We start from the raw sequence: 72,089 nt of genomic DNA on the forward strand, positions 1-72,089 counted from the left end.
TCCATGTAAAATACAGGTATAAAAGGACACAGGAATAAATATGATGTGCACATTCTGTTCTTCATGTAGCAAAAGCTCTGAACTTTGTACCAGATGTACAAAACTTTACACCTGCAAAACTGCTATTACCACAATGTCCTGCCTGGGCTGGCAGCTTAACCCCAGGGAACAGAAAGGCTTCCTGTAAATAGCACTAATAAGGACAGAAAAGGGCACAGAAACAGCAAGGGGGGCTGCAGCCAGTTCTAAGCCCCTGAACATTCTGGAAGGTTGACTAATAAGCACACTAATTACAGGTGAATGAACGCTGCAGTATTATTTAATATCCTTCAGAGCCTCAATGAAGTGTATAGTAAAACTAGTTTGGGTTCTGGCTCATATAGGAGAGTAATACATTGTTACATGATGTTAAATATTTACAGCTGTGTTTTAATAATAGCTATAGAACCAACAAAGTGCATGTAAGGATAATATGGCCAAACAGATATTTATCATAATATATTAATTTGCAGAGATGAACATATTTATCCCTTGGCTTGCTACAGACTTCCTTGTCGTAGAGTGACAGAAAATATGGGAAGAAAGTTGTTGATTTGTTTGAAGGTAAACTTAAGACTTACAAGACAATCGGTGTGATAGTGAGGAACTTCCTTGAGGCAGTGAACTGCACCCCATAGTCCATCTGCTCCCAGTGCGTGAGGAGTCTGGCCTTGCCCTGGTCTGGAGTCTCAAATGGAGTCCCTTTGACCGTGTGAAGCAGAAGGTACATGCACTGCCAGAGACACAAATCATTTATTTATTTATTTGTTTGTTATTTAGATTTTCACAGCTTTTATTACAAGATTATTACAGTCATATCATGTGTCCCTAAACTGACTTAATTGACCCACATCTCCATTAGAGTTGAACACAGACTTGAGGCACTGACCAGATTGTGGATGAGGTTTGTGAGTGTCCAGACAACAGGGACGGAGGCGAAGGGAATGCTGAGCAGAATCACATGCAAGAGGCCGATGCCCAGGATGTAAGAGAGCCAGATGCCCCGACTGTTCATAACCCGGGTGTTAGGGTTCACCTCACTGTGTGCCGTGCCCACATTCATGATGGTGGCAGCTGTTCGGAGGGAAAAAGAAATACATGCCAGTTAATGCGATGATATGAACAGAACTCAGGGATTGCAGATGGAAACAGTTACAATCTGGCTTGAAGCACCTCTGTTTTTTATTAGCTCAAAGTCTGTACATTGTCCCTTCAAATAAAGATTAAACAAAAACTAAACTGAACAGGCTGACCACAGTGAGCTAGCAGCAATGACTACAGTAAGAATTTTAAAAAAGGAGAGAGACTACCTAAATGATAAGCACAGTCACTGCTTCCCTTTATTCTTAATTATGTGTTTCCATTGAAAGGCACATTTAAAACTCCAGCCAACTACGCTTAATACGATTATGGGCCACTATAAATGGAGCAGAGCTATCTTATCTGGCATGTCAACACGAGCTGAGAGGAGTAAACAACTGGGTCAGTCCAAATTGTGCGGGCTTAAAATAGGCAACAATACCATGCGTCGTGGCTCCACAAGTGGCGTGCTCCGCAGACCATAGACGTGAATAAGATGCAGTAAATGGCAGATGTAAAAGGACTTACAGCTTCCAGAAGGGCTTCAACTCCGGTCAGTTCTTGGGGGGGCTTATCGATGCCTTTACTCAAACCTTCTTCTTACGTGGCTCAAGCGGCGGCGGCGGCGCGTTTCTCGTCATGTTTGCTTCTGGAATCGGGAGCTTTAACGCGGTTCACGCCATGCTGCAGCTGCAAGCCGCTAATTCCCCACAGCTCAAAGACACCTCCACGTTAGCTTCGCGTCGTAACCTCCAGCTGGTGACAACAGAGCACTGCTCATTGTGATGTAACGTCACCGTCACCCATTTTTCTGCTGCTCTTCTATTTTTTTTCCTCCTCTGCTCGTTGGGATTGGCCGCGATTGGCCGGTTTCTGGTCACGTGACGGGCGCAGGCCAATCAGGCTTTGATGCGTTGAACGCACGTGGCTACACCCCCTCTGCGTGTTAGGGGACAGGGCAGCGCTGTAATTAAGAGGGCTAATAAAAGCTTACTATTATGCCTGACTTTAAAACTATACTTTAAATAATGGGCATCATTCAAAGGTGTGGTTCCATGCATTTTCACTTTGTAAATTCTATTTTTGAGCTAGAAAGAGAATGGCTAAACATTAGGCCTACTCATTACATTACAAGTACCAATGCCACAGTTTAAGTAAAAATATGCACGAATTACTAAAATACTACCCAAAATAGCCTGTAGTTATTTTTAATGCAATAACCTCTTTTGATAACACTTACACATGAAACTACACATGAAATAGGTTCACTAACAATTCATTAAGAATGAAGCTAAAAATGACCTACTAACACTACAAAGCTTTGAGTCCCATACTTTGTTTAGTCAATTAGTCATTTCTGTTACCTCCAGAGAACGCGTCTATTGTAAAAGAAGCTCTACCTCTACATGTCGTCTTCATCTAATTATTCAACATTTCATCCATTCAAACTTGGGATGAGAGGTGATGGCTGTAAAGGGAATATCATCCTGCTTCACTTTTGTCTGAAAAAGCTGTTGTAAAGTTGTGCTAGTGGCCAAAATAATTGATGCACGTGAAACTAATGAGTTGCCAAAAGTGTAACGAGAGCTAGGAATGAGTTAGAAAGGTCACACAACTTGTAGCCATCGTCGTATCCAGACAATCTATCTAACCCAGAATAGCCTTTTTTGGCCATATTTAGTTTATATCATTCATTCGCTTCCCACACCGGACGCTGAACGACTTCCAGACACAGCTGCCCTAAGACTGACAGATCGCACACTTGCAGCAAAGTGAGTGAAGTGTCTTGCCCAAGGACTCAATAACACAATGCACAGAATGATGGGATCGCGTTGAACAACAGAGAATGACTTCAGTCCGCGTCATCATGTTGCTCTGATGCAAACGTAGTCCACAGTAGCCCAAAGCTCGAGGGTCAAGTGTGTATGAATATGACACATGACACCAAAGGTTTCAAAAAGCTGGCATCAAACAAGTTCAGCTGGATCATAGTGGACTTTCTCATGTGAGTGTGGCCTACAGACATGAGCCGTGTAAGTCTAAACCAAGCATGATGGCGTTATGAGATCACCGCTGGCTCCTGAACAAAGGCAAAAACATGACTTTGATAAACGGCACCTCGGGACAGAGACGTGGATGCAGACGCAATGTCAACCTGTCCTCACCCGAATTCACTTTCTGAAATTCCACGGGAGTAGCTTTTCTGGGAGGGGGTTGGACACTTCTGCTTTCCCCAAATTGTGCCACAGTATGACATTAAACAAATCCATCTGTGTCACAATTTAATTAAAGGTGTTTGTATTGCTTTTATTGCTCAAAATACCTCTTCACAGATCTGACTTGTAACTTGCAGACTTTCCCATTAATAGAGGCTACGGTGGCACTGTGGTAGTCTAACTTTTGCACTAAAACCTGATAAAACAATAAATTGATAAAAAAAAAAAATAGAAGTACACTGTTTGCTTGTTGGATTACATTTCATCATCAGTACTGTAGTGGTAATAAGTGACTAAAATGTTTTATGTTATGTAACACATTTTTAAGATAAGGAATGTCTGTAGCACCAGTCTACTGCTTTTTGTCAAATGCTTTTTTACCATTCTGTGTAAGATTCTGCACAAAGCATTACCATCACCAGGTGGAAGACACACCATCAGAATAGTTACACAGTGCACCTTAAAAGGACAAAACAGAGATGTCTACCAGTAATAATTATAATAATAAAAACGGATTCAAGTGACTAATGCTGTTTGGTATAACACAGCACCCAACCATTACATTCATCAATATTGTGGTATAAATTACAAGACGAGCGACCTACAAAGGTGTTTCTGAATACATGCCTTATTGTAAATGTTGCTTTAAATTGGCACATCTACAACAGACAATCAAACTAGATATTTATTTGTATCTTACTCTGAATAATAACTTGCAAGGCTATACATTAATATGACCAGCAGGTGTCACTGTTCACATATTGTAGTGTGACTGATTCCCACATCTAGAGAGGTGATGGAAATGTTTTAGGTCTTTTACTTGTTTTAAAATCTGAATTTTCCAATCACAATTGTAAGAATACTTTTTTTCACAAAATCAAGCATCGACGCACTAGTTGAACTGTACAGAAGCTAAATGCCCCCAAAAGCTATGTTATAAAAGTAAAGGTCAGCAGCACAGGTTTGGTGGTGCAGAGTTTGTGAATGGGGCAGAGATGACAGTGCATGCGGGCCGGGTTTATCCTACAGGGGACGTGGACTTGTGACCCAGGCCGCTCGGGATGATATCCTCACTGGAAAAGGCTGACGCGGGGAGTCCATTATTGGCCCTGGAGGAAGCTGAGGATTAGAACACCAAAGAATTTCAATAAAAGAAGTGTCTGTTTGGGGGTCGGGAGGGGCGGCGGGGTGAAGGGGGTTCCCTCATTGTCCCAACCGTGATTGAGAGCAAGAAGAGGGGAGTGGGATGGTATTGTGTTGGTGGCTCCTCTGAAGAAGGTGCTTATTAGGGGGGACTGCTGAGGAGGGGTGAAGGATGGGGAAGCTGTTGACTCTTCATCTTGTGTGAACAAAGTCTGTGGTACTTACCCTCCTTGTGTCCCTCTGTCCTGAAGCCCCTTGTTTACGAGTGCAATGAATCCCGTCCCTCTCGACGGGGACCCACCAACTTCAACCTGTACCACTGCACATTGTGGGGCTTAAGTGCCCTTTAATTAGACCGCCCCAGTGTCCGGCTCAAAGCTGCCCGCGGTTCACACTCTTCCCTGTGGTCTGAGCAGCTCTCACACACGCATGCACACATACACACACGCTCAGACTTCACTTTTACAACAAACTAATATGTACGGCTAATTCAACCATTTTAGAATGCCACCTTCAATATGTTTGTGTTTGTCTAAGGGGAGGCATTTTAGAGACATCTAGAAGCACCATTAAATTCACTTAGAAGACTCCAGCTCAAAAACACAGTAAAACCTTTGCAGACAGATACAGGAGGTAAACACATTGCACTTCCTGTGCTGCAGAAAAGATTATCCTTATTGCAAATAGAATGTTATTCATTTGCTGTGCAGATGTTTCACGGCTCATCAAATTCCATCTTTAGATGCAAAGATGTATCATTCAAAGTGCAGACTGGCAAGGTATTCCCAGAATGAAACTCATGGAGCAGCTTTGTCATTGTGATTGGCCGAATTTCATTACCATCACAGCAAAAGGCGTAGGATTACACGTATAAATGGGAAATGGCCAAGTGCTTTTGGGAACAGCCTCAGCAAAATTAGTAATTTCTGGATGACCTATTGTGTTTAAGGATTATGAGCAGAGACTCCGAGAGGTCGAGGTAAAGGAAGGATATGAACATGGAAGCAAGCAAAATAAAGTGCAAGCAGGCTAAGAATGAGAATCTCGAGACAATACTGAAAGGTTTGTAAAGGGAACAAGGCGGGATTGGGCGTGTTCAAAAACTTTTTTTTGCCACAGCTCAGTGTGTGTAGATAGCCTCCTAATCCTGGTTTTATTGGCTGCCTGTGTCCAGCCATGCTGCTCGGATTGAGTGTGGAGGATCGGGAGGTGGGGGGCCGAACACATGTCCTTCTTTGTGGTAATGCGCTGATTAGGCCTGAGAAAGAGCCGGACCTTGTTACGGGCTTTCTCAGGTCACCGTAGAAACCAGCCCGGTAGGGGACCACTGTGTGTGCCTCCCCTGCACCTCCTGATGCAGACACAGTCTTCTCTGCAAGTAGAACAAAACACCACACGCATTTTGTGTCACAGCTCACCATCAGACTGCAGAGTTCCTGTCCTTAATCACTGTTGCCTCCTCAGACAGTTCCCACTGCACTTGTGGCTTTAACCTCGGAAAACGTGGTTTCAATGTTGTTCAGATGCAAACCACAGATTGGTTCGCCTGCACTCATAAATTAGACCACTGTCACATTCCCCCACATCCAGGCTAGCTGTCAGTGGCTCCTGGAGAGCAAGTGTCATCCAAATCGCAGCGCTGAGCTCGGCACATTTCTGGCATTGTTGTAACATACAACAATGTTGACAATTGGAAACAGACCTGCCTCATTGTCAGCAGCGCAATGGCATACCACATCCCTCAAGGCCATAAATATGAAAAGTAATTTTATTAGAATAAATGTCCCTGTCTCCCCACCACGACTATAGTTGGCAGGAGAACAGGCTTCCAGATGCCTATAAATTATTGTCATGTTTAGAGACTCATGAACCCCCTTCACAAAAGGCTGGTCGGTTGAGCACTGCTCAGGCACAGCCTGATTCTTCATCTCCTTTGTTAAGGAGGAATAAAACACAGAGGGCTGAAGAGAGAGGACCGCCCATTGTTGACCTACAGACTCTGGTCACCAGGCCGGTCCCTGTGGTGGGCTCTCTCTCTTCACTGTGGAGTCTCTCTGCGCCCCTGCTGAGAGACCTCCCAGCCCACTCAGTTCACTGGGCTCCTCTCTGGAGACACCAAGGGATGCGAAGGACAACAGAAGGGGCGGCAGATGTAGTGTTCGTGTTCAGGTACTAAAGTTAAAGATGTTAAGGACTGGAGGGTCATTCTGAGCCACAGTTCCAAAACTATGGGCATCAAGACGATAAAATTCATTTGCGAAATGATGAAAACCCAATTACACGGTAGATAAAAGCTGCACAATGAAAGAGCAAACAATCATTATATTAAACAATTAAACAAAAAAGAAAATTATATTGTATTTAAACTTTACATATATATACATTATACATTTATACATATATAAATATGTATATATATATGTGTGTGTATATGTATGCGTGTATAATATATATGTTGTCTGTGTTGGCCTAGTGTAACATTGCGTAGCTTTTATTGTTAGGGTCAGCTGATATCCTGGAGACAAGACTCCAAACAAGATTACTATCTCCACAAGCGACGCATAGTGTTTGATCTGAGTCAGGTATCTTGTTTGCATTCAGCCTGATCAGTTTCCTTTTAGGTGAATCAAACGTCTTGTTACTTCAGGCTAATTCCAAGTCCATCACAAGTGTCCCACCCTCGTTCAGTCACCCTGTCCTCCTCCCCCTGTCCCGCGGCTGCTCTCTCCACAGCCCATCAGAATGACAATAGTATTGATGTAAAATGTGTCGCCTTTGGGCTGCTGCAGCACACAAGCCCCGCATGCCCGGCCCAGCCACCATGGTTTATGGCTTTATTGTCTCCTCTTTTATGTGCTCTCTTGTTAGGTTGGGCGGACAACTATTTAGAAAATTCACTCACGATATCCCTTTAAATAAATAATAAATCTATAGATGCAAGTGTGCCAATAAAATCCAGATCAATAAACTGGAGCTGTCCTGTAAATCCTCTAATTTAAGGTTTAACGGTTTGTGATTGAGGATAATAAGTTGACTCACCTTTTTAAGCGACACTACCTCTCTTAAGCTTTTTTGGTAACGCTCTCTTTTACGTTACCAGGGGGTGGCGCTTGATTGACAGATGGGAACGAATAATAATTTTTTTCATAACCTAAGGCCATCTTCTGTGATTGGCTTGCCAGCTGACATCTCCAAACCTCACACCCCACCAGCAGCCCGCCCTGTCGCTCGCCCCCCTCTCCCCTCCTTTAATATTGGGCCTGTGGATGAGGCATCCTGAGGGAGAAAAAAGGAGGGAGAGAGAGAAAAAAGATATCTACCTTAGGGAAGAACCTCACAGAGAGGGAGGGAAGGAGAGGACGCGTAGGAGCGCGTGCATTTATTCTGTTAACTACTAAGGAGGAACACACACTTTTCTGGCCCGAGAAGAGGCAACACAGGACATTTCGGGTCAATAATATTTGAATTTTCCCCCAACATTCAACAATCAAGCTCCCTGGAAACTGTTTTTGACTTGACTGACCTTCTGGAAGTTCTATGTATTGATCTGTCTGCTTTGACACACACTTACGAAGGCTTGCCTCATGGATTTGAACCTGATTGGATATTTGATGTGTGTGTGGTTGTCCAGCTCACGGGTGCTGGGAGGCTATCCCATCTGGTGGTGAGTACAATTCCTGACATCTAGCATCACAAACTACAGCCGCAAATCCGTTTTTGGTCAAAAGATCATTTCTGAGAGGGGCAGAGTGTGCATTTTCAGTACTGCATGGAAAATGTTCTCCGACCCGGTCCAAAGAATCTTAACCTCAAATTCTGGTGTAACGGAAAAGGTTCGCCGTTCTTTCCCTCGCTCTCCATGCAGGTCCATTTATCACATTAGAATATTTTGGGATACAATCACATTAGAATATTTTGGGATACAAAGTGGTTGAGGTTTACCTTTGGGAAACTTAATTTGAGTGTAATGCTATTGTAGCAGCAAATCCATAAAACATTTTTTATTTAAGTCTTAACAATCCTGCAGAACTTAACAAATCCTTTAAACACAGGTTTGGTCGAACTTTGACTTGCAACAAACACATCACCCAAATATTATGACAACAGATTTTGTTCATAGAAATCTATACCTACAAATTGTATTGAGATTAAATTCATGTTTTGAAATACATCCAATTATTGTCACTGCCTGAAGTGGTGCTTTTGTTTTGCCTGCTATCGCGTGAACACTGGGCCTCAAGCATTCACCTAGTAAATACCAATTTCTCAGTTTATTCTGTATCGCTGTATACAGTTAAACGCTTGACATTTCATAACAACAAATATTACCAGAACACATAATATTAAATGCTTGTATTGATATTTTCCCAATTTAGACTCGCTTTGCTTTACGGTAACACTACAAAACCCCCTCTTTCTATCGGTTAAGCCACAATGTTTGGGTACTGCTGGTGTTTAGTCTTTGTTTTGGCACAGGAAAGTGACATAATAGAGGTTTATTTCATTACAAATACCGCTAAGTCCAGCCTAACCACATATCTCCTGGTTATCTTTCTGAAACATCAAGCTCTCAGTAGATATTTGTGTGGCTGTGTGACACAGCTCCTCTGGCTCCAAGCACAATACTTGTCAGAGCTACTGCACTTTTTGGTAGCCCAACTAGCACGCTGTCCCACCACGGTGCTGTCCAAACCGCGAGCATCTTCTGGTTTCGTTTACAGAGCCGGCATCTGCCAAACAGCCAGGCCACGGGGCTGAAGTGTTAATGGCAAAGACTTTACACCCCTGGCTAGAGCAAAGGCGCATCAGATGCAGTGACAAAGAAAGTGGGATTTGGTACCTGAGAATTACCTGCAGCAGTTCTGTTCAAGCAGCTAACATGACACCGGTATAATGTTCAGACTGGAACAAAGCGCGCTAGCTTTGATTTTGGGAACACATTCGGGAGTGTGAGGAGTTCCTCGGAGGCTGGGGGAGATGAAAAGCCAAACCGTAGCTGCTGGTGGCAAAGAGGCAGCGAGGAAGCGGGTATCAAACAGCTCCGTCAGTGGCATCAGCATGGTGTCATACGTAGCCACATACTCGGAATGAGGAGCTGTGTTAAAGGAGATGGGTGCCGAGTTTCAGCGAGGGTAGGCTCCTCTCACTCAGCTTATTTTCTCAGGGGCAATGACTCGGCCATAAATTCTCAAGCCAAGGTGGGTTGGGTTGGAGGGAAAAGAGGTTTTGACTGCTTCATGCCTGGCAGCCTCGCAGTTACAAGACAGGGTGTTGAAAACAAAACAGAGCATAAATAACTTGACTGATATGCACATACGCATAGACCCAGATGAAGTGTAGTGGAAAGGCAGAGCGGCTAATGAGGTGTGCGTAAAAAAGTCAGACGTATTATATTGCCTGTTTAAATGCAAGAATGCAGAGAAACAGTAGTGGCGCAAAACGTGTTTCAGATAAGATATCACCAGATGTGAAGAAAAAAACCTTCAGACTTCGGTATTGACACGTTAACAGATGATGATGAAGACTCTGAAGACGTATGTGGAGATGTAAGCATGTGGACAATCTGAACTGTATCATATTTGAAGATGAATTATGGCAGCCCTACAGCCCCATTCACAGAGATCAAACGGAAATAATGTTTTGTTTTGAATTGTTAATTGCTATGGCAACGGTCCAAATTTTTCGTCTCTCTTAAACTCATGGTTATAACTATATGGGGGATTCAGACTTTTTGAAAGAAATAACAAATACTTTATAATCCACCAAGTACAGCTACTCAATTATGGCAAAAATCATAACCAGGATTATTTGGCTCATAATTGAAATCACAGTTATTTCAAACAATTACTTCTAAACTGTAACAATTTACCTGTAGAAAAAGATATAGATCCAATACATTTTATAAATAATGTTTTGTGACACTTTTATTTAAGTGTTTGAGGATTAACGAGAGTTTTTGCTTCAGATTTTGCAGCGTAAACCACAAGTTAGTTAATTTATTGTAATGTGGCTTACCATAGTTTTGTAATTGAATAGAGCATACATTGACTACACGATTATACATTTGATCAGTTGCGCAGCCCTAGTTTAAAATGTAAAAATAATCACGTCTTTGGTGTAGAATAAAAAGCACCACAAACCAGTTTTTGTTTCATGTGGCTAAACTCAGTAATTAAGATATATTAACCAAAAAATAGGACAAAACACATGCATTTTAAAAGTTAAATGGCAAATTCTACCATTAAATTTGAACCTGTCCATGTTGAAGAGTATGTTTAAATGGAAATCACATAATCGTATTACATTAACAAAGGGTCAACATTTAATTTCGGCTAAATGTAGAAGCACTATAAGCCACCTGATAAATAAAACAATTTATTAATTAATGATAAATAGTTTTGCTGTGTCACTTACTATTAGCAAAGTGTCACATCCAACTACCATAAAAGAAAGCCATCTATCAAAGTTCACCAAATCTACTCAAGACAGATATTACCAATTAAACACAAGCGGCTTAAAATGGGTTTTAGGTCCATCTCTGGGTCTCAGGAATGTCATTATCTCACCGTGACACCCCTCCCTCCAAAGCTCCAATCCAATCTTCAACCCAAACGCCTGCTATTGGCAAAGGGATCACCTAAATGATTCTTAGCATGAGAAAATCCTTCATGTGCAGCAGCTCGGTGTGAAAAAGATCAAGGATGTTCGCCCATTCTTCTCCGCAGTGTGCAAAAGGTAAAAAATGTCCAGAGGAATGCCATTCTTAAGAAATGTTGGGTTTTAGTATAAATTGAAGAGCACATCTATGGTGCCAGGGTCAAAGGTCATTCAGATCCAACCTCCAAAACAAGTAAAGTCTCCCAAAATTGCTCTTATCAAGATATTAAGCAAACCATCTTTCAAATGTGTTGATTAATATTTTAAAATAGAGCAGGAGGACAGGTCTGGATTCTGAGGTGGAATGTGTCTTTTAACCATTATTGCAGGTATTTTGTCCTAGTTTATGTTTAAAGCAGCACCGTGTTATCTTCCTGGTAGTGGGCTCGCCACCTGCATCACTCCAACCAAACTTTAGAACATTGTCCATTCAGACAGATCAGTCCTTTTGCCATTCTTTGGACAGTTAGAGGCAAAGTAATACCATCTCCATGGAGACAAACAGGTGGCAGATCCTCCACCAGGAAAGTTACAAGCCAAGTTTGTGGAGAAACAAGCCCCTTCACAGCAAGAGTGCATGTTTTTTCAGTGGGTCTTTTTTAAGACCTGTAATTAAGTAATTGCGTTCATTTAAATCTATTCTTTGGCTGAAATCTTACACAATGGGGCTTTAATATACTGTGAAATTCATGTGCAATCTATGTGCTGTCGTGACACATATTCATGTGCAATTACTGTCGGGATCACATGCAATGGTATTTATTTATTTATTTATTTATTTGTCTATGGGAGTTTTTATTTATTTATAGGAGATCTTCTACTGAAAGTGTTTTTCAGACTTCCTATAAGTGATCTGTTCTTCTGTATCTACCTCTGTATCTACCTGCGTTGCACCAATGAAATTTCCCCATGTGGGACAATAAAGGAATATCTTATCTTATCTTATCTTATATAGTATCTCATTATTGGGCCTGTCCACAAGAAAACAAAAACTGGGACAAAGCTCAAACTCTTCTTTATCTGCAGATAGAAAAAAAATGAAATCATGTTTTCACAATGGCTTCAGAAATTGGTACTATTATTCACTCCCAAAGATGTGATTTTAGTCTGTTAAAGGACGATAATGTTTATCATTAATATTACAGTAAGGTATAGCAATAATATTAAAGTTTGTGGAGACAATCACAGGGTTCAACAATTGTGAATCACAAGACTGACTTTAACCTTCTATAGAGAAAGGCCCCTTTCCTCCATCTGAAATGCTGATAACAAATTCTAGATCAGGAACAGAGTTAATAAGTTTGTTACAAACATAAACTCTATACTCTATTTAAATATTTTAACAATACAATTATCAATTTATGCAATTCTGTGTCTCAATGTGATAAGACACCTTACATTAAACAGCTTTTGAATTATACATTTCAGTCAGTAAACTTACCATGTACTTTCATAATAAAAGGACTAATTGTACCTCACAAAAGTTTGAGCAAACACTCTATTATGTATGCATTATGTACTCATGTATGTACCTTTGCAGTGACACAACTCGTGAAAACAAGCTAGGTGAGATGTTCAAAGCAGAATGGCATTTCAAAGCACTGAAGTTGCGTGCTAATCTTCTCCTACCATCAAAGGACATCCAATGCACTTTCGTAGGAAATGACAAAGTCTCCCAGTGCACAGCTATTAGCAGCACTAAAACACAGGCCAGAAGAGTTCCTCAAAGAGAAAACTAAAAACGGCCAGAAGCAAACAAACGACATGTGGGGAAACACAAACACAGCATTTTAGATCTTCATTAGTACATACAGCGGTTAATTCTTAGTAGCTCGTCTCGAGGGGTTTCTCTGACACATGAGGTGGTTCACACAGGCTAAATGTGGGTCAAAAAACAGTTGCAAAATGATAATCAAAAGTTTCAAAATAAAGGCAGGTAACTAAGAAAGTGTTTTTATGGCAGAATAGAATAACCTGCCAACCATGCTGTCAACATTAACATTATTATTAAGTTAAATGGGCGAGGCTAAAACATGCATGACATTTGTTTTTCTAAAAGAAGATTTTACAACAGAGATTAGAGTTATTACCTGCTTGGAAGAGAACTATCTGTGGCCTGGCAAACGCTGTCAACTAGAAGTACATACAACATTTAGCTTTACACCTAAGCACCAGATTTAATTATGTTAATTCAACCTGGAAAGACTCAAAAGGAGATAAATTAATGCATTGAGGCAAATAGTAAAATTGCTTTGGCACTTAGAACACGGCAGGGAATGTCAATGACAATGTAAGTGCATAGCACTCGTTCCCCGGACCTGGACACGGGTGGTGATTAAAATAAAAAAGGCAGAGTTTAAAATATGTTAGCTGTGCGCCGAGAGGCTGGCGCTGACCTGAAATGACAACACAGGACAGTTGCAAGAGCAGGTGAAGGTGAAGCTTGAGCAGGTGAAAGAAGGAGTCTTCCAGTCTGAACTTTTGCAACACAGCTACAGAAGCATATTTTGGAATTACATTCTTGCATATAAGATTCAATACTTTATTTTTTACAGAGTTCAATTTAATAAAATATTTTTGTAACGCCCGAAATTACAACAACAATGTCCTCGAGTACTAGATTTGTTTAGAGATGCATTGACACAATATTGAAGCTGAGGCAACATGAAGCAAGAACAAGAAAATATGCGCTGTTTGGTTCTTTAAAGTCATTTAGATGTGCTGTAGCAGCAGCAGAGACTTTCTGTCTATGACTACAACACAACTCAGGGCAAAGCGCTCAATGACAGGCAGGTTCACAAGTTTACACGTTGCACCGACCTTTGCATCTTCCTACAACTGACTGCAAGAACTTACCGTCCTGACTTGGCACACACTGCTGCAGCCTCTAAAGAGGTGTGGAGAGGGTTGCAAACAAGGAAGAACACAAAGAAAGAACAGGTTGGAACATTTTTCAGTGGTCCCGTCATTTTTTTATCTGATCAGCCAGAAGCTGTTGGACTACAAATCAAAAGTATGCCAGAGAAAAGTTGAAGACAACAGAACTCAGACAGGAGTTAAGCATTCCTCCCTCCATAAAAGTCACATCCTCGGGCAAAGCTGGCAACTTTAGTTTTCCCACTTTCATGTCTCCATCTCTCAGTGGACACTCTTGTGGGATGCTTGGATTGGATATTTATGGAAATGTTTCCTGTATATGTCTCTCTCCTATGTGATTTACACCTGAGCTCCCTTCAGGCAAATCAAAACATGGGTTGAGGCGCCAACATATAGAGAACAATTTAACAATGCTCTTGTGGATTGTTGAAAACATTCTGAAAATAGCAGGGAGATGGCACATTTTAGCACTGATCACCTTAGGCACATAAGCTAACGTTTTATAACTGGCCCATAATGTGAGATTTAACATTATTGCTGATGTAGAAAAGGACACCATGCACAGCCTTGGGTTGACACAAAACATCAATTGACATATTCTCAAAGGAAACCTGCCAGGTTGTACTTTAGTGTAACCAATTTAAAAAATAATCTCATTTGTGTTTCATGTGGAGTACCTGTAGCACAATGACTTGAATACTCTAATACTCTGGGTTCATATGAATACAGTTACAGTTTTTTTCTAGTTCCCAGTGCAGTTTTTAAAATGTATTTTATTAATCCGAAATTTAGCCAGGACCCAGGGGCAATTGAAATGCAGTAATTTTGCCTGTGCGGACGGTCTAGCAGCTTATTTCTGTGACTATGAACATACATCTGCTGAAATTGATTTGATTGATGCAAAAAAGGCAGAAGGGTTCATGTTATAGCTGCGTGTGGACCCTGGACTTGGCCTTCAGACTGTTTCTTCAAGCTACAAGGCTCAAGACACTGAAGTCAAAGGTCACATTCTGCTCTACAGATTCAGGGGTCACCTGTTTTTTTCTGTGCCTCTGGTCACAAGGAGCTGTCTAACAGAGAGGCCATATGCTGCACACTTAGTGATGCAATAGACTTCACAACAACAACAGCAGCAGCAGCAGCAGCAGCAGCAGCAGCAGCAGCAGCAGCACACTCACTCAGTATGAAAGTCAGCAGTAGAACCTCAGGTCTGATGTTTGGGAATGGCACAGTGGTGTATGACCTAATTAGAAACATGTCCCACGTCGACCATGCAGAGGAATCTGTTTGTCTTCAGCTTCATTTCAGTGTATGCAGTGGCCAAACTTTCACACATCAGCAGGGTTTAGGTAAAGAGAAAACTACAAAACCATGCTGTAAACCCCAGGGCCAATAGTGGCCCCATACAGACCTGCCTGGACATGCACCTGCCAAACCCTGCAGTTTGTGGAGCAGTGCTGCCCGTCTCGTCCCCTGCAGCGGATTCCCCCGGCACTGCCTCTGCAGCGGTCTCTGAGTCTGCTCCTACTCTGAGTTCAGACACGCCGCTTGTGGCTTCCCAGAAGAGACGCAAAGGAGGCAGGATCAGCACAGCACCCAAGCAGTCTAGCTGCGTGCATATTTAGCATGATATGCTTCATAACAGTGTCGGCTTAAGACTTACATTAGTACCTCATTAAAACGACAAGCCGTTCTTGTCATCTTTACATGGTCACTAAGTGAGGCACATCCTTTGTACACCAAACAAATGGGCTGGGAGATCCACGGTCTGTAGTCTGAACACACTACTGCCACCACAACGTCTCATGTGGTTTGCAAACTCATCCCCAAAGAAATCCATATCTTAATACTTATTTCAGTGAAGCAGGGAAACTGCCCTCAATAGAAGCTACCGGTACATGCAATGGTTGGCACAATCCATGTTTCTGTGCATTAAATGTGCATGTATGGCACATTATATATGCATGAATCAGCATTTTGATGTTGCAAGAAATGTGTCAGTCACATCCTCTATGTCTGAGTCACACATCATCTATTCGTGTCCATATCGTGACTGAGAAATGAATGGGCAGCAACCAAACAGGCAGACAGTGTTATTAAGTCCTTAGTCACCAGACAGAATGAAGTCAGCAACACTTGAACTCAGTGATGTAGGGGAACTGGCCTTGGCAGATGAGCTAATATGACATGAATTAACTCATGACATGAGGAGATCAAGATGGATGCGCGCTGTCACGTCACTAACGACTAAATCACTTTTACGATTAAACAGTAAACAAGGCTATATTTTCTGGGGGCAGTATTTTGTGGCTGTCAGAAGAGAATACAAAATGTTATTGTTGCTGTCAAATTTGAGTTTTTCATATAGTAAAAAGGATTCAGTTGTAGTCACCTTGACACTGTTTTTGAAAAACAAGATGATACTCTCGAATTATGGATTACACCGACTTCTTTCTCATATAGCTTAACTTAACGTCATGGCAAAACTGTATCTCCACCTGCAAGCTTGTTTCAACAATACTTACCTGGGATTACAAAAAAAAAAATACAACATTGCATGGAAGAAGAGAGGGTTGAAGGTAGGAGGGGGCAGGGTGGTTGCCGCATAGAGAAAGCAGAAAGGCACAAGCTGTGAACCTATCTGAGGGGGGATTTTTCCAACATGACTTCAATGGCTTGACTTTTGTCTTGGGGTAGGGCTTTGCACTGCAATCATCTGTCAGAGGCAGTGGCTGCTGTGATTGGGTTACGCCCTGCGGGGGTCTTGAGGTCATCTTGAGTGGCACTCTGATCTAATCAACGTCAACTGTTCTACCGTAATGTTCTCGTAGCAGAGCTCCAGGTTGGTCCCTAACTAGAGTGTAGTCCCCTCAACCAGTGCTAGAACTTCCACAGAGAACTGAATCAATCATCAGTATAGGACGTAAAAGCATGAGCTATTGGACATAGAGAATGGATGTTCAGGCCTCAGAAACGCTTAATGCAGAGGCTCTTTTCAGGAGTGTGGTTTTGTTTGAGCTTGCCATCACAAAGACCTGTTAAAACACGGGTATAGCAAACATACTTTTCCTCTTCAGTGGGGTAATTAAAATTAATAACCTGAATGAAACTATAATGGTTTCTGGCATTGGGGCTGATCCTGTCTATCTCACGGAGCTGAATAATCTCATTTTAGACTCTGCACCAGCCTTCTGGTAAAGCCATGTAACGTCACACGTGCTATTACTGTATGTATTGTACATTATCACTTCTGCAACAACTTTTAATAGCTCCAGAAGAAAATCACAAAGAATTTATATACTGTAATTAAAGCGCAAATGTGCAAGATATTTCCCAAATTGTGAACCAACAGCTTTGTTGGATCAGGAAAAGAAAAACTCTTTGAAAGGTCACCAGTACCAGTGCCTCAAAGCTCTGTGCTCCATGAGAAGAAATCAAACAAATAATGGGCCTGCGATGACAAAGCAGTTTTCTGATTCACGTCTTGTCATTGTCACTTGTGTTGTAACCAGGGGCTTACTCCAGTGCTGCTCTGCTTTCTGTGTGACAGGTCCCTTGCTCTTGGACAGCAGTACTCGTCTCTGGGCTCACAACCCATCCTGTGCGGCTCTATCCCTGGCCTGGTGCCCAAGCAATTGCGCTTCTGTCGCAACTACATTGAGATCATGCCCAGCGTCGCTGAAGGTGTCAAACTGGGGATTCAGGAATGCCAGCACCAGTTCAGAGGTCGCAGGTGGAACTGCACCACCATTAAAGACAACTTGGCCATCTTTGGCCCAGTACTAGATAAAGGTAAACACAAAGTACAAGTCTCTTTATCAGATTCATAGGCTTTACACAACAGATGCTGAATGCACAATCGTAAGTCTACAATACATGAACAACCAACAGCCTTTTCCATCGGAGGGCTGAGCACTGCATGTTCTCTTGACTTCTGCCGACAAACGATGAACTGAGGCAAGTACAATAATATACACCTGTCGTGGCTGCAGAGAGGAATGAGCACAGAACAGGCACTGGCATATTGTTCCTCGTCAAGATATCTTTAACTTCAGTGTCACATTTGTCCTGCTCCTTTGTTTTCCCATCCGTGTTTACACACTGCAACATGAAAGCAAGTCAGTGCCTTACATCTGTCAGCAAAACCTGACAAGTACAGCTGATATACTGGATCCAGCCATCAGACTGTCGTACGCAGAATATTAATTCTGCAGAGGATGTTGCCACACTAGCACAATGTGATAGTACAATAGCTAGAGCATGACTTAAACAAAAGGCATGTGTCATGCTAGTGACTTCCATTTGCTAATTATAAAGATCGATGTTTGTGTCTCCTGAGCAGGGGCGGCTGATTGGGAAAAAAATAGTGTGTCAGAAGGATGGAAAAAATAGGCAGCATGAGCAGTCCAAACTCCTCAAATAAAAGGGAGAGGGGAAACCAAATGAGATTACAGCCAACAGAAAAGGGCTGGGGGCTCCGCGCAACCCCTACTGTGCATGAAGACCAGTGCGCGCCTCACACAGTCCAGCTCCCACGGATGCCCCATTCACACGCCCTTTTGACTCTGTCATGAAAACAGGCTGAAAGGGGATCGTGGCAGCTCCCGGACGAGCCGTGGTGTCATTCTGGGATGGGGATGAAGGAAGAACGGACTGGAGAGGAGAATAAGTTGTGGAATGATGAATGGTGCGTCTGGTTAGCACCGGCACAGTGACAGAGGCAAAGCAGAGCAGCCTTGGACTGGCTGTGCAGCTTCAGTGGTGGAACCCTGACGTGGGTGCTGGTGCATGGGACTGGGCTCCGAGAGTTGGTGGAGTCTGGAGGGGGTTAGGGAGTTTAGGGAATGCCAGCTCTGGGCAGAGAGCGGCTATGGGGGCGCGAGTCGCTGGGCCCTTTGTGCAGATAATACAGTGTGACACAAGGGAAACAAAGGGGGATTGATGGGCCCAGCAGGTAGCAGGAGCAGCGCTAGCCTTGGCTGTCGTCCAGAGCTCCAGGGGCCCAGCTCACAGGCCCCTGTTGTGGAGGGCCTGGCCAGATATATCAGGGGACCCGGGATGTCCAGCCTGAGCAAGAGAGGACTCAGCCCACAGTGGAGCCCATTTCAAATGTTTCCCTTTCTTTATAATCACACTAACAAAATAATAATACTCAGGTGTTTTATATTATGGTATTATTACTGAAAGTACTATTACTTACTCTCAGTGCCTCACATTTCCTACCAGCTCCAACTTCTTTTTCGTTAGTTGTCCTTTTAAAAGGATGCAAGTTAAAAATACTATTTGACAACAGACATTTGTCAATTTAAAGTCCTGCATCAACCGCTTAACATTAAAACAAGCAAAAAAAACCTTCTCAGTACATACACACTCACATTGTTGCAATAAGGTAACATCTGGCTGACACTTCTCAGCTAAAGGGATGAAAACAACTTAGTATGCAGACATCCTGTGAGTAGAAAAACTTACAGCTACAGGCAGAATATTGTTGCTTGTTTGTCTGTGGTTTGACAAGTGCAAACCATTTGCTTTTCTAAATGACCAAATAATCTCTGGCTACTTTACCGTATTGTGGTCTGATCTATGTGTTTGTAATTGCACAAAATTAAAGCTATTTTTAGCTTACCATATATTCTAAAATCTTCCTTAAAAGGGCAAATGTTTTACAGTAGTTTTGCTTGTGCGTACAACATGTGTGTGCTTTTAAGAGCAGGAGAGAGTAATGGATCAGCACAGTTAAGTGCACTGTGATTGTGAAACAATGGTGTCAGGTTACATAATAAGCTGTTGCCTTCAAAGAGGCGTATATCTCTATCTCTGGACGTCAGAAAGAAACGTGCCGACACGAGGTTGGGTTTCAGCACAGGCCCTGGGGTCTGAGCTGGGCCGGTGGGCGGGGGCTTGGTGACATTCCTGAAACACTATCCAGATGCAAAGCAGCACACCTCAGGGATGACAGGAGGTCAGAGAGATCCTACTGAGCATAGGGCCTTCTGACACAGCCACAAAGAGCTGATGTCACCGCACACACTCTTTGATGTATTTTTGACTAGTGACAATCTTATGTGTCATTTGGAATCACAAATGTCTAAAGTCTACCATAGTATCAGTTTCTCCTATAGGTGCAGGCCATCCTAATGGGGCAAATACCAGAGAAGAAGTGCACTTTTCAAAAATGAAATGCTGCGTTAAAAGGATGTAGCCTGGAGGTGTCCCCATCACTACTTTTGTCTAGAAGTTGGCAGCTGTCATCCTTCCTCTATCAGCTTTGACATACCTCTCTCCACTTTGTCTTCTTACATTTTCTCAGCCACAAGAGAGTCGGCGTTTGTCCACGCTATAGCTTCAGCCGGTGTTGCCTTTGCTGTAACCCGGTCCTGCGCTGAGGGCACATCAACCATGTGCGGCTGTGACTCCCATCACAAAGGACCCCCGGGAGAGGGCTGGAAGTGGGGCGGCTGCAGTGAGGATGCCGAGTTTGGGGTGCTGGTGTCCAGGGAGTTTGCAGATGCCAGAGAGAACCGGCCGGACGCTCGATCAGCTATGAACAGGCACAACAATGAAGCAGGACGATCGGTAAATATCTACAGTTGACTAAACTTAAATAGGCTATAATTAAATAAGTACAAACTACACAGAGAATAGTGGGACTGTGAAGACTTCGTGATGGTTTCAAAATGTTGTCAGAGCATTTGAAATAAAGAGAAGCTAAATCTAGAATAAATCCAAAAGGACTTCACAGTTTGAAACTTTTGTCTTTGTGCCTAATTAACTTCAAACTATTATTTTGATGATTATTTTATTTTCATTATTGATTAATTTGTCTTTGTTTTGTCTTAAATATAACATTATAATGTGTTCCCTAAGTAATGCTGCTTGATCATGATATTGTATAGCCTAATTATACAGGCAAAATAGTGTTTTCATCAAAAAGCCAATGTTATACATTTGTGTTATTTTGATGTAATACATTACCTTAAAAGTCTTGCCAACCCATTGCCTGTAGTTCACAACAAAAATGTGCACTTAAATTTGAATGACTACTTAATTGCTTATCTAAGCTAAAACATGCCCTCAGACCTTTTTTTGTAATGCTTGATTTCCCAACAAAAATTCCCTGCCAGTCACAAAATGCCACAGGAGTGAAGAGGGAATATCAGAAAGTCAGTGGTTATTTAAAACATCAGTAGTTGCTGTCACCGTTGGGAGAGAACAGGCTCTGCAGCAGTCGCTGAGGGGCATAAAGGGCCCACCAGCAGACAGGCCTTTGATCTGACACACAGGAGCTCTGCAGGGACCACAGGAGCTGAGCTGTGTCAGAGACCAGCGCAGCCACCTGGGCCTTTCATGCTCCACGCTGCCCCAGGGCAGTGGAGAAGGGCTGATGTCGGCATGACAAGATTACTGTACAAACTCTATGATGTCACCTCTTCCCCTCCAAACATGGCCGCCACAATAGAATACTTTCATGGGCGCAACAATCACTTACCTTCATGTGGCTGGGGAATTTCTGTGGCTAAAGACAGTTGGGGAATTTAAGCACAACAAAATCAAAACACAAAGGAAAAAGGTGGCCTGGAGCATCACACTCACAGTAATGTGTGACAGCAGAGCCTGCACCTCACAGCAGAGCCTGCACCTCACAGCAGAGCCTGCACCTCACAGCAGAGCCTGCTCCTCACAGCAGAGCCTGCACCTCACAGCAGAGCCTGCACCTCACAGCAGAGCCTGCACCTCACAGCAGAGCCTGCACCTCACAGCAGAGCCTGTACCTCACAGCAGAGCCTGCACCTCACAGCAGAGCCTGCACCTCACAGCAGAGCCTGCACCTCACAGCAGAGCCTGCACCTCACAGCAGAGCCTGCACCTCACAGCAGAGCCTGCTCCTCACAGCAGAGCCTGCACCTCACAGCAGAGCCTGCTCCTCACAGCAGAGCCTGCACCTCACAGCAGAGCCTGTACCTCACAGCAGAGCCTGCACCTCACAGCAGAGCCTGCACCTCACAGCAGAGCCTGCTCCTCACAGCAGAGCCTGCACCTCACAGCAGAGCCTGCTCCTCACAGCAGAGCCTGCACCTCACAGCAGAGCCTGTACCTCACAGCAGAGCCTGCACCTCACAGCAGAGCCTGCTCCTCACAGCAGAGCCTGCTCCTCACAGCAGAGCCTGCACCTCACAGCAGAGCCTGCACCTCACAGCAGAGCCTGCTCCTCACAGCAGAGCCTGCACCTCACAGCAGAGCCTGCTCCTCACAGCAGAGCCTGCACCTCACAGCAGAGCCTGCTCCTCACAGCAGAGCCCGTTATTCCTCAGGCTCACAGCTGCACCTCTGGAGATGGTGGCAGACAAGTTTTTCTTGGCCCAAGCTGCTGGTGTTTAGTGGTCTTGTTAGTTTGTGCTACTGAATTTCCTAAAGTTTCGCCGACCATAAAATTCCAATAGATCTTGGTTTGTGAGGCTTGGCTTTCATCAGCCATCAGCCAAATCGTTAATTATAGACTTGTAAAAAATAAATGTTGTTCTAAGCCAGCCAACCAACCACATCTCTGTGCTAAGCCAGCACTGATTAGACCATGTAGCATCATTATTCTAAGGCTTTGTAGTAACTACTTACCAAGCGGTCTTTGCAGGAGCTTAGCGGCTTATTAAGTGTAAATGTGATGATAATACTCTTCCCACATTAGCATTAACATAACTGTGTTTGTGTCAGACCATCCTGGACCACATGCACCTGCGCTGTAAGTGCCACGGCCTGTCCGGCAGCTGTGAGGTGAAGACGTGCTGGTGGGCGCAGCCGGACTTCCGCACGCTGGGGGATTATCTCAAGGACAAGTACGACAGCGCCTCAGAGATGATCGTGGAGAAGCACCGGGAGTCACGGGGATGGGTAGAGACACTGCGGGTCAAATACGCCTTCTTCAAGCACCCGACAGAGCGGGACCTCGTCTATTACGAGGGCTCTCCCAACTTCTGCGAGCCCAACACAGAGACGGGCTCCTTCGGGACCAGGGACCGTGTGTGTAACGTGTCCTCGCACGGCATAGAGGGCTGCGACCTGCTGTGCTGTGGCCGGGGACACAACACCAGGACTGAGAAGCGCAAAGAGAAGTGTCATTGCATCTTCCACTGGTGCTGCTACGTCAGCTGTCAAGAGTGCGTGCGCGTCTACGACGTACACACGTGCAAGTGAGACGACCCCTGGTCCGTCTCAGACTGTCGGAGCCCCAGTGCTGCCCTGTCCACAGCCGCTGCTTCCTCCCCCAAACACAACAGCATCGACACGGCCCTGAGCCTCACACCGAAGGGTCTTGGCACATATGGCGAATATTTGTACCTGCACTAGACCACTGCACCATTTAATTCAGACTAGCGTAGAAGACCCTTCCATCTGACCAATGGCCCTCGTATTTACAGGAAGCAGCTTCAACCCCTCCCCAGACCGTGTCCCCGTGCAGCATCAGGACCCCATTCTCCCCCTTTTGTCTTAATTTATTTCCTCCCCTCCAGCCATTGTTTGAGGCAAGTACTCAACACTTTTTACCTGTGAGATTACTGCAGTAAAACTTTCAGACTCTCTGCTTTTGTATAAAAAGCATGTTTTAACTAACACCTCATTTCTCTGGACAGTCGGCTGGTTTGTTATTAAATCAACATCCACAATATAGCCTAAAAGAAGACTTCACTTTGTAACTACTGAACTTCAATAGACAGTACTGTCTGTATAACTACTGATTCTAAGTTTTGCCTTTTGTTGTCCCTGATGCCTGTATCTTCTGTACCAGTCAACAGTGGATGCCTGAAGATATGTTCCCGCCTGATTTTATAGCCCTGCATTTCTGGAATATTAGCTGTGGGCTGGGACTAGAGTTTTGCAGGAGGGGGCATGTGTGTGAACAATTACCCTCATTCCATTAAACATGAATTTGTATGCACTATCCAGTTACACATACGTCCAGGTAGTTCAAAGCAACAAACAGCCACGTAAACTTCAGTGGTGAAAACTATACCACAATATGGAGCTTTAGCAATGGCATTTCTTGTTCTTTAAAAGGTGCACTACGTAACATTTCTGGTAGGATGTCACCTGCTTATCTCCGTGTTTCTTGAAAGTTTCCAGAGAATAGCATTCAATGTATCATATAATTTATTCAATTATTGTTCAAATATAGCTAGAAAAAAAATGCATTCTTGCGGTTAACAGGGGTCGCCACTCCACAGATCTGGGGTCTCATTTGTAAAGTAAAAGTACGTACAAAAATATTACGTATTTCCATGTTAAGTTTGCAATCTATAAATATACAATTTGACGTGGAAATGAGTGTCAGAAATGAAGCGGAAGGTGATCTGAGCAAAATGAAACGGGAAGTTTGAAGACGTTTGTGTCCGTACAAACATTTGTAGTAAGAATTTCATGTAAAGTTTTATGAATGACCCCCCCTGACCTGTAACTTGGCCTGATGGTGCCATCGGCTTGTCTAAAGTTCATGGGCAGAGAAATAACATCTCCATAGAGACGGTTGCACTCTCCACCAGAGAAGTTACACAGTGCACCTTTAAGACGCACTTATATCGTAAATGTGCCAAAAAAAATGAAAATCTTTATATGAGAGACTGCCGCCACAACAACTGTCGAATATATTGTCACCTGGACCTAAACTTGGTCATTTTCTAGTTCTGAGGTAAATGCTCTTTCCAACTTATCTACTGTGTAACTTTATCTGATTGAGGATCCACCACCTGCTTATCTCTTTGCCTGTAATCTTCCACAGTATGGCATTCCAACATAAAGTTTAATGCGATAACATCTCCATGGAGACAAGCAGGTGGTGACTCAACAATACTCAATGATCCATTATCGACCCTCTTCAAAAAACTTTTCATAAAAACAAACAAATCCATATTTTTCACACCTCATAAAAACGTTGGCACTGTGCTGTGGCTATAAAACATCCGATTGCACTTGGGGGACTTGTGACGGCATGTGGACGCCATCAGGCACAGTGCGTTCTGATAATTGTTTACATCTTTCCTCCACCCCAGATGTCTCCTCAGCGGGACGTTTGAGGTCTTTGCAAATGACTGATTTATGAACTTGTATTCCAGTTACAAAACCCCAAAACAACGCTCTGCTGTTACAGTTTGGTTCGTAATATGCTTTGCAGAGGCACAAATGCCAGCTCATCCGTCTTCCTCCAGTAGTGTTTTAATGCAGCGGTCTCCAACCCTTATTCTCAAAGACTAGTATTAAACATCCAATTTATTTCACGGAGCGGTGGAAGTGAGCGGGAACAATGACAACAAAGCAAAAGACATAAAAACTCGAACCCTAGTCAAAGAAACTCTCTCATTCCTTATGTTTTCTGGTTTATTGGATTATATTATATGGCTCTATTTCCTCTTTGTTTTAAAGGTTCACTTTTCTGGTAGAGCATTGATGTTGTTGCTTTGCCTTGAGTATTCCACAGTATGGCGTTTAACGTATCTATCGCCATGGAAATAAAACAGGTGACACCACAAGGCCAAGTTACAGGTCAGATCTGTGGAGAGCTGAGCCTGTTCACAGTAGAATACATGTTTTTCAAGCTATTTTTAGCCATAAAAACTTGGTAAAAATAGACATGTTTAACACAATACTGTGGAACATTACAGGCAAAGCAACAATATCTCCATGGAGACAAACAAGTAGTGGAAGAAAAGTTATAGAGTGCACTTTCAATGAGATGCAAAAGGGTAACAAAATGGAAAGCAATAGTGTGTTAAACCTGAAAAGTCCAATGTCCCAAAATCCAAGTTGCACTTGTTTCAGTGAGTGTTGTTTTCCCTCAATGGGAATGATTTGATTTATGCGAGTCAATAACAAGCTTCTAATTGTGCCCTGGCTTGGAAATTAAGAAAATATAGGGATTGATGGATGGCAGGTTGGTCCTTTGTTGTAATACAATTGTGCCCCAACAATCCCAACCTCTGATCATTCACGGCAACAATACAAATAAATGTGGCTAGTTTAGGCTGTTCTTTCTTTGAGACATTGCTTAGCATCGCATCATTTTCTACCTGGACTGAGCTTCCTGCTTTGAGTTTATGTTCCACAAACCCCTAAACCTTTGCTATATCCAAAGTTTTGTACAAATGTTTTGAAGTGAATAATTCCCTTTTTATTTTATAATCGTAAATGTTATGTTTTTATAAATATTATTTATTATACAATGTATATATCTGTATGACTGAACTAAGATTATATATTTGAAGAAGAAAACGGTCTCCTTGTCTTTTTGAATCATCAAATACATTGTTAAGAGTGGAAAATTAAATTGTGACGTCCCTGGTCTACAATCTAATCCAGAACAGTAATCTTGACAAAAAGTATACTATACAGAAAAGGGAAGTGATTTATTGTTACATGTACAAAAAACAAAATATTCACTAATCTTATAAGTACTAATTGAAACTAAACTTCTTTCAAATTTACAATATTAACTTATTCATTCAAGTATATGACAACAACATAGTGAAGCGTCAGAAATCCACGCAAAATCCATCCTGGAATGCAGTTTAACAAATACAATCTGGACTCTAAGGAGTGCTGGGGCTTAATCAACAACCACCCCTCATGAATTACAGTATACATATAATCTCACAAATATTGCCTGGTTCAGCACAAAAACGTGAAGAGATGTCAACCACTGCAACCATTTTTTCTCAGCCTTGCTTTTTCTCAGACTCCTCGGCAGCTGTTGGTGAAAGGAGACAAATCAAAGTGAGGAAGAGACAGAACGAGACATGCAGCCACAGGAGAGCACCCGTCTACTTGGCCTATTTTTACTCAGCGCATTAACTATACCTATACTATGCCCTGCGACAAGTTGGCCACTGTCCAGGGTGTACCCCGCCTAAGGCCCGAAGTCACTGGGATAGGCTCCAGTCACCCGCGACCCCGAAAGGGAACAAGCGGTAGAAAATGGATGGATGGATGGATGGCATTAACTATATACCATTTGACTCAAAACATGCAATGGAACCTCCGGCACCAAAGTTTACAGTAACTTGACTCATGCTTGATCGTACAAGATGCCGACAAGTATCAAAAGCAGTGTTTGGAATTTTGTTTGTTAAGAGCTGCTCCTCGAACACTGCAGTATTTAACTTTATAATCCGGACAAGCCGTTTTTTTCATCACTTAAGCCTGCATTATTTGCTGCTCTGGTGTTTCAAAGATTTTAGGTAACAATGTGTATATTGTATTGGTAATAGATGGCAATGCATACAAACATATAAAATATAAAAGTTATTCCCCAGCACACAGTTCTCCTACCATTGTGTTCTAATCTAGTTGAAACTACATTATTATAAGTCAATTTGAGTGACTTTTCGCACCTAAAAATACAAATTATGAACTCTCCTCCACATTATGTGTAATCTTTTCAAACACCACAAATTGCAATAAAGTTTTTTTTTAATTTCTAAAATGAAATGCACACCCAGAAGTCTCACCGTTAAAGGATGGATATTTTTCATGACGTCTCTCCCTTTCGTCTAAAAAGGCGAGAACATGTCTGATGATACCAATCTGCAAGAAATTCATCGAAAATGCGTATTATTCGTTATTTTTGGTAAAAGGTGGAAAATGTGAATTATCTGAAAGGCTCATGTTCTTACTTCCCCTCTTCTTTCAGGAGACTTATAAACTTGCCGACTCTGTATTCAGGATCCATCTGAAAGAAAGTCCAAATGGAATACGTTTTTCTTGATGAACAGAATTGCACGTGACAACAAACATGCAACAAGTAGGACACTAAAACTACACGTGTTGGAGTTCACATACGAGTTTAAAGGACATGATGAAGGAGGGGCAGAGGAAGCTAAATTAATGGCAACGGGTGTGATAACTTATAGAGCAGAGTACACCGCCTGAAGCCACTGCTCTGCCTTCAGAAATATCATGCGCCCAGTCATGAATGTTGGAAAAATATGAAAACACAAAGCCAAGGGTTGTGTTTTAGAGGCGGAGGTGTGGTTTGCAGGATATACTGTACATGACAGGTCTGTGTTAATCCAGCTCTAACACTATGGAACAACACAATCACATTAAAGGTGCACAATGTAACTTAACTGGTGGACGAGGTGCCAGCTGCTTGTCTCAATAGGTATGTTATTGCTTTTCCTGTAATTTTCCACAGTGTGGCATTAAACTTATTTATTTCACCTAGTGCACCTTTAAGTTAATTCATTTGATGCCGTTGTATAATGTTGGTTGTTGAAGGGTGAAAAAAAAAAAAAAATCTTCAAGAGGACTATAGTCAGGAAGAATGGTAGAAAAAGACAATGTTTTTCAGTCGAAATGTTTCCACTGTCATCGGAAAGTTAATTTCAGCAACTGGACTGAGAAGCTAGAAATGTATTATACTGTAGTTCTACCTGAAACTGCAATCTTTGTTACCTGATGGCCCAGTTTTAAGTTGTTCTATTTATGTTTCTACCATAAGCATCAGACGGGGAAAATACAATAGAAAGGGAACTATTGTTCAATATGGATGAGTTAGTATCAGGTTATTACCCGGATGATAAAATGAATAAATTCCTAATTCTTTCAAACAAAAGGAAACTACTGTAGATGTCTGAACACCTTTTATAACCTCTTATTTATACACATACAGCATAACGTATGAGGATCCAAGAATCTGCAGTCATGAGTTCTTTGTCTTATTTTTGTTTCCACAGTTGTGAGCGACTGTATTATTTTAACCTGTAAAAGTGTCTGGTCCCGGGATGATGGATGTTTACTCATTGCAAGGACACTGAACTCTGGAAAAATGGATGAAATGTGTTTTTACTAAAGACTTCTAGCACCGGACAAAATTTATCAAGTGTTGGTTAGGAATTTTATTGGGAATTATAGGCTTCAAAATAGTTAATTCCTAAATCAAAGTTGTAGGGGTAAAATGACTTATGATACATCAGTATTTTGTTATCATACCTGTACAGCCATTTCAATGACCATGAGCAGTTTTTTAATCCCAATCGACATGCGTTGACCCGTCACTGCTTTTGCTATGCTGGCTCGCTCTCGGTCACTGAAACTGCCAAGCTCCTGAAGACAACATAAAACCAAGACATCAACACACACGGTTATATAGTTTTCACTTTATATCAGAAGTTCACACTATAAATACTGCAGTCAGATTTACCTCCAGGGCCCTGTCGAGCTGCCCTGCGCTGGAGATGTTGGGGATGTGGATGGTCGTACTGAACGCGTCGAGCATCTCCATTTCCTTAAGAACATCTTTACGACTTGTTGTGCCAATTATCATCAGTTTACGGCCCTGAAACACAAAGACTAGTTACAAAAGAAGACATTGTATTGTTAAAGAGATAACCATAGAACCCATGCAAAACTCTCAAAAAGAAATACATAACTTAAAGGAATCTGTGCTCTTACCATTTTAAAAAAGGAACCTACAATCACAACTGAAACGGTGTCCGTGCTTTAACCTGCAGATAGGTTAGCTCATGTTCTCAATGCTCATGTGCTCAGGCTCACTGAGCTGCAGAGGCTGCACTAGCACCGATTCATGATTGGTGCAGGATCTGGGCTTTAGGTAATGACAATTCAGATACACAGAGACACATGGGTTTAAACACACTGGAGCTTTGGAACTGGAAACGTGTCTCATGTGATGCTCATTCTGTTTTCTGATCGGAAAATTGTCTAGAGAACCAAAACACCAAAATCAAAAACAACTTGTCCAATATGTGCAATGTTTTTGTAACAGCATTACAAGTGTTATCAGTAAAAGCTATATTTGATGTGAAAATGTTTCACATAGCACACAAAAACAAGCACAAAGGTGACATTAAGTGGAGGTAGTGATGATGTAATTATTATACAAACATTGGTGGAAACAACTCCACAACTATAAGAAACTCTAGAAAGAAGGGAGAGCAGCTTCTAAATGGAGCGCTGAAGAATAGCTGGTGCATTGTAGCTGGACTAAGATGGATCTGAACAGGACTAAGCAGCAGAAGACGGAGGAGCACAGCAGACAGGGGGATTATGGTGGCTGCTGCCCTCCCATGGCGTGGGGGTTGTGATGCTGCATGCAGATGAGGTGCCACACAAGCAGCAGTGCTGCCAGGTCCTGGCTCTCTCACAGAGCCCTTTCTCCTGTGTGTCCCCCTGGCCTCCCCCGGCCCAGGCGCCCCGCTGGGCTCTGCGCTTTACAACCCCAGAGGAGCACTGCAGCCAGGCATTCAGCTGCCGGCCCTGCGCCACTTCTCATGCACATGCAGCCATAGGGCTATATTCTCATTCACATCCTATTAACAACAGAAGTAGGTTAAAGGCACCCTTTCGGACACACACAAACTACAACCAAAGAAACGATGAGAAATGGGACTCAAGCTCCACCATTCACTAGAGCAAAACAGGCCTGGACCAATACACTTGCTAATAACCATACACTTGCACAGTTGTTCACACATGCCAGTAGCAGCCAAAAGCCACAAACATGTCGGATTTGCACCCATAAGATCTGGTGCCCTCTTTCTGAAACCAAAGAAGTAGCAAGATTACAATGAGAATAATACTAATAGATTCTGTACCTTTGGTGGGGGTTTCTTCAGAAGAACCAGTAATGCTTGAAGCACCAAGTTTGAAAATCGGGGTCCAATGGGAACATAGTCTAAAAAAAGAACAATACAAGTTTCACATCAGTGAATTCAATCATAAAAAGGCAGACTGGTAACTGGTAGAAACTATTATTTACCGAGCAATCGTTCAATATCATCCACAACAACACAGCTCAGCTGTGATTTGTATGCATCGTCAAAGATCTGAAACAAAGAGAAGATGGACCGTTTTATTATTATTATTATTTTTTTTTTTTTTTAATATACACTCAAATACACTCTTATTTTTGGAGAGCATTTTTACCTTTTTAATGGCTTGACATTTAGCGATCTCAGAATGTCCAATCATCTTGTCCGGGGAACAGATCTTTATAAAGGGGAACTCAGACTCCTCCGATATCTTCGCTGCCAGGGCAGTTTTACCACTGTTGGGTGGGCCTGTATTAGATAAACAAAAGAATTAAGAACATCTCCTCTAAATGCGTTTGACCAGCAGAGCAGTTGGACATTATGTCTTTGTATATTTTAGCGTTACCTTCCAAAAGCACAGACACTAGAGGAGTGCGGTCGCTGTTCTTTGTCTGCTGCACTAGCAGCTTCCCGTCCTCTAAGACCGCAGACACAAGATCTCCCCACACAATTATGCCATTCATGATGTAGCTCACGTAGTCTTCTTGGTTGGTTCCAAACGCCTGAAGGTATAAATATGCAAAATAATTGCTAGAATGCTTACATTTACAGTTTTATTGTTTGTTCTCTTAATAAATGATATGAACATATCAGTGTATTTCACAGGTGTAATAGTGTAACTTACAGGTTTGATGTCATTGTTCAGCGAGCCCATGAAGTCCGTCCTGCAGACCTGTAGTTTCTCTGCTGTGTCTGTGTCCACCTCCACTGTACTGCTCGCCTAACAGACACAAACAAGAAGATAGTCAACAAATCAGACGTACCTATTATTAGTGACTGAACTCAGTGACCGCAGTTCATTAAATGACATTCTGTCATTTCATGTCAAGACAACATGTCAAGAGGATAATGTGGTCTCAGAGCAGAAAGGTCAAACAGGGAGAGGGAGGGGGACAGGAACGTCACCACATTCAGACGTGTGTAAGGCTCTGTCCATCACATATCATCACCCTGCAATTAGAGTCCACAGGCCACAGCACTTTACAGAAGAGAACTTCACCGTATCTGTGTGTCCTGTGGAGCTGTGGATCTGGACCTACGCACTTGATAAAACACTTTACAGAGGACATACATGCCCCTCTGTTCTCCTGTCACCTGGGTGGCTCTTCAACCTGGCACAGGAGCCAGTGCCCACCAGGTGTGTGGCCCACAAATACAGCCACTAAATTAGACAAAAGTTTGACCTATGGAGCTTTCCTCCTGTCTGATCATTTCTGTGTCTTTTTTGACCAGTCCGTTTTCCCAAACCACGGGCTGGTCGGTTGTTCGGAGGAGACACACAAATGACAGCACCGGAGCACTTTTTATGGAAATTATAAACTTGGAAAATGTTTCACGTTGCAATGTAAATGATTTGTTGAACTCTGTTACATCTAGTGTTTTGAATTTTCTGGACGCCATTGCCCCTAAAACAATTAAAAGTAAGCAGATATTTTTCTGAAATAATTGGAAGTTGCAGTAACAACTCAGTGGGTTAGGGTTACAGTAAACAGATTAACAAACCTTCAAGCTCAGCTGCCGTTAGAACTAATTTCCAAATCCAAGTGTAATGACATTCTTTGAGCTTTTAACCTTCTTACAGTGCTATTGGTAACGAAAACGTTTTTTTTTAAATTGATTTCTGCAGTGTTTAGCTTTAAAATAGTCTCTATCCTTCCCCTCAGATGAGCAGATGAACGGGGGCTACTGCTGCGGTTCTGTTTCAGCCCATCCTCCAGGAAGCACTCTGTACCTGTAACACGGCTGCCCTCCCCTGTACCTGCGCTCGAGAGGAACCATGGCTATTTAGGCACAGTTATCCTCAAACACTACTTTTGTTTGAACGCTGCTGCTGCTGCTGCTGACATGTACTGGGAGTTGCACAACTCATTTTTATTAACTATGCCCTTAGGGTAAGCTATGAAACAGGAAAAATAGCATTCTATAAGATCTTTTATGACAAAGTTCAGGGCTTTAAAAATGCTATAAATTCCACAATGCAAATAATAACACCAACATGACCTAGAGCTAACTCACTTTGCACCTGTAACTGACAAAACTGTCCAGGAGATCATCACCAGTTCATCTACATGCTGTCTCGATGTGTTTACTCTTAATAAACAACTAATTTGATGTTTTTCAGTCAGGTTTTAGACCTTATCACAGCACTGAGACTGCTCTTGTCAAGGTGACAAATGACATCCGCCTGAACACTGACACGGGCGAAGCCTCAGACTTAATTCTGTTAGATCTGAGCGCTGCTTTTGACACTGTCGATCACGGGATCCTCTTACAGAGACTAGAGGACTGGGTGGGCATCACTGGCATTGGTTAAGGTCCTATCTGGAAGACAGGAAGTACTGTAAATGTGTCTCAGATTACATGCACCTAACCTGTGGTGTGCCCCAAGTGTCAATCCTGGGACCCCTTCTGTTCAACTTCTACATGCTGCTGTTAGGACACATTTTCACTGCATATCAACTGACCTATCACAATTACGCAGATGATCAGATCTATGTTTCACTGACGGCAGGTGAATATGGACCAGTGGATTCACTCGGTTCAACTGTAGAAAGTAGTTTTGCAGTGACAAAGACTGAAATCATTGTCTTTGGCACACAGAAACAAAGAGAACGTGTTAGTGGTCACCTCCAGAGTCTCGCTCTAAAACCTACAAGTCAAGTTAGAAATCTTGGGGTAATAAATGGACTCAGAATTGAATTTTAACAGCTTTTTACCATCTAGAAACATTGCCAAAATCAAAAGTATTGTATCTAGACCAGACTTAGAGAGACTCCATATGTTTGTTTCCAGTAGATTAGACTACTGTAACGGCCTGCTCACTGGCCTCTCCAAACGAGCTGTAAAACAGCTGCAGTACATCCAGAACGCTGCTGCTCAGGTCCTGACTAGAACCAGGAAGTTAATGTGTAAAAGGCTCTCCATGGCCTAGCACCAAAGTACATCTCTGACATGCGGGTGCCATATGAACCATCTCGGACTGAGGACATCAGGGACCGGCCTTCTGCTGGTGCCAGAGTCAGAACTAAACATGGGGAATCTGCGTTTCAGTTTTATGCAGCTAAAATCTGGAACAGACTTCCTGAAAATGTGAGAAAGGCCTCTACTCTGGAAACGTTCATCTAAGCTAAAAACGGTTTTGTTTAGCTGCGCATATGACTTAAATGTTTTTTTTGTACTCTTCTCTTTTATGTCTTAAACTGATTTCCGTCATGTCTTTGTGATTTTAATGAATTTTTTTCTTTTTTTGTGAAGCACTTTTGCCTTGTGTATGACTTGTGCTTCCCTTTCCTTACCTTCATAATGATAGGCACCGCATTGCAGATTAAATCAGGTTAATTTGGGAACAATGATTTGGTGAATCCATTTATTTAGCAAAAATGATTTCGATTAATACATTTGTTTGGATAGCAAAAGGCCTGGAAACTAGAGATTTCCCCAAAATTCACTGAGATGAAGCTAGAGAGACACCGCTTGAGGCAGTCCTGATATATTTACAGACAAAACAGGTTTTTCAACAAAAACACTATATTCATATTTTTTTGGGGTCATTTTTATGTAATTACAGCTCTGTCTGAGTCCAGATAAGGACATGGATTAACTCGTTTCAGCCCAACTTGGGATTGATAGGAACAGCAGCCAGCGATGTACAGAATTATGAAGTTTAAATAAGGACGTTTTTTTTGTTTAAAAAAAAACGGAGAAAAAAACAGGGTTTATCTGGGGTAAACAGACCACATTTCTTTTTAGTTCTTACCTTGATGTGCCTGTTCATGGCAGTGGACTGTGCTGCTCTCACTAGACCCTCTAATTCAGCACCACTGAAGTTTTTTGTTTCGACAGCCAACTCCTGGACGTCCACATCAGATCCCAACAGGTTGTGCTGCCGCATCTTTGCCGTATGGATTTGAAGGATCTGAACTCGGCCGTTCTCATCGGGTAAACCTTCATGTGACAGAATATATTAGACTGGCTCTGTTTTACTCCTCCTCAATGTTAGATTAACGTTGTTTGTGGATTAGTGGTCTGAGCACTGAATCACCAGTTCTTACCGATCTCCATCTTCACCTCCAGCCTCCCAGGTCGGAGCAGGGCCTCGTCTATCAGGTCAGGCCTGTTGGTCATTCCTGTGGGAAAGATTGAGAGATAGTGAGGGGAGCAGATGTTCAGACATTTCACTCTTTCTATATATTACACATATGGCCGTTTTTAAACATGAACGTGACAGAGTTTTTATATTTTCCAGTCACAACAACAAATAGACAGATTTCTTCTTTCAAAGCCTGAACTCATCTTCAAATCACACGCTTTTACAGGCAGAGGATCGGCTGTAGACTAGGGCTGAAACAAGTTATTCGATTAATCGAAACTAATCGATTTAGATAATTGTATAACTTGGGACATAGAAAAAATTATTTCTGAACGATACGCAGACTGCAAAAGATGCCACGAGGGGATAGAGGAAAAAATTACAACAAAATAACATTTAGGAGTTTTGGTTGTAATTGTAATGACCTAAAAATCACAAATCTACAGACTTCAATCTAAAAATCTAATTGATTTATCAATAGAATAATTGCTAGATTAATCGCTGATCATACCAATAACAAGGATGTTGTTGAGCTGTTCCACTCCATCAATCTTGGACAGCAGCTGATTGACGACAGTGTCATGGACCCCCGTGCTGCCAGCCATGCTGCCACGCTGCTTACAGATGGCGTCGATCTCGTCAAATATTATGATGTGGAGGCCGCTGTTGGCACCGAGCTGTTGGACACACAGAGGGTTTGACATTTTAATCAGATTTTAGATTTGCCTATTCATTTATACAACATATATCTCCCATTCTGAACTGAAAAGAAGTTACAAAATGCTTACTCCGGCCCTGACTTCATCATCAACAGGGGCATAAGTGACAGAGCAGAGGGTTGGGGCTGTTATCGCTGCATCTTTCGCCCTGTCAGTGCGACACGCAGCATTTAAAGCAGGTGTGGAGCTGTGTGTCTGGATTCTGTGTGTGCCATGTTCAGGAGGAGGTCAGAGCACAGTCAGCCCCTCATTAGGTGGTGAAGAGTGAGCCTCCACTGACCGTCGTGCTGGGAATCAATGTAAAAACTGGCTCCTCTGACATCCTGGTCATCCACACACATTTATCCAAAGTTATTACAGCTGCGTCTGGCTAAAGGGCAGACCGCTCAGTCAGAGAAATTAGTTTTTGAAATGTTTGTTTTAGAATTAATCCATGGTTTCTTTTTTTTAAATAAGATTAACAATACAGTGTCATTTTGAATGGTTTTGGTTGTTATGTATTGTTTCATCAGATCTATGAGAAAATAAGAACACTAGCACAACATTTACATATTGGACAAGTGGAACAAAACCTCTCTAAATCAAAGTTGCACTAAAACTGATGACATTTGTCCACTCACTCTTTTTTGTTCCTCTTCTGCATCTGCGAACAGTTTGCGGACATTGGCCTCCGACTCTCCCACATATTTGTTGAGGATTTCGGGGCCGTTGACAATCTTGGGCTCTCGGGCTTTGAGCATTTTACCGATCTGCCGCGCCATGAGTGTTTTACCACAGCCAGGGGGCCCATACAGCAGGATGCCCTTTACATGCTTGCCACCTGGAGACAAATAATGCTTCTTTATTACTACGCAAGCCCATAACACAAGCATAAAATTTACCCAAAGCAAAAAACACCAGCATTTATGTTAACTCAAACTTTCGTTTGGACACATAAAACATAAACCACAGACTAAGAAGAAACAATCCTCGAGCTCCCAGGTTTACTGTCAGTCTTGTCACTGGCCTTTTGCACCTGTTTAATGACATTTAGCCAAGCTAATTGAGAGGAGACAGATAACCATCTGAACTGCCATTTGGGCCTGACGAAGGAGAAGTATCCAGCCGACAGGTGTGTGTGGGAAAAGAAAACTAACTGCTGCAGGTAAAGAAGTGAAAGTTATTAAATGAAGCTTAGTTTCCCAGAAGGGAGAACTTACACTGTTCACAAAGAAGACACAAACTATAAAGCTCTTGTGCAGCAGTCCTGGTGGAGCTGTGTGAACATGGAGCTGTGCGAACATTACCCCAATTTTGTGGGATATACTCTAGTTAAATTCCAAAAGCTAAGGGTTAAGTAAAAGGTATGTCATTTAATTTTTACATACACCCATCATCTTATACGTTTCCATATTTTTGTAAGTGATTCATAACAACGTGTATACATGCAAAAACCCAAATCATTAAACTATAACCAACCTTTTATTTCCTTAAGTTCAGTGGCTCCCAATTAAGGGCCCTAATGATTTGGCACCTTAGCCTTCCTCTGTGGGCCCACAGTGATGTAACAATACAATATTTAGCTTGTACTCCCCCCCCCCCCCACATTTATAACATGAAACAAAAAAAAAATACAATAAATAAAAAAATTGTTATTGAAACACATGAGAAACACACGAGAGAAACACACGAGAGAAACACACGAGATGACAGAGTGAGGAGTCCCTACACTTTGGGGCGGGGCCGTTTTGTTCATTGATGAAGCCAGTTGTAACTTTCCCTTTAGCCTGATGCACAATCACAGCAGAGATCTCATTACAGTTGGCAGCTGATCAGTGCCACAGGCTGCTCTTGCTGTATGAGCAAAGGTCAAAGGGCATTTCACACCCTGCTGGAAACCGCCACGGGCCCCAAGGAGAGAGTTAGCTTTAAATGATCAGAGAAAAAGCATGTTGTGAAATGCAAGGGATTCTTGTATTAGTTTTGTAGTTTATATTTCAAACTTTTCTCAATTGTTTATGCAACTGGACTTATTTAAAAATGTAAAGTTCACTATGAAGTAAATCTCAATTTTTCAAGAAGACACATTTTGGGAAATCAATGTTCATGAGTCAAGTGTTCTCTCATCATTTGCTTACTCAAAGTTGTATTTAGATTGATTCATGCATGTTCAGGTAATCCTTTGCTGAGGTAGAGGTTCGAGTGCTCAATAAATTTCAGTTTTCACCCACCACCTATCTCTGTCCACTTTTCTTTACTTCCTTGTGATCATTTAAAACATTCAGACAGGTTGAAAAAAGTAACATGGACATTTGTCAACAATAACATATTGCTGTTTACAATGAACAAAATATAAAAAAAATAATCCATGTATGTTATAATTGAATAATAATTACCTAAAAAAGAATATATCTTCTTCGAGAGAAATCTCAAATCTAATCACTGTTGCAATACTGATAATAAAAGTGGAATGAGACATTTGTCAGCTCTATTCAACAGGTTTTTACAAGAAAAAGATTGCATAGACTTAAACATTCCAAAGAAGTCTGACTCAATAATATTACCAGACTTATTGTTTGTCACTGCCTTCTTCAAAATAATCTGACAGCAGAGTAATGAATGTGTGTACACAGGGATCGCTCTGAGCCAAACCAACAAGGGCATCATTGAACCCCAATCTGCTGATTCAGACTAAGACATTTCTCTCTGAAATTAGCCACAATGGTAAGCACTGTTATTTCTATTTTGGGTTATTTAAGTGAGGCTTAATTTGAAAGCTCGAGTTATAACAGATTTACAGCATTGCATTTATTTTCTTTTTCCAAATTTACACATAGATGAAAGGTGTTTATATGGGATACTGAGACATGATATGATACAACATTAATATTATAGCATACAATGGGATACATTGTACCATGCCACTTGAGAAGTGTCTCTCTATAGAAGGAGTGGTGGTGAACTGCAGGCAATTACAGTAACATTAATGAACGCAGACCATAAAAAGGCAAAGTTACAGGTCAGATCTGTGAAGGGTACGTCGACAAAAACACCTGTAATTATAACATAAAATAGATTTATTAAAGGGGACATATGATGTAAAATTCACTTTTATGACCTTTTAACCATGTTATGACTATGTTCACTCATTAACTTTGGAAAGTGATGTAACTTTTATCCCGATTGATTCTTGTGTGTTTGAATAATCCTGTGTCGCGTTTTCACCACCTATCTCCGCAAACTTCATGGAAGCTTACAATAATTGTAAGCTTTATTTAAAACAAATCTGACTCAGGGTTATTAATGGAGGGTTGACAATGTATTTTTTTTTTCAATAATAACACATAAATTACAATCTGCTGCTTGCTACATTAAAATAACACTGTTCTATAGTAACATAAGTTCTTTATAAGTCAATGGAGCCGTTTCTATTATTAAGTCGTTTTGAATCAATATTGCTGTTTACAATGAACAAAATGCAAAGTAATGATCAATGCATGCTTTAATTTAATACAAAATACCTGAAGAAAGGCAGAGTAGGTTATACTATGGAACATTTTGGGTATGTCTGATATTGACACACTTACCACCATCTACTCCCCGACAACCTCCTTTAGACACTTTCAGCCCCTTTCTTTTCTGGACCTTAAAGAATATATTTCTAAAACCAGCATCTCCTCATGGGAGCTTGACACTATTCCACTTAAATTTTGAAAGGAAATATTTCCCTCTGTTGGAAGCATCCTATTACATATTTTCAAATCTTTTAATCTCATCTGGACATTTTCCTGACTGCTTTAAATTGGCCATCATTCAGCCCCTCCTTAAAAAGCATAACTTGGATCCACTTGTTTTTGACAATTATAGGCCAATTTCTAAACTGTGATTTATGTCAAAGGTGCTGGAAAAAGCTATTGCTTCACAATTTATAGCTTTTATGAATGCTAGTTTACTAGTATTTTCAATCTGGGTTCAGCGCTAAACAAAGTACAGAGACCGCCCTTGTTAAAGTTACTAATGATTTATTCATGTCTGCTTACTTATTCATGTCTGCTTACGCATCAATTTGAATTCTTCTTGATCTTAGTGCTGTTTTTGATACCATCGACCATGACATTCTCCTTGATTGCCTTGAAAAGTTGGTCAGTATCAAAGGTACAGATCACAAATCGTATATCCTAAAGAATAGGCACTCCACAAATTCCAACCTTAAACATGAGTACCCCAAGGTTCAGTTTTAGGACCACTTTTATTCTGTATTTATATTACTATACTTGGCCAACTAATCCAATCCCTACATGCCAGTTAGCACATCAAACCTTGCTACCACCCACCCACGGCGTTGGTTAACAACATCTGTTTTAATAACAACAACAAAACTGAGATAATCCTGATTGGACCTCCAGAACTCGGCAATGAGCTAAGTGCTGATCTTAGGGACCTGGCTCTTAATATCAAACCTACATCCAGAAATCTTGGTGTGCTCTTTGTTTCCAGTCTGTCCTTTAGAAGCCAGATAAACGGTGGTTAAAACCTTTTATCACCTTTAAGTTTTTTTTTTTTTTTTTAATTTCTCAACTTTATGATGAACTTTGAACAAAAATATATATACAAACATGAAAAAACAAATAAAACAAGACCAGAGAGAGAACAAAAGGAATCAAAGGACATCGCACAAACCAATAGAAACTACAGTGCAACTGGACCCAAACAAAAGTCCCATTTTGCCCACTTTCTTGTCCTTTTTCAAATTAAGTCCAAATTGTATTTTTTCATTTTACGAATGTCCATTATAACATCCATCCAGTCCTTAATAGTCGGTATGTTTTTTGTCATACATTTTTTGGTGAGGGCCTTTTTATAGCCGCCAACTGTGTCCATGGCAGGAGTTCTGAGGCCCAATTACATAGTTCTGAAATCCATTGGGACGGTGATGTCATCAATTATCTGTAAGGCTTTATTGATCTCAGTCCAAAACTTGTGAACAACAGGGCAATCCCAAAACAAATGATAGTGGTTTGTCTCCTGCTGCCACATCCTCTCCAACGTTCTGCATTTCCCTGCGAGTAATGGGCACTTTGACATGGTCAAATAAAGAAATAAAATAATAAAGAAAAGAGACACACTTTTCCAACAGGATTACCTCCATATGTGTGATCCAGTGGTTCTCCAGTGAGATACATATACTTTCCCATTCGTTATCACTCAGAACAAAATGACCCTCTCTTTCCCAACTTCCCTTAATGTAATCAGAAGAGTGACTGTCCAGATGTCAGTACATTTGTATAATTTAGATATTAGTCCCCTTGAAAGTTTTAATTAATGTTTCAGTCAAAAGGCTATAATGGTCATCTTTTTGTATTTCTTTGTTTTAATAACTCCTTATTTGCAAATACCTATAAAAGTCCTATTTATCCAAGTCAAAAGATTCTTTCAAATCGTCAAATCTTCTCAAATTATTCTCCTTTACAATCTGGTAAAATACCTTTAGGCCTTTTGTTGTAAAGACTTTAAATCTTGAGCCTGTGCTTTTAGGTGTTTAAAAATACTACTTGTATAAGGTTCCATTTTTTATAGTAGTAAAAAGACGGGTATAATTTTTCACCAGAATAGGCTATGAAGTACCATACATATAGCTAAGAGATTCTGTTTGCCACTTAAAATGGGCAAATCTTTTTAAAAAGGTCAGAGGGGGTTGCCAGAAAGACGGAATCAGTTTTTTTGTACATTTAATTTGAATCCAGACATTGGACCAACTTCTTGATGAAAATTCATCACATTGCGTATGGAAATTTCTGGTTTGCCAAATACAGTTGAACATCATCTGCATAGCATGCAATTTTGTGTTCCGTCCCATCGATTGTAACACTGTGAATTGTTTTTGATTGTCCAATTTATTGGACAATAATTGGACAATGGTTCCAAAAACAAAGCAAACAGGAGGGGAGACCAGGCACAGCCCTGCCTCACCCCCCTTTCAAGATTCCATGGATCTGTTAGATGACCATTGATTTTAATTATTGATGTTGGACCATGGTATAGAGCCCCAATTCTTTTTTATAATTAAATCATCGATTTGAAATTTGTTCCGTATTAGATTTTTATTATTACAGAATAAAAAGTGTTCTCAGCATCCAAACTAATCCTTACAACTTTGTTTTGTTGTTTTTGTATATGATTTATTATGTGTAAGGATCGTCTTGTGTTTGTCGTTTGGTAATGAATCCTGTTTGATCATTGTGGATTAAGTTTGGGAGTATTTGTTCCATACTGTTGGATATTCTTGAGATGGATTTATGATAGTCCACATTCAGGATAGAAATGGGTCTATATGAGGCACAATCTAATCGGCCCTTCCCTTCTTTTGGTATGATAAAATTATAGAAAGATTCAAATGTTGATTGAATTTGGTCTTGTTTGGTTAAGATTACATCCTTTTGCCCGTCCCGTATTTTAAAAATGGTTCTTTCAGCTTGTTGTTTTTTAAGTTTCCAAGATAATCATTTAGAAAATTTGGAACCACTCTCATAATATCTTTGTTTGGTAAAGGGCATTTTGCTTAGCTATTTTCTGAGAAGTCAGATAATTCATTTCTCCTCTTATCTTTTTAATTTCTTGAAGCATATAAGGACATCCTTTTTAGTCATGGCTATCCTCCAACAATTGTATTTTTTCTTGCAGATCTTTTAGCTTTTTCTCCCTTTGTTACTTTTTTGGAGGCTATGGCTATAATTTGTCCTCAAGACTGCTTTGGAAACATCCCAAAGGATGGGTAGAGAAATTTCACCAGTATCAGCATAGAAAGAGATATCACTTCCTGTTGGAGCATAAACATTCAAAAGAGTAAAACCTTTCCATTAATATTCACCTTAACCAGTACATATCTGGCCTCTTTATACTTATGTTCAAAACTGTTCAAAAACTATTTGGTTTGAGATCAACATAGCAACTCCTCTCTTAAGTTTCCTTCTGTATGATGAATAATAGGATTTTTTTATAACAGAATTTTGATAGTTTTTGATGTTCAGTGTCATTCAAGTGCATCTCTTGTAAATATACAATGTCTATTCTTTCTTTTATCATTTTTGTTAAAATGTTTCTTTGTTTATTTGTTTGATTGGACACAGTATGCCATTCACATTGAAGGATGCAACTTGTAACCATTTCCGATGCCATTGGGTAGATTGTATTGATCTAACCGACAACTTTCGAAGATTTAGAAAAGAACAAAACACACACTAGAACCATAAACACAGAGCAACTGATAAGATAAAAAAGAAAACATGCTGGAAACGGGCATCGAACCCAAAACTCGATCAAAAAAGATCGTAAAGGGAGGGAAGTCACGAGAGTCTCCATCTGGACCGGTGGGGCTCCGTGTCTGTGGGAGTGCGGCTCTCAGGTTTGTTAGCCCTGTTAGTGTCGTTAGCCTTGCTAGCTTGTGATGCGGGTTGTTTTCCAATGGAGCAGTGGGACATCAGCCTTGTTTGTTTTGGTCCCGTGTCGGTACCGGACTTGTGTCTTCCTTGTTTACTCATCTCTCGCCCATGTTGTTTAGGATTAGGTGGGTCAAACGATGATTCTAAAACCACGTATTGCAGCAGCGGTGTGAGGTGCGTCCACCGGAAGTCTACCTTGAAGTAATTTCTCAAATTAAAATCGTTCTTATCTCCTCTAGACCTATAAAAAGTGATTTGTGCTTTTACCTTATTTTCAACCGCATTTCATACTCCAGTGCAACTAATATGTTTTTTTTCTCCTCTATTATGCATTTTTTGGCTGGTGGCACTCCGGTGCGAGTGCATACGGTACTCATTCAAGTCTCGATTATTGTAACGCACAACCATATTTTTTTCATAAAATACTTTTTTCATAGTTTTGGCCAGGGTGCGACTTATACTTATACTCCGGTGCGACTTATAGTCCGGAAAATACGATATATGTAGGTATCTGTCAAAATGCCATTCATCATCTCCAAATTGTACAGAATGCTGCTGTCCGTCTACTTACAGGTGTTAGCAAATTTGAGCATAATTTCAACCACCCCCCACTGTCTACCTATAAAATTTAAAATTGATTTTAAAATGTTACTTGCTTTTAAAGCTCTTCACAGGCTGGCACCATGCTATTTATCTGACCTCGCCCCTTATGTCCCCAGCAGGTCACTAAAGGAGACTGCGCCTTTTCTGTACGTGCCCCCTCCCTCTGGAACTCTCTCCTCCTTGACATTAGACAATTAATTGCCTTTTGACTTTTAAGAAACAATCATTTGTTTAGCTGATTTTGTATTCTTTCTAACCTGTTTTGTGGGAAGTGCTTTGGAACTTTGGAGCGCAATAAAAATAAAGATGTATTATTATTACAGTGTGCACCTTAACTGTTGGGTACTCTGAGAAAGCCTTCATACCTCCTGATCAATGGTTATTACACTTGTTGTACTATTATACCTTAAACATAAAATACTAAAAAAAACAAAAAACTCACCCATTTGTTCTACAATCTCTGGAGGAAAGACACGGGAGGCAAACGCTCTACGAAAAATGTCTGAAAACTCCTTGTCCAGTCCTCCGATTCCCATCTCCTCAAAGTTCCAGTCTGGGCTGATAATAGACTGTCGAGATTCACGTGTCTTTGATCTACCTGAAAACACAAACACAACTCATTTAGAAAGTAAGCTAGTTTTAACTTATTTTTTAAAACACTCGTTGCTCCTAAAATCATATGAGACAAATAAAGTGTTTGTTGAATTACTGGTTCAGTCCAAAGTAAAAAGAATAAAGTGCCCCCTCTTGTGGTAATCGTGAAGTACTACAGTAAATTAAGCTCGTTCATACTGGTTTTAGTGGTTTACAATGAAACCGTGACTCTTTCTGCTCTCTCTTTTGTTTGACGATTTAAGTACAGAAACATGAAGTTTGAGACAAGCATTCAATCTCAAATTCATTCACAATGGAAACTGAGCCAATGTTACAATATCTCTTACTAAGAAATAACATATTTTTATTCAAAACCAGCTTAACAAAGAATTAAACAATGAACTCACCAGTAAGTGTTAACGAAGAGGCGTCTGACTTCTCAAAAATCACCTGACTGTTTCCAACCAGCAAACCAATGCCGATCTAATTAAAAAGCAAACCATTAATGACAACACATTTAGGCCTGATCATGTTAATGAGAAATTACATTTATAATCCAAAATGTTTATTTTGTGAAAAATATGAGGATTTCATACTTTTTTCTTGTTGCCTGAAGCTTTATTTCCTTTGAGGATGCTCGGGTCCATTGCCTCCATATCCTTCACGATTAGGCTAAACAGCTTGTCACAAAAACTAAATGCCAACTATAGAAAAAGAAAGTTGTATAAAGCAAAGACACATCACATCTAAACAATAATGTAACACAGAGGTTTTGCATGTCTTTCTTGGTGATTGTAAATGGACAGATACCTGCTGGCCGACGCTGAAGGCCTTGTTGTTGAAGTGTTGGATAAATTCGTTGTTCATTTTGTCGGTGTCGTACGGGTTAGAATCGGTTTTCTTCTTTTGCAGGAAGTCGATTTCCATGGTCATCGTGCTTATACACTGTTTGGACTTGTCGAACCTGTAGCTTGCCACTAGAAAGAAATGAAAACATAAAGAGTAAAAAGCTGTAAAATGCTTTTTCTATTGGTTTAATCCTAACAGAGACTAGAGGGCTAGTAACTAAATATTCATGTTTTTTTTCCCTCTCCAAATTATTCTTTTTTTCTTTCCCCTTTCAAAAGACATATTTAGATTTGAATTGTTTAATTGTGATGGCAGACGATTGTTGTCAAAATTGATTCTACTTTAATGTTTTCCTTGTATCTTGTTGTTAGATGTTGTATATTTATATTGCTAACTTATCATGGGAGTTCTGATCAATGTTTTGAGCTGAAAAATTGAATGAGAAAGAAATAATTGTTTAATATCCAAAGCTTTTGTCAGCCACCAAAGCCGTAAGAAAAATAACTACTGTAATGATGTCCACTGCATTTAAAACAAGAGTTAACAGGAAACAGCCAATGTTCCTTTGATCTTCAAAAGCTTAGATGATATTCATCTGAAGACATTAAAAATCTTTACAATATCATAGAACTTTATCTTATATTAATTTTTCCCTCTTATATTTGTACTCCAGCTGCAGTGACAGCATTACAACAGCCTGGAGGAGTCTACCACAAAATGTCAATCAAAAAGTAAGTCCTGCTCTGGAGGAAACTTCAGACACATGTGCAACATCGCCACCTACTGGTGTTATTACGGCATCGCTCAAAGTGCTGCACAAACTGACAACTGAAGAATAGATCAAACAATGCTTTAGAAATGCCGATGGAAGGGAACAGGGAGACATTTCAATATGACATGTGAGAACTTTGAAAATGTGTTATATAATATAGTATACCGTGCTACACATTTTGACAAAGCACAGCCCAAAGTAAAATGTTGTACATTTAAAACAACCTCAAAGTTAATTTTATTCCTCACCATGTCACATTGAGAACCTGTTTATCAGCTAAAGTAATGCATGTTCTTACCTTCTACATCTTGTCCAATTGAAAGTACTGCCCATTTTCTCTGTCAACAAACAAAGCAATATTTATAATCAGAATTGGGGGTACTGCATTAGAGTACTCAAATTACCTTTTTAGCGCAACGTGTGGCGTAACATGTGCACCCATGTAATCCCTGCCCAAGGGTACGAATAAAGACTCCTAACATAACAACCTAACCTAGTACTGCACAGGTTACTTTTTAAAATCAGTAACGCATTAGTTTTGTTTGGTTGTTTTAGTGATGTTTTTCATTGTTTGAGAACAGGCCTACACATGCTTATTGTACGGTATTGTGGTAATCTGTACGAATAAAAGGTAAATAAACCTCAGTCAAACGCATGTACTTTGCTTGTTTATTTGATAGTTTAATGATTATGTTACTGTGTTGAGCAAAGGTATTGTTGTCAAACGATATAAGTTATAATCATGTTTATTGGTAACTCAAGCGTACTCTAACGCGTAACTTTTATAATACAGCAGTGACGTAACACGTTCGTTTCTCAGGGCAGTAACAAGGTAATGTAACAAATTACTTTTAAAGGTAATGCTACCTAACATGGTTTATAATTTATAATAATATGGCTAAATATGAATAGGTAAACTAACAGTAAAAAACATACAAATTGGTTAATTAAATCTGTTTCAGTATTTATAAAGTTCTATTTTCTATATGGCCATAATTTATTAGTATAAGTATTTATTTAGTCATATGCAATTTTTCCTATAAATACATTTAATTAGTGTTCAATAGCATTGTAAGCAAATATATACTATTGTACATGAACTTTACTGTCGTAATAATCAGAAAAATTATTATTAAAAGCTGAATAATTCACATTCACAAAGGACGTGGTCTCTAAACTAACGTGCTACTCAATAATAATAATAATGTATAAATACTTTTAACTGTTTCGGTTAAGTTGTCAAGAGGACTGAGAAAAACAAAAAGGGTCAAATTAGTCTACTCTGCAACGTTTAGAGAGTGAGACAAAGTTCAACCTTTTTGCTGCACGTGTCTGTTTGAAGTCAAGGCTTTACATACAAGGCCTCTACATTTGAATATCACGACAACAAACAAACCATCTGAAGAGAATGTAACACTGCAGCTTGAATAGGATCTATTTTCACACAAATAAACCCTGTAGCAGCAGTAATTATTAATATTTGTATGACTGCCCAGTGCTCATGCTATTTGCTCTTTATTATCAAGATTGTGGCTGCAACTAACGATTATTTTATAATAGAAATGAGGTTTTTAAATGAATGTTTAACCAGATAAGAGGTATTAAGCTAATGTGGACTGAAAGTTTCAAGCTATAGAATATTTACGAATTAAATGCATTGTAATCACAAATTGTGATTTAATTTGATTTAATGATGCAGCTGTCTTTTTCATAAAACGTCTGTTGGCAAGTGTTTTAGGATGTGTTCACACACTAACAACACATCAAACTAATCAAACTTAGGACTAAACCTGGACTAGAGTAGGACTATTCCAGGCCTAAGTCAATGTGAAGGCACCCTTAGAGCCGTATTTTGCCCCCTGAGGTAGCGTTAACGTGGGTGCAGAGGACCTCGTTTTGTCACACCTTGCAGTCGGTGCAATTGATGACAGCGCAGGGCGCGGAATTCTAAACAAGAGGCGTGATTATGCCAAAATATGAGGAGGAGTAAAGCAACTTGAGGGAGTGGTCTGGTGCTTTCTGTGAATGGCCAGAATTGTAGCAAATAAAGTTCAAAACTAGCATTAGTTATAGATTGAGGATGTTTATGAGTTTTAGATATTTTCCTCAAGCATAAATTACCAATATTAACTTGTGTAGGTTTTTATATTCGAGGAGAGAGCGGTGCAGATGAGAGGAAACTTCCTCTGTCTCGCCTGATACACGACCCGCACACACGACGCAGCACTGTGGGCACTGGTGAGACGCCGGTTGGGTTTTGACCCACACGCCGAATTGGGCCGGGACGAGCGATTTTCATTTCATTGCAGCTGCGGTTTGTATTGTTGCCATTTCCTTTGTGGATCGATAAACTTTGTATAAGTTTAACAGCAACATTTTGGTTGTTATTTTTAAATCTGTGTGAAAAAAGACCAGTTTGCTGAGGTTACAGTAGTACCTGGATGCTGTTGTAGACGAAGGAAGAGCAGCCAGAGACAGTAAAGTGAGAGGAAAAGCAGTGACACACACAGTCCATGCGAAACGCCCACAGTTAAGATCAGCAGAAAAAACATAAAAAGCACAAACTGTCAAGAAGGTAGTGGAGGGAGATTTTAGTATGCAAATTAAACTCAACAAAATGATTAAATTGTTGTTTTGCAATAAGAATAAACACTGACCTGTGGCAAACTGAATCCAATAGAGCCAGATGTCATACTGGGATGTGTCTTCAACGTGAAAACAAACGTCTGTGCACCAGTGCGAACGATCACATGTCTGAAACAGGAATAGAAGTTTACGTCCAACTTTGGATGGACGGACATTCTATGGTTCAATGGGTTTCAAAAGGGATGAAATGTAGCACTGTTGCCATAGCGATTAACAATTAAAAACAAAATAGTATCTTCTGAAAGAAAAAAAGTCTTCGAAATTCCACTAATAAAAAAGGAAGCAGTCAGTTCCACAGCAGGGTATTAAAGAATATGTATTATTCTATTTTTATAGGTACTAGTATTGAACTATAAACACAGGTAGATCATTTCACATATTTGTTTCATTGTAAACTTTAATATTGATATAAAACAGCTTAATAATGGTAACACTCCATTGACTTCCTGTTCAAAACTGCAAAACTGATAAGCCCCGTCTCTTCATTGTGACATTTCACTGCAGCAAGCGGAGGATTGGCGTGTTTTTATTTTTGAAAAGTGATTACGTGACATTTCTTAGCCTAACATGTATCACTTGAAGTCTGGATTTGTCAAATATTCACAACTTTTTACAGGGACGTGGGTAGGGTTAGGAAAACAGGAATTTTCTGAGCACGGGAGCTTCAGTTGCAGGACAATACATTATTACACAAACAATACAACTTAGAGAAACTAATGAGGAAACTCCATGGTAAAAAGGGTAATAGTTCATTCAAGTTGATTATAATTATTATCCACCTTGCATTTGTTTATACATGTTTTTACTGCTTCAAAAACCCATTTGAAAAAATATGCATTCTGACTGTGAGCGGGCTCGCCTCTCCACAGAACAGACCTGTAACTTAGGTTTCATAGAGATAGAAAATTGTATGAAATAAATAAATAAAAATCAGTTATTCAGGATGGTATCGTTTTATTGTTCATGTCAATTTCTGACTGGTTCTTTTTACAGGTTTTCCTCTTCTTGACACAGGATTTAAATCAGGGGTGACATTGTGTCATTTTGGGCCGCAAAAATGTCCAGGCAGAATCCATACAGAAGTCCTAGCCATGTTTTAATTTTAGGGCAATTATTGACTTGTGGGTTTGGAGTACAAACTGACCCTGATGCTTCCTGGAATGATTGATTTGACAAGAAATAAGAGTATTGTATAGTATTGATATTGCGACACTCACGGCTCCAACTGTTGCTCTTTCTCGTTGACGACAGCACAGTTCGTCAGTGACAATTCATCAGTCGGACATTTAGCCACTTGCATAATCTGTAAATGAAAAGCAGACAGGACAAAATGTAGAAGTCTTACAACTAATCAAATTAATCATGATGAATCAAAGTACTAATTGTTGTATGTCGAACACTTGCTGGAAACTAAGCACTGTTTTGTTTTGGTCTTCATCACAAATACAGTGCGGTTATTAAATATAATTGGAATACATTTTGGGAGGGGGATTATTAATGATATGCTCAATTGATTCATCCTTAATTTGATTAATTTTTGGGGGGAATAATATGCTCAATATTATGTCAATCCAGCATACATTTGACCACTTTATTAACATAACTTCTTTTCATTCTTATTTTTAATCAGCTCTTTTTGAAGCATTTTTGCCATGAACAACATACTCGATCATTTAATTTTGCGTAACACTCACATGCCCACTTCTAATTCCAAGCCACATTAAAAAGAATATTAAATATCTAAACCAGAGAGGACGTCACGACTAATTTATTTACGGAAAAGATTATTCAGGTCAAAATATAATTGTGAGAACTAAAAAGTAACCATTTCCAGTCATTTCCATTATTTTTTTTCTATCTTTACATTAACATTCAGGAAAATTAATCTAGTAGACAATGTGAATTAAAGTGAATTTAGGATTCCACTCCGAAATGTCAAATATTATGTGTGAATGGACAGGAGGAATAACATTGCTGAGTATTCTCCATCTGTCATTTGTTACTATGGAGACATGGCAAGTGTGTGAAACCTGTATCTGCAGCCTCTTAACGACTTTCTCCTGGAGACTCCTGAATGCTTACTATGGCATTCCAGAACTGTTCTAATTAGTCATACATAAATTATTAATGCACATTACTGACAAATAAAGCACTTTATCTGACACAACCAATCTAGTAATAACTAACGAATGTAGGCGATGTTATAATAATAATAATAAATATAGCCGCAAGCGGCAATGATCGGCCCTCGCCACGCCGCCGCCACACCGCCGCCACGCCGCAAGAGGAGGGGGCGCTAACGCGCCCCAATTGTCCTTTTATTACGCCTACTGCTGAATCTGTGACGCTGTCACATCTTCTCCCCTTTGTTTTACCATCAAAAAGCTATTTTATTTTGAATTCTTGGCAAAATGTGCGGCTTTGCCGCACAGACACCGTGACTCTTTGAATGAAAATGTGGATAACTTTTGATGGTCCTGAAGATGAGTCTCACCAAATTTCAGGTTAATAGGGCTGACGCCCTGAGGGGGAGGAGTTTGTGAAAGTCTAAAGTGTAAACATGTTCTGGCGATTTCCCCATTGGAATAACATGAAAGGTTTCGGTCATCGTTACGGCAACGCCATAACAATTATGACATGGGTCTCATTGACTTTTTTGATGGGGATGCTAAAATTGAGTTGTGTGTCAAATTTCATATAATTTCGCAAAACTAAACATTTAACCTCCATATAAAATCTGTAGGGGGCGCTGTGGCGCCAAATGAATTTATTTCACTTCAAGTAGGTTTAGGGCAAAGAGTTTAACAACTGATTCTAATTTGACGCAATTCGGACTTTATCTGCGCAAACGGCAGAAATTTTAAATATGGGAGATTTCTGAAATTCTAGCTACAGTTTGCGGCTTCGCCGCACAGAGACCGTGAGAGGTATCAATGTAATTTGGATAACTTTTGATGTCCCACTCCTCAGTAGCATTTTCACCAAATTTCAGCTTTTTAGGGCCAACGCCCTGGGAGGAGTTCGTAAAAGTACGACGTTTGGAAAAACTCCGAAGTCATGTTTAGCCATTTTTGAAGCAATATGGCCGACATTTGGTTGGGCGGACGGCGTTGCCGTAATAATATTTTTTACTTCTCTTGTCACCATCTACCTCTGCGCCAAATTTCATGATTCTACGATCAGATTTTTTTTGGGTCATTTCCCATCTCTCAATGCATTTTTGGTACATTTGGGGGCGCTGACGCGCCAATTTTTTTTATTTTAGAAAAGGGAAATAGCCAGAATGTAGAGAGGCACGATTTTTTAGAGGTGTGAACATTTTTGTGACTTTTCGTCAATGTTCACTGGGTGAAAAATAGGGGGGTTGGTCCCGAGAGGAAGAAGAAGAAAGAATATTAAAGCCGCAAGCGGCATCCAACGGCCCTCGCGGGCCGCCGGCCTTCCGACTCTGCGCTTTCGACTTGATAAAGATGGCGCCCTTATTGTGTGTTGAATTAAAAAAGAACTTGACAGACGGGGACACATTGGACATGGCCAATCCAGTGCAAATGAACACAAGTGTCAGTCAAATTTGCTGCGCCGCCGCACAGAGACCTTAGCACTTGGAATAAAAATATGGATAACTTTTGATGCCGCGCTTGTGTAGATGATATTTCCCAAAGTAAAGCTTGATCGAGCTATTGCCCACGGAGGAGTTTGTTAAAGTGTGAAGCGTAAATGTGAACATTTCAAGGATTTGGCGTTTTTCCCATTTGTGACAGTATATTTGCAGCTCCACGGCACAGAGACCGTACCACTTAAAATCAAAATATGACTAACTTTTGATGCCCCGTTTGTGTAGATGATTTTCCCCAAATATGAGCTTGATCGGGCAATCGCCCTAGGAGGAGTTCGTTAAAGTGTGAAGCGTAAAAATGTGGTCATTTTAGAGATTTCGCTGTTTTCCCATTTCTGACATATATTTGCGGGTCCGCCACACAGAGACCGTAGCACTTAGAATCAAAATATGGATAAGTTTTGATGCCCCGCTTGTGTAGATGATATTCTCCAAATATGAACTTGATCGGACAATCGCCCTAGGAGGAGTTCATTAAAGTGTGAAGCGTAAAAATGTGGTGATTTGAGAAATTCTACGATTTTCCCATAAGGATAACATGGGATGTTTCTGTCAACGCTACGGTTACGCCGTACAAAATATGACTTTGGCTCTCATACTTTTATGATCAGGATGGCAAATTAGAATTTTGTTCAAAATATCATGTCATTTGGAAAAACTCTATTGTTTATAGACCACTCTGAAGGCCAAATAGTCAGAATTCTGGGAAACGTTTGCGGCTCCGTCGCACAGAGACCGTAAAAGTTATCCTTAAAATTTGGATAACTTTAGATGCCCCACTTGTCTAGAGGACGTACACCAATTTTGAGGTTGGTGGGCAAAACGCACTAGGAGGACTTCGTTAAAGTGTAAAACATAAAAATGTGGTAATTTGAGAGATTTTGTGGTTTTCCCATAGGGATAACATGGGAGGTTTCTGTCATCGCTACGACTACGCCGTAAAAAATTAGGCATTTTTGTGATTGGCTTTTGTGATTGGGACGGCAAAGTAGAATTTTGGGTAAAGTTTAGACAATTTTGGTAAAACTAATTTTTGACCTTCAATGTTAATTTAAAGGTCACTCTGTAGGGGGCGCTATCGCGCCCATTTCAATTTTGTCAGCCTAAACTGGTCCAAACTAGAAAGTTTAACAACTGATTCAAATTTGGTCCTAATCGGACTGGTTTTGATCAAATGGGAACAATTTTTAGATCTGCAATATTCCAAAATAAGTTGTCCAACTTTGCGGCTGCGCCGCACACAGACCGTAAAAGGTATCTCAAAAAATTGGATAACTTTAGATGCCCCACTTGTCCAGAGGACGTACGCCGATTTTGAAGTCGGTGGGCAAAACGCCCTAGGAGGAGTTCGTCAAAGTTTGACGTAAACAAAATGGCTAACTCAGCTTGTTTTCATTTTCAAAGGAAGATGGCGGCCATAGGGTAAGTCTGGGGGCGTGGCCACAATAATATTTTTTTTTTGTCCTCACGAGAGGAATGCGTGTCCCGAATTTCGTAGCTTTACGACAAAGTTGACCTCGGGGCGTCTCCCATAGGCGCAATGTATTTTGACTTTTGTCGGTGGCGCTGTCGCGCCATTTTTTAACGAAAAAAAAAATGGCCCAGAAAAAAATCAAATTTTTCGCCGATTCTGAATTTTGGGCAAAGTTTGGTGAGTTTTTGAGCATGTTCAGGGGGTCAAATTAGAGCTCAAAAAGCAGAAGAACAAGAAAAATAAAAATAATAATATTTTTAGCAAAAACAATATAGCCGTTTCCACTATTACAACAAATTATACATCGTTTGAAAGCTCTAAGCCTTCCCCATGCCGCCATGGGGTGGAATCATCATTACGAGCGCTTACGCGCTCGTCACTCCCCATTCCGTCGGGATGCCCCGCCCACTCCCCATAGACTTCCATTGATTTGAGCAGATACAAGCATGGCCCATGCCTGCGGCATGGATTCTCGCGTACAGGACGATGCCAGGAGGGTTTTTGGAGGAATGCAGCGCTTCGCGCTGCTGTTGTCAACAATTTGTGAATGGGCTACGCCCATTCACAAATTGTTGACTATTTCTGTCATAGCAGGAGTAAGTATGCATGATCCATGCCTTCGGCATGGGCTAGTTCACTGTACTTGCCAGGGGCGACGGGGCACCAAACATGCGGGCTGCGCCCGCATGTTTGGTCAGACAGTTGCAACGCTGCCTTCGGCAGCGTTGCGGGAGCAATAGGCCCTCCGCCCTGCTGGGGCTCGGGCCTAAATATTCCGATGCAAAAACAATGTTTCCCATTTTTCAAATGTCATAAACTATACATTTTCGGAAAGCGCTCGCGCTTTCCTACCTCATGGTGTGGGTCCCTGGTCACTGACGGGTACTTTTGATAATTTTGAGTGGGCTCCGCCCACTTTGTGTTTTTGGCCCTCTATACAGTAATAATGTTCATTTTTTGCATTACATGCTTATATGCACGGAACATGCAAGAGATGGGGAACGTATTCGTGAGGTACTTAGCGCAAATGAGTGCTTTATATGGGGATGACGACCGCTTCGCTTCGCGGTCGTCATCTCGATGTAAAGTGCTCGTTTAGTGCGCACTTTTGCACGGGCTTCGCCCGTTTACAACGGTAATGTTCCATTTTCCTACTACTAATTAGTATGCACGGGGCGTGCATGAGTGAAGGAGTGCGTTAGTGAGTGTTTGGAAGTGGGCGAGCGCTTCGCGCTCGATTTCGTGCGCACTACGTGCGCACTTTCGCAGCCGTGCTTCGCACGGCCTTACGAGATTAATAGGCCTCTCGCCAGCTTGTGGCGCTCGGGCCTAAATATAGCCGCAAGCGGCAATGATCGGCCCTCGCCACGCCGCCGCCACACCGCAAGAGGAGGGGGCGCTAACGCGCCCCAATTGTCCTTTTATTACGCCTACTGCTGAATCTGTGACGCTGTCACATCTTCTCCCCTTTGTTTTACCATCAAAAAGCAATTTTATTTTGAATTCTTGGCAAAATGTGCGGCTTTGCCGCACAGACACCGTGACTCTTTGAATGAAAATGTGGATAACTTTTGATGGTCCTGAAGATGAGTCTCACCAAATTTCAGGTTAATATGTCTAACGCCCTGGGAAGAGTTTGTGAAAGTCTAAAGTGTAAACATGTTCTGGCGATTTCCCCATTGGAATAACATGAAAGGTTTCGGTCATCGTTACGGCAACGCCATAACAATTATGACATGGGTCTCATTGACTTTTTTGATGAGGATGCCAAAATTGAGTTGTGTGTCAAATTTCATATAATTTCGCAAAACTAAACATTTAACCTCCATATAAAATCTGTAGGGGGCGCTGTGGCGCCAAATGAATTTATTTCACTTCAAGTAGGTTTAGGGCAAAGAGTTTAACAACTGATTCTAATTTGACGCAATTCGGACTTTATCTGCGCAAACGGCAGAAATTTTAAATATGGGAGATTTCTGAAATTCTAGCTACAGTTTGCGGCTTCGCCGCACAGAGACCGTGAGAGGTATCAATGTAATTTGGATAACTTTTGATGTCCCACTCCTCAGTAGCATTTTCACCAAATTTCAGCTTTTTAGGGCCAACGCCCTGGGAGGAGTTCGTAAAAGTACGACGTTTGGAAAAACTCCGAAGTCATGTTTAGCCATTTTTGAAGCAATATGGCCGACATTTGGTTGGGCGGACGGCGTTGCCGTAATAATATTTTTTACTTCTCTTGTCACCATCTACCTCGGCGCCAAATTTCATGATTCTACGATCAGATTTTTTTTGGGTCATTTCCCATCTCTCAATGCATTTTTGGTACATTTGGGGGCGCTGACGCGCCAATTTTTTTTTATTTTAGAAAAGGGAAATAGCCAGAATGTAGAGAGGCACGATTTTTAGAGGTGTGAACATTTTTGTGACTTTTCGTCAATGTTCACTGGGTGAAAAATAGGGGGGTTGGTCCCGAGAAGAAAGAAGAAAGAATAATATTCCGATGCGAAAACAATGTTTCCCATTTTTCAAATACCATTAACTATACATTTTCGGAAAGCGCTCGCGCTTTCCTACCTCATGGTGTGGGTCCCTGGTCACTGAAGGGTACTTTCGTTAATTTTGAGTGGGCTCCGCCCACTTTGTGTTTTTGGCCCTCTTTACAGTAATAATGTTCAATTTTTGCATTACATGCTTATATGCATGGAACATGCAAGAGATGGGGAACGTATTCGTGAGCTACTTAGCGCAAATGAGTGCTTTATATGGGGATAAGCGGTGCTCATCCCAATGTAAAGTGCTCGTTTAGTGCGCACTTTTGCACGGTAATGTTCCATTTTCCTACTACTAATTAGTATGCACGGGGCGTGCATGAGTGAAGGAGTGCGTTAGTGTTTGGAAGTGGGCGAGCGCTTCGCACGGCCTTACGGGACTAATAGGCCTCTCACCAGCTTGTGGCGCTCGGGCCTAATAATAATACATTTTATTTTTATAACACACTTTACATTTGAATGGAACCTCAAAGTGCTAACAGTGGCTAAAAACAAGCAAGTTACAGTTAAAACAAGTTAAAACAATAAAGCATACACATACAGAAAAAACATGAACATTTAAAAATTATTGACCAGTGTTTACAATTTAGCAGAGGAAAACAATAAGGTAAAATACAGGGAAATAGCATCCGATTTGTGTTTGCACCACGTTGCAGGAAGCTTTATACAGGACGCAGCTTATGGATTAATGCTTTAGTGCACATCATTTGTTTACATTGCGAAAAGCCGCTGACGTTGGAAGTGTAGCGCTGTAAAACTTCCATCATGTTGCTTTAGCTTAGCTTCTAAAACATGCTGCTGCCTTTATCGAGTCATTGAAAGTAACAGGCTAAAGCGGCGAAATGGAATTGCGATAATGGGAGCAGTCTTTTTGCCAAACGTATGCGTCTCCAGTTCTCTTTAAACAGTAAGAGAAGAGCGGTACAGGTTTGATGCTAGCAGCTTGTCACGGGGTGTTCTTTTCCGGGTTAACTTTTGAATGACACTTGTTTCTGCCACACAGGCTACTGTTGTTGTGCTGGCTACGTACTACTTACTACCGCAAATGACGCGTTCTCCGACACAACTGCAACCCCTTTTATAGTCAGAGAATCTAAACATGTTGTAGAGTGCGTTTTGTGTGATGTTCTTCTTACCCTGGCGGCCATCCTTGCGCTTTTATTCCCTCTTATTCAAGTCTAAGATCCGCTGACAGGAGCTGAAACCGCAGAAGAGCTGGATCCTGGGCGGGAGCTGCGGCGGACACGTCATCACGCACGCGTCACGTACTGCACACTTTTCATCTTTGTTTGGAAGAAAAGCTACTTCACAGTGCACATTAATGAACACATAACGTACATTTGCCAGCTTATAGCAAAGATAACACCTTTGTCAAATACAGCTCCTCATTATGCTACTGGTTACCGCACCTCCTCTAGTCTACACCAATAAAAACAAATGTATGAAAATTTTATTTATTTTACAAAATGACTCAATTCAGACTAAAATCTACACAATTTAGACTTTGAAGTTGAGGAGTATGAATGCTCATTTGATCACAGGCTCCTGAAAATGTGTTTTTAAATCAATAGTATCCAGAGGCCCAGAGTACGTAGAAGACGGAGACAATTTATTGGAAGAAACTTTATTTTTCTTTTTTGATCAGAACTCGCATTAAAAAAAAAAACTCCCTGATTGACGAAGAATAAAATAAAGAAGCATCGCCGGTGAAAAACAAAACAAAAAACTGCAGAGAAACAGAACACAAAGTCTGCAACATAGAATCAGAGGTGTTTTGCCATTGTCGGTGAACAAAATTCACATGCTAGGAATTTGCTTTGGTGATTCGACGCAACATACAACAATGAACAATAATAAAGCAAAAATATATAAAATAAGGCATGCATAATGGAAAAACAATTTCAAATGTACTATTAAGATGAAAATAGACTTAGTATGTACACAAAATCTACTTGTAAATTTACAGGTGTAGTGCAGAGAGTGAACAGTGCAATAAGTGGTTGATGATTAAATTATAGATTTAAGTTAAGAAGTGTTCAGGAGTCCAACGGGCAGAGGGAAAGAAACTCAGGTCTATCCAGAAACTCTGGGAACATGTGTCCGCACGGAGAAAATCACGGCACATAAACACCACGCTGCCGCTTTCAAACATAAACAAAAACTGCGGCTGTGTCCGGAGGGGTTAAGGGGCCTATGAAGTCAAATCTGAAATGTAACATGTGAAAAATTGGTGAGTCAAAAAACCCATCTCTTCAAAATAAAAAATAAATAAAAAGTAATTAAAAAATATCGGTACTGTGACTCAGTATTGATATAGAGTCCGTGATGACATATCGCTGCATCGATATTTTGAACACAACCCTAATGGTGAGCTTATTTCAATATGAGATAATTTTGAAATTATGGCTTTTTTAACATATGACTAATTCAAGACTACCACTCCCATCGACCTGATATTTCACATATGAAATATTGATTGTATTGTCTGTCTATGTGCCACAAATTAAGAGGGTGACCCTTTTACTTTGAGATAATTTGAGTGAAAGATGCTATGAGAGGCTAATATTTGCATATTTTTGTACATTTCCTAACTTCAACATATGATTTACCCACTAACTGCAAAGTTCCCGCTTGATGCACTTTTGGTGTAAGAAGTTTAACTATTTTACTTGATAGAAATAACAAAAAGTATTTCCCAGGACCCTGGGACGGAAGTCCTTTTCTAGGCCCTTTCTGAGAGCTAGCCTATGGCCTATTACTGTCTCCCCAGCACATTTCCTCTTTTTCCATCTCCTCGAAGTTCCAGTCTGTAATAGACTGTGTTTTCAGGTGGTGAATCTCGACAAACAATCATACATAAATCAAAGACATTTAGAAAGTAAATTATTTTCAACATTCTTTTTGTCTAATATGATTTTAGGATCAATGAGCGTTTTAAGAGTGTTTGTTGAATTACTGGTTCGGTCCAAAGTGCACCCTCTTGTGGTAACTGTGAAGTACTACAGTAAATAAAGCTCATGTTATTGGTTTTAGTGGTTTACAATGAAACCGTGACAATTTCTGCTATCGACTCTTTTGTTTGACAATTAATATTTGAGACAAGAATTCAATCTCAAATTAATTTGCAACGGAAACTCAGCCAACGTTACAATATTTGTTAAGAAATAACTGATATCGTTTTATTTGAAAGAATTTTATCGAAGAGGCTTCCGACTTCTCAAAAATCACCTGACTGTTTCCAACCAACAAACCAATGTAGATCTAATTAAATAGCAAACCATAAATGACAACACATTTAGGCCTGTTCATGTTAAATCCAAACTATATTTGTAATTCAAAATGTTTAAGACAAGACAAAAAAAATAGGAATTCATAATTTTTTCTCTTTGCCTGAAGCTTTATTTCCATTGAACATGCTCTGGTCCATTCCCTCCATATCCTTCACGATTAGGCTAAACAGCTTGTCACAAAAACTAAACCCCAACTATAGAAAAAGACAGTTATATAAATGGACTGATACCTGCTGGCCGACGCTGAAGGCCTTGTTGTTGAAGTGTTGGATACATTTGTTGTTCATTTTAATCTGTGTCGTACGGGTTACGATCCACTTTCTTCTTTTCTTCCATTTCCATGGTCACCGTGCTTATACACTGTTTGGACTTGTCGAACCTGTAGTTTTCCACTAGAAAGAAATAAAAAAACATTAAGAGTAAATAGCTGTCACTTGGTTTAATCCTAACAGAGACTGGAGGACTATTAACTATGTATTCATGTTTTTTTTTTCATACAAATTATTCCTTTTTGATTTGAAGGATTTTTTGTTAGAAACTTTCCCCTTTCTAAAGACATTTTTAGATTTAAATTGCTTAATTGTGATGGCAGACGATTGTCGTTAGAACCCCATACATAAATAACGTGTATCTTCTTGTTACGGTGTTCTCGCTGGTTTGAGGATGAAGGATGGCGGTGGGACGGCGCTCGCGAAAAGTACTTACATTTTTTTTGCTTGCGCCTACTGCGCTCGCACAGTATTACACGGAAGTGAAAAGTACTACGCCGCTAAGAACACCGTGCAAGCCATGCGCGCCGTGTGAGCGAGCGCCTACGTGCCATGATCTTAATACCTGGCGGTATCTTTTGAGCATGGCGGGTCACAGCCGGAGCATGGCGGGGTCACCACAGCCGGAGCATGGCGGGGTCACCACAGCCGGAGCATGGCGGGGTCACCACAGCCGGAGCATGGCGGGGTCACCACAGCCGGAGCATGGCGGGGTCACCACAGCCGGAGCATGGCGGGTCACAGCCGGAGCATGGCGGGGTCACCACAGCCGGAGCATGGCGGGGTCACCACAGCCGGAGCATGGCGGGTCACAGCCGGAGCATGGCGGGGTCACCACAGCCGGAGCATGGCGGGGTCACCACAGCCGGAGCATGGCGGGTCACAGCCGGAGCATGGCGGGGTCACCACAGCCGGAGCATGGCGGGGTCACCACAGCCGGAGCATGGCGGGGTCACCACAGCCGGAGCATGGCGGGTCACAGCCGGAGCATGGCGGGGTCACCACAGCCGGAGCATGGCGGGGTCACCACAGCCGGAGCATGGCGGGTCACAGCCGGAGCATGGCGGGGTCACCACAGCCGGAGCATGGCGGGGTCACCACAGCCGGAGCATGGCGGGTCACAGCCGGAGCATGGCGGGGTCACCACAGCCGGAGCATGGCGGGGTCACCACAGCCGGAGCATGGCGGGGTCACCACAGCCGGAGCATGGCGGGTCACAGCCGGAGCATGGCGGGGTCACCACAGCCGGAGCATGGCGGGTCACAGCCATGCTAAAACCCCTCAGCGAGAACACTGTTAGATGTTATTTATAATGCCAATTTATCATGGGAGTTCTGATCAATGTTTTATCTTGTTTCTGATGTTATGATTGGCACATTTCAGGATTAGCATGTAATGTTGTCAATCCTCAATAAACTAAATCTAATCTAGTTCGGACACATCAATGGTTTTAGTTGTAACCTCTGGCAGAGAAAGAAGCTGCTTTCTGATTACATTATTATATCCAAACGTATATAATATTGAGAATGTTGTATTGAAGATATGCAACGTCTGAATAGTGAGTATATAATTTATAGTTTTAAAAATAAAAATTCAAAAAGACCATTATTACCAGGATACTCAAAATATTGAGAAATTATCATTTTGTAAATATTGCCCACCCCTATTTTTGAGTAAATAATTGATTTGAGAAACAACAACGAAAGAGTAAAAAATATTTGTAACAGAGATGAAATAAATAATACAATTTGTGTAAAGATATTTAAGAACAGTGAAAACAGTAAAAAATATACTTCTATACATTGGAGCTTGAGCTGAAAAATTGAATGAGACAAAAATAATCTTTATCCAAAGCTTTTGTCAACCAAGAAGAAAAACAGCTAATGCAATGTTGTCCAGATCATTTAAAACAAGCGTTAACAGGAAACAGCCAATGTTCCTTTGATCTTCAAGTAAAGCTGATAGGACTACGACGACAGAGTCTGAGGACTACGACAAAGTCTGAGGAATAAAGTCTGGCGGTAATGCAACACTTGGATGCCAACCGCCATAAAACAACAACAACAACAACAAAGCTGATCATTAAAAATCTTTACAATATCATAGAACTTTATCTTATATTATTTTTTCCCTCTTATATTTGTACTCCAGCTGCAGTGACAGCATTACAACAGCCTGGAGGAGTCTACCACAAAATGTCAATCAAAAAGTAAGTCCTGCTCTGGAGGAAACTTCAGACACATGTGCAACATCGCCACCTACTGGTGTTATTACGGCATCGCTCAAAGTGCTGCACAAACTGACAACTGAAGAATAGATCAAACAAACCCAAATACACAATAGGATATCTTTAAAATAAGAAATGCTTTAGAGATGCTGATGAAGGGAACAGGGAAACGTTTCAATATGACATGTGAGAACTTAAAGAAAACCGCTGAAAATGTGTTATATAGTATAGAATACATGCTTAACATTTTACCCAAAGTAAATTATATTGTACATTTAAAAAACCTCAAAATTAATTTTATTTCTCACCATGTAACATTGAAAACCTGTTAGGGAAAAGTAGTGCATGAATGTAGGTGTATATTCTTACCTTCTACATCTTGTCCCAATTGAAAGTCCTGCCCATTTTCTCTGTCAACAAACAAAGCAATATTTAAAATGTAATCTACTTAAGTGATATATTCATGTTTCGGTCAGAAGGCGCACACGGTAATTGCACTTTATTTCTTCTGACAGAAACGTTCAGGAGTGGTTAGTTAACACTCGCTACATTTTCGTTGATTTTAGCAAAAGATATTTTGTCCGTGTCATTCCACGTGCTCCTTTTCTCTCCATTTGCGCCATAAGAAGCAAGAGCGCACGTGCGCACGTGCGTGACCAGCACGTGAAACACTTCGCCACTAAACCACTAGAGGTCAGCGACAAACCACAGAATAACCTTTCCCCTTTGTGAACCCAAAATACAGAATATAGTCTTTATAAAAACATTTTATGCGACAGCTACAACAAATATATACTATTGTGCATTCGTACATTTTACATACACAGTACATACATTTTACATACACAGTACATACATTTTACATACACAGTACATACATTTTACATACACAGTATGTACTATTACAGTACTATTTAACAGTTGAGTTGTCAAGCAGAATGAGAAAAACAACAATTAAACAGTGCCTGAAGCACGTGCCTGCCACGTGCACTGATGAACACCCTTGTGCTTGAACATGGTGTTCGTTATGGACAAACCGTGGCTAGCACAGAAGTCCAATAACTGAACACATCTCGGGTTCAGATCGGGGAAGCCGTGCTTCCCGATCACCTCTCTCCAGGTGTCACTGTCATTACCCACGTGGCCGTTGAAGTCCCCCAGTAGAACAATGGAGTCCCCGGTCGGTGCACTGTCCAGTACTCCTCCCAAGGACTCCAAGAAGGCCGGGTACTCTGCACTGCTGTTCGGCCCGTAGGCCGCCACAACAGTGAGAGACCTGAGGGGCTATCAGCAAGCCCACACCAGCCCGCTGCCTCTCCCCGCGGGCAACACCAGAGAAGTGGAGCGTCCAGCCCCTCTCGAGGAGATGGGTTCCAGAGCCCAAACTGTGCGTGGAGGTGAGGCCGACTATATCTAGTCGATATCGCTCAATGTCCCGCACAAGCTCAGGCTCTTTCCCCCCCAGCGAGGTGACATTCCATGTCCCCAGAGTTAGTCTCTGTGTCTGGAGATCTGGTCGTCGAGGCCCCTGCCGCCGACTGCCGCCCAGATCTCTTTGCACCGGCCCCTTATGGATTCTCCTGCGGGTGGTGGGCCCACAGGAGGGCGGCCCCATGTCGCTCTTTCGGGCTGTGCCCGGCCGGGCCCCGTGGGGAAAGACCCGGCCACCAGGCGCTTGCCATCGAGCACCCATTCCAAGCCTGGCTCCAGGATGGGGCCTCGGTGACGCCGATCCGGGCGATGTAAACGGCCTTGTTCGTGTTGTCATCATAGGGGGCTTCTGAACCGATCTTTGTCTGACCCGTCACCTAGGACCTGTTTGCCTTGGGAGACCCTACCAGGGGCTTGAAGCTCCCGACAACATAGCTCCCGGGATCATTCGGGCACTCAAACCCCTCCACCACGTTAAGGTGTCGGTTCAAGGAGAGATTATTTTAATCAGAAAGATATAGAATATTTATGATTTAAGTGTTTTATTTATGAAAATCACAACTTTTTCTCCTAATTTGATTAAATAATGCAGCTGTCTTTTTTATAAATGGTCTTTTAGGGTGCGCTCACACACTAACAACACATCAAAATTAGGACTCAAACTGGACTAGAGTAGGACTATTCCAGGCCCAAAACCAGGTACAAACCAGGACATTTCCTTTTCCTTTTTCCATTTCCTTTGAGATCAATAACCTTTGTGTCTAACTCTGTGTGAAAAGACCTGTTGTTTCTAAGGTAACTTTTCTGGTTGATTAATTCCGACCTATTTGACTCCATGTTGATGTTGTTGCTTTGCCTGGAATATTCCACAGTATGGCATTAAACTTCTCTATCTCCATGAAGATAAAACAGGTGGAGTCACAGGGCCAAGTTACAGGTCACATCTGTGGAGAGCTGAGCCCGTTCACTGTAAGAATACATGTTTTTCAAGCTATTTTTGGCCATAAAAACCCTGTAAAATAGACATGTTTAACACAATGATGTGGAACATTACAGGCAAAGCAACAAAATCTCCATGGAGACAAAAAAGGAATGGATGCTCATAGTGCAAAATGGTAACAAAATGAGTGTGTTAAGCCAGAAAAGCCTCAAGTTGCACTTGTTTCATTGAGTGTTGTTTAACCTCAATGGGAATGATTTGATTTATGTGAGTCAATAACAAGCTTCTAATTGTGCCCTGGCTTGGAAATTAAGAAAATATGGGATTGATGGATGGCAGGTTGGTCCTTTGTAGTAATACAATTGTTTTCCCACACATGCCCCAACAATCCCAACCTCTGATCATTCCATTCAACAATACAAATATACAAATAGTGGTTTAGGTGGCTGGTTTAGGTTTTTATCACTTTATCATTTTCTACCTGGACTGAGCTTCCTATTTTCAGTTTATGTTCCACAAACCCCTAAACCTTTACTAAATCCAATATTTTGTACAAATGTTTTAATTCCCTTTTTTTGGAAGTTATACTTTTATGAATAAATAAAACATATTTATTATGTGATGTATATATCTGTATGACTGAACTAAGATTATATATTTGAAGAAGAAAACGGTCTACTTGTCTTTTTTGAAAAGTACACACACGATTTAGATTTGAATGTTTTTGGATTAACAGGGACAAGTTGTTAAAATGTCTGATAAATTACTGTTACGGCCCCTGGCCTGCAAATCTTCTGTATTGCATTGTTCCCTTCCCAAGATGGCTGCAGGCGGGTGGGGAAGGGGGGGAGAGGGGGGAGGGTGAGGGGGGATGATGACGCGGTCTTGCCCCACCGCCCGTCAGTTTGGAGATTCGAGGAAAGGAAATTGTCTGTAATATAGCTAAACACTGCGGGAATCAATCAAAAAAACACTCTGGGTACATATATGAAGCACAAATAGCAATGTAAGAAGATTAAAAGCTCTGAAAAGTTGCCCTGATATACTACATAAAGAAATGTTTACCAGACCAATGTTGGGTATCTTTTTTTTTCAGCACAACCTCACCTATATGATCAGTTAGTTAGTTTTTCACTTTGACATACTATTTCAACATACTAGACCTAAGCACTTTACAGAAGAGAACTTCACCATATCTGTGTGTCCTGTGGAGCTGTGGATCTGGACCTACGCACTTGATAAAACACTTTACAGAGGACATACACGCCCCTCTGTTCTCCTGTCACCTGGGTGGCTCTTCAACCTGGCACAGGAGCCAGTGCCCACCAGGTGTGTGGCCCACAAATTACAGTACCTAACAGAAAACACAGTCTGTCTAGAAAAATTGTGCTTTTTTTTAAAATTGTAAAACCAGGTCTAAACCGGGACTAAACCAGGTCTAAACCGGGACTAAACCAGGTCTAAACCGGGTCTAAACCGGGACTAAACCAGGTCTAAACCGGGACTAAACCAGGTCTAAACCAGGACTAAACCGGGACTAAACCAGGTCTAAACCGGGTCTAAACCAGGTCTAAACCGGGTCTAAACCGGGACTAAACCAGGTCTAAACCGGGACTAAACCAGGTCTAAACCAGGACTAAACCGGGACTAAACCAGGTCTAAACCGGGTCTAAACCGGGACTAAACCAGGTCTAAACCGGGACTAAACCAGGTCTAAACCAGGACTAAACCAGGTCTAAACCAGGTCTAAACCAGGTCTAAACCAGGACTAAACCAGGTCTAAACCGGGACTAAACCAGGTCTAAACCAGGACTAAACCAGGTCTAAACCGGGACTAAACCAGGTCTAAACCGGGACTAAACCAGGTCTAAACCAGGACTAAACCAGGTCTAAACTTGATCAACATGAAGTGTGCCAATAAAATACTTGAAATACTAAAACTCTCAAAAACTACTCAAAAACAGCACTCTCGTTCGTTCTTTCTCTTTGACTATTGGTCATGTGACTAAACATTTACATACTCGTGTTTATCATGAACATCCGGGTTAGCACAAGCTAACATTTTTTCCAGTTCCTTTTTATCACAAAAGACGACAAAGTTATTATAATAAATGCAACGCGCGCAGAAAAGAACACATGTTTTTTCACACTTTTTTAATGGAATTGAAATGATCATAACTTTGGTTTTATTTGGTGGATTTACATGAAACAATCAATCAGACCTAGCTCCGGGTCTCCGTTTCCGCGTGACGTCGACGGTGATTGGACAATTTTTTTGGCCCAAATCTGGGTCTTATTTCCTTGTGGCGTAGCCCTGCCACGTATCAATCATAAAACTCACCTACCGCTCACCTGTAGCCACGTCCGGCTCGTCCCATGAGAGCAGCACGTTTCCGCGTGTCTAAGCGCATGGATCTATCATAATATAGTTCCCTCCGTGTACGGGACAAAATTAGGACGGAGAAAGACTGTTCGAGCTGGCTCTGAAGAGGCGGAAATCTACGGGAGACGAGAGATGCGATGTGATCCGTCACGCTAATAAACAAATGCACGTGTGTGTTGTATCAGTCCATACGGGGAAGTGCACATGCGTACTTTTGCCTGAGTTCCGCCGAAAAATCGTCCATAGCGCCTTTAACTTGTTTTGTTTCGTATGTTTTTCTGTAAATGTACCTTTTACATACCATTTTCATTTTAAGGATTTTCTTGGCCCGTAGCCTTTTTTGACAGAATGAAATTGGAATAAGACAAATGGTCGGCTGATCTGGAATTGAACTCAAAATGCTGCACCACACGACAGACATATGTGCTATTCACTCATCACCATTTTCAATCTTGTTTTTTTTGTTTCTTCCCCCTTCCCTAGCACAACCATTGATCTACTCTGGCCTCCACGGCGATCACCTGGTCCATGTACGAGTTCTTCAAACATACCATCACCAAACGGAAACATGAGAGGCGCAAGTGAAAAAGCTAAGAGCAGGGACTCACTGGGAAAGTGTTGACGAAAGACTAAAGCAAAACGATGGGCGCTGTTGTTTGAGAGTTGACATTTGTTCAAAATTGGAAGGAAAGTTTTGACCAACCAAGTATGGGTGGGCAATATTATTATGGGCGAGTTAGACGAGACATTGTTTTCGTATCGGAATATTATTAGGGCTGAGCGCCACAAGCTAGAGAGAAGCCTATTAGCTCCGTTAGGCCTAATAATAATAAGACACCGGAAAAATAGCTCTTGCCATATTATGGCTCGAGACAATACTAATAGCAACGTCTACACAGAGTCAAATACGGCATGCATTAATTCAGAATTTACTAATCAACAAAAAAATAAACTAAAAACAACAGATAAACTTGTCTCGGTGTGTACCACAGACATTGTTGATTCATTTCTCCCTGTGGCCCTCAGAGGCAACTGTTGTTGTGATTTTGGGCCTTACAAAAATAAATTGATTTGATGATTTGATACACAGATTTACACGTAAAGATGGTCTGAAATAGTGCAGAAAGTGAACGCTGCGTGAAAAGTATTGGTTGAATAATGTATGCAAAAAAGTACGTAGAATTTTTTTTGGCCCGAAGGCTTTATTAGACAAGAAAGGACAGTGTGGAGGGAAATGGGTGATGAGAGAGAAGTGAGGACATGCAGTAAATTGTTGGAGTCGGGATTCAAACTCACAGCACTGCGGCCGGCTGCACTTGGAGCCTGGCATACGTGTGCCATGCCTTAACCATTCGACTACCGGGCAGCTTTTTGGTTGGTTCCGAACATCTGAAGGTATAAATATGCAAAATAATTGCTAGAATGCTTGCCTTTACAGTTTTCTAGTTTGTTCTACGAATACATGATCGGTGCATTTCACATGTATCAGATGAGAGCAGCAGTGTAACTTACAGGTTTGATGTCATTCTTCAGCGCGCTCATGAAGTCCATCCTGTAGATCTGTAGTTCCACCTGCCCTGTGCTGCTCGGCTAACAAACAAAAACAAGAAGGAAGTCAACAAATCAGACATACCTATTATTAGTGACTGAACTCAGTGACCGCAGTTCATTAAATGATGTTTTGGAAACAAGATCACATCCAGATATGGACATGGACTAACTTGTTTCAGCCCAACTTGGGATAGATCAGAGCCAGTGACGTGCATTCAGGGGAGGCAGAGGAGGCAGTGCCTCACCTGTCAATCTTGGCTCTCTCCCTCAGTTTATAACGAATAAAACACCCTGACGATGATGTGCTTCCATATTCTAGATAATGTATGAAATGTATTTCTGAAACGTGTTTTAGGCTCACAGATTCCTTATAAAACGGCAGTAAAAGTTCACTCAGCGAGGCATCAGTACATGTGCCTCATGTAAGCGTGTGCTTCTGAGCCCGGCCGTGTGTGGACAGGTGCACTATCTTCTACATTTTGTATGTAGAATCTGGACAATATGGACAATTACATTTCCAAGTTAAAACGTTTCGCAAATCTGTTTTTTCAATCAAAGCAAGAGGTTATAACTAAAGAAAGACCTACACTGGAGATGAATGGGTCGCTTCAGATGGAGTGATATATCTAAAAACACTGCTTACATTTACATTTCACTTAGCCTAGTGGTTGGTGACACAGCCTGGGGTTCTAGAGAGCTTGGGATTAACTCCTGCTTGCCCTGAAATGTTTTTCATGTCCAAACCTTTTAAACTTATAGATTGCTCAGTCTAGTTTGTTTTGGGATGAGTTATGTCTGTCAGAGATGAACGGAAGCTATGGTTATTTAACATTTTTGATACCATCAGTGATCAGATTAAAGTCAAGTTTGATCATTTTGGTGTGCTAGCTTTCCTTGGTTTAGTGGTTGTTTCAGTGTTGTGAAATTACTGACTTTAAGAGAATAAGGGCGGATCGAGTCGGACTGTATGGCTCACAAACGGTGAGGAATAAATGCAAGTCTCCTGCACAGCTTCTCTTTTTGGTCCAGAACGACCTGTTTAAGGAGCTCTTCTGGGTTCATTCGCATTTGTAAATCTGACTCTGAAAGAGTCGTGCCTCACTAGCCCTGAACCTCACCGCACGTCACTGATCAGAGCAGCAGCTGGCAATGTACACAATAATTATGTTTAAAGGAATTGGGTCTACAAAAAAGGAAGAAACAGGTTTATCTGGGGTAAACAGACCATTTTTGTCTTTAGTTCTTACATTGATGTGCCTGCACATGGCAATGGACGTTGCTGCTCTCACTAGAGCCTCTAATTCAGCACCACTGAAGTTTTTTGTTTCGACAGCCAATTCCCTGACGTCCACATCAGCTCCCAACATGTTTTGCTGTCGCATCTTTGCCGTGTGGATTTGAAGGATCTGAACTCGGCCGTTCTCATCAGGTAATCCTGCATGTGACAGAATATTTGACTGGCTCTCTTTTAATCCTCTTCAATATTAGATTTAGGTGGATTGCATCACGTTCTTACCGATCTCCATCTTCACCTCCAGCCTCCCAGGTCGGAGCAGGGCCTCGTCTATCAGGTCAGGCCTGTTGGTCATTCCTGTGGGAAAGAGATTGAGAGATAGTGAGGGGAGCAGATGTTCAGACATTTCACTCTTTCTATATATTACACATAGGGCCTTTTTTAAACAAGTTTTTTATAATTTCCATTCACAACAAAAAGCCTGAACTCTTCTCCAAATCACACGCTTTTACAGACAGAGGATCCGCTGTAGACTAGGGCTGAAACAAGTTATTTGATTAATCGCAACTAGGGCTGGGCAAGTTAACGCGTTATTATCGCGTTAACTCATCACTTATTTAACGCGATCAATTCTTTTAACGCGCTTTAACGCAGGTGGGATTCCCCTGGTCCGCACCAGTTCTAAAGCCTCGTACAAACCACTGCGGACGAATCGCGCCCGACGCAGACTTTGAGTGCGTGTACATTAGAAAGACAAACGCACCGGACGCTCGTTCTCGACGCACCGGACTCACGTCCGTAGAATACACTCAGAGCAGACGTGCGTCCAAGTCGTCCTGCACATGCGCAGTGGAGGAGTTGTGCTGTGCTGCTTTTCTCGAGGTGTAAATGGAGTTTAATGGCAGATCATGGCTTTGGTTTATTAACGAGGCAACCCGCCGGGGTCCCGCGTGAGCAGGTCCCCCCGGGGGCCCGCGTGAGCAGGTCCCGCCGGGGTCCCGCGTGAGCAGGTCCCGCCGGGGGCCCGCGTGAGCAGGTCCCGACGGGCGCCGTAGCTGGGGAGATCCGCGAGAAGGGCCCGGCGCACGTCTTTATCATCTGAAAACGTGAATAATCTGATGCCTTAGCAACTGGCTTAGTGCAGAGGAGTAAAAAAAACACCGTTTTAGGAATCTACAAACTTTTCTGGTTCTTTTCAATGCCCTGGCAGTGGCAATAAGCTTTAGTTTTGTGTTTGATAACATTGTTTAAGTTAAAATGTACACAATGTATTTATTTGTATTTAACTGGTTAAGTGTTTGTTTGCACAACTCATGTTATGGCGCTTTAGTGTCAAGTTCTAAGAATGTACAAACTGAACTGAAGTGTTTTCTGGTTTAGGGACATTTGGTACTAGACTGGTTCTGCTGCTCCTAAAATGTGTTTGGAGTGTCTAATGTTTAATGAGATTACAATGTTTCTGACGTTACCTCTGAAGTGGCCTGTTCATCTTTAATGATTGTGGCTCAGGATTTTGTGGCAAGTGAATACTTAATATTTTATTGAACTGCTACTGAATAAAAATGCTGATGCACTTTACACTTCTTTTGAATTAATTTTGAATTTTGCACGTAAAAATGCGATTAATCGTGATTAATCAGGGAAATAATGCGATTAATCGCGATAATTTTTTTTTATCGTTGCCCAGCCCTAATCGCAACTAATCAATTATTGAGATAATTGTATAACTTGGAAATAGAAAAAGTGATTTCTGAACGATAAAGATTTAGAGTTTCGGTTGTAATTGTAATGACCTAAGAATCCTACATCTAATTGATTAATCAAAATAATAATTGCTTGATTAATCGCTGATCATACCAATAACAAGGATGTTTTTGAGCTGTTCGAGCTTCGACAGCAGCTGATTGACGACATGGACCCCCGTGCTGCCGGCCATACTGCCACTCTGCTTAAAGATGGCATCGATATCATCAAATATTATGATGTGGAGGCCGCTGTTGGCACCGAGCTGTTGGACACACAGAGGGTTTGACATTTGAATCAGATTTTAGATTTGCCTATTCATTTATACAACCGGCCCTGACTTCATCATCAACAGGGGGCATAAATGACAGAGCAGAGGGTTGGGGCTGTTATCGCTGCATCTTTCGCCCTGTCAGTGCGACACACAGCATTTAAAGCAGGTGTGGAGCTGTGTGTCTGGATTCTGTGTGTGCCATGTTCAGGAGGAGGTCAGAGCAGTCAGCCCCTCATTAGGTGGTGAAGAGTGAGCCTCCACTGACCGTCGTGCTGGGAATCAATGTAGAAACTGGTCATCCACACACATTTATCCAAAGTTATTACAGCTGCGTCTGGCTAAAGGGCAGACCGCTGAGGGACCGCCGACAGTCCCTCATCTGCCTGAAGAGTGGGTCCAGCTCCAGTCTCCTCGTGTCCGTCTGTCCGTCTGTGAGAGTCGGATCTCTCCTTCACTGGAACTCCTCCAGGTTTCTACGCTTTTTTCCCAAAGAGGTTTTTTTTGTAGTTTTTCTTGGCCGAGAAGGAGAGTCTAAGGACAGAGGACCCTGGGACATCGTCCCTCGCCACCACAGACATTGTCTGACTCCCT

General features: G+C 41.4%; 3 protein-coding genes across 3 annotated transcripts in view; 1 reads left to right on the forward strand and 2 right to left on the reverse strand.

Moving 5' to 3' along the window:
- The window catches only part of ormdl3 (ORMDL sphingolipid biosynthesis regulator 3), a 5,196-nt gene extending 3,303 nt beyond the window's left edge, over nt 1-1,893 (reverse strand). The window contains exons 1-3 of the mRNA XM_072456254.1: nt 1,648-1,893; nt 929-1,113; nt 621-772 (exon numbers count right to left, since the gene is read on the reverse strand). Coding sequence (XP_072312355.1) covers nt 621-772; nt 929-1,102 — 326 coding nt within the window. The 5' untranslated portion in view covers nt 1,103-1,113; nt 1,648-1,893. The remainder of the gene's footprint in view (nt 1-620; nt 773-928; nt 1,114-1,647) is intronic.
- Nucleotides 1,894-7,799: 5,906 nt separating this feature from the next.
- Nucleotides 7,800-23,973, forward strand: wnt3 (wingless-type MMTV integration site family, member 3). Its single transcript, XM_072456826.1, has 4 exons — nt 7,800-8,142; nt 17,563-17,804; nt 20,323-20,588; nt 22,722-23,973. The coding sequence occupies exons 1-4, from the start codon at nt 8,063-8,065 to the stop codon at nt 23,199-23,201; spliced, it is 1,068 nt and encodes a 355-aa protein (XP_072312927.1). The 5' UTR covers nt 7,800-8,062; the 3' UTR covers nt 23,202-23,973.
- Nucleotides 23,974-27,529: 3,556 nt separating this feature from the next.
- Nucleotides 27,530-57,408, reverse strand: LOC140369479 (vesicle-fusing ATPase-like). The gene is made up of 21 exons (XM_072456825.1): nt 57,293-57,408; nt 49,735-49,820; nt 48,529-48,625; nt 46,170-46,209; nt 45,061-45,227; nt 44,847-44,954; nt 44,658-44,733; nt 44,099-44,254; nt 36,256-36,455; nt 35,428-35,593; nt 34,879-34,953; nt 34,584-34,771; nt 31,452-31,547; nt 31,173-31,329; nt 30,942-31,075; nt 30,775-30,841; nt 30,611-30,690; nt 29,197-29,331; nt 28,986-29,099; nt 27,668-27,723; nt 27,530-27,578 (listed from the first exon to the last, which is right to left on the reverse strand). The coding sequence occupies exons 1-21, from the start codon at nt 57,302-57,304 to the stop codon at nt 27,545-27,547; spliced, it is 2,244 nt and encodes a 747-aa protein (XP_072312926.1). The 5' UTR covers nt 57,305-57,408; the 3' UTR covers nt 27,530-27,544.
- Between the last annotated feature and the right edge of the window lie 14,681 nt (nt 57,409-72,089).

This window comes from Eucyclogobius newberryi, unplaced genomic scaffold (assembly GCF_026437365.1).
Source record: "Eucyclogobius newberryi isolate DKJ021-1_F unplaced genomic scaffold, fEucNew1.0.hap1 SCAF_20, whole genome shotgun sequence".
Classification (NCBI taxonomy): Eukaryota; Metazoa; Chordata; class Actinopteri; order Gobiiformes; family Gobiidae; genus Eucyclogobius; species Eucyclogobius newberryi.

Coding starts and splice junctions, on each gene's coding strand:
- wnt3 (XM_072456826.1), top strand. CDS start 8,063: ATGGATTTGAACCTGATTGGATATTTGATGTGTGTGTGGTTGTCCAGC. Junction 17,805..20,322: donor TGGCCCAGTACTAGATAAAG/GTAAACACAAAG, acceptor ACATTTTCTCAG/CCACAAGAGAGTCGGCGTTT. Junction 20,589..22,721: donor ACAATGAAGCAGGACGATCG/GTAAATATCTAC, acceptor TGTTTGTGTCAG/ACCATCCTGGACCACATGCA.
- LOC140369479 (XM_072456825.1), bottom strand. Junction 45,228..46,169: donor AATTGGACAAGATGTAGAAG/GTAAGAACATGC, acceptor ATTTCTTTCTAG/TGGCAAGCTACAGGTTCGAC. Junction 30,691..30,774: donor TGATATTGAACGATTGCTCG/GTAAATAATAGT, acceptor TTCTTTTTTTAG/ACTATGTTCCCATTGGACCC.